The sequence below is a fragment of the Lepus europaeus genome, chromosome 13 (assembly GCF_033115175.1).
Source record: "Lepus europaeus isolate LE1 chromosome 13, mLepTim1.pri, whole genome shotgun sequence".
NCBI classification, from domain to species: Eukaryota; Metazoa; Chordata; class Mammalia; order Lagomorpha; family Leporidae; genus Lepus; species Lepus europaeus.
Window position 1 is genome coordinate 66,844,538 of NC_084839.1, and position 71,837 is coordinate 66,916,374.

General features: G+C 43.7%; 1 protein-coding gene and 2 pseudogenes across 4 annotated transcripts; 1 reads left to right on the forward strand and 2 right to left on the reverse strand.

The window, feature by feature from the left end:
• Window positions 1-228: 228 nt before the first annotated feature.
• PAIP2B (poly(A) binding protein interacting protein 2B) lies at window positions 229-39,039 on the reverse strand. 4 transcript variants are annotated; one of them, XM_062209621.1, is made up of 5 exons: window positions 38,885-39,039; window positions 38,180-38,256; window positions 6,409-6,532; window positions 1,872-2,048; window positions 229-365 (listed from the first exon to the last, which is right to left on the reverse strand). In XM_062209621.1, the coding sequence occupies exons 3-5, from the start codon at window positions 6,529-6,531 to the stop codon at window positions 309-311; spliced, it is 357 nt and encodes a 118-aa protein (XP_062065605.1). In that variant the 5' UTR covers window position 6,532; window positions 38,180-38,256; window positions 38,885-39,039; the 3' UTR covers window positions 229-308. The 4 variants fall into 4 exon arrangements, with proteins under 4 accessions (XP_062065605.1, XP_062065604.1, XP_062065606.1 ...); XM_062209620.1 differs by having other exon boundaries at window positions 38,875-39,039; XM_062209622.1 differs by having other exon boundaries at window positions 38,157-38,256; window positions 38,875-39,039.
• Window positions 39,040-45,794: 6,755 nt separating this feature from the next.
• LOC133772359 (iron-sulfur cluster co-chaperone protein HscB-like) lies at window positions 45,795-46,345 on the reverse strand (annotated as a pseudogene).
• Window positions 46,346-49,269: 2,924 nt separating this feature from the next.
• Window positions 49,270-49,442, forward strand: LOC133772446 (translation machinery-associated protein 7-like; annotated as a pseudogene).
• The last annotated feature ends 22,395 nt before the right edge of the window (window positions 49,443-71,837 follow it).

Genomic DNA, 71,837 nt, shown 5'->3' on the forward strand with positions numbered 1-71,837 from the left:
CACACAGCAGACCATTCCTGATGAAGGAAGCTTCCTTAACACAAACAACTCATTGAAAAAAAAAAAACCTAGAAGACCCAGGAAACTGCTCCAAATGAAAGTCAGTAGAACAAAAGAGAAATACTCAGAGGCGTGTAGAGTAAGACTGAGCACATTAGTTACTCAGAGGCACAGTACCGCATTAACCCTTCCCCTTCCCCGCCGTGCACCCCTTGCCCGCCCCACCCCCTCTTCAGCACTGCCGTTTTGTGCATCACTGTCCCCAGATGTGGGGGACAGATAAGTCCTCCTCAAAGCATTCTGCCGCCTCAGTACTTCACTCCTGGAATAAACTCCTTGGCATCTGGATTCAGGTTGCTTTTGCTCTGAAATAAGAAGCGAGAGATAATCAATCCCAAAGCAAGCTGCACTTTAAAACTCGTGGTTTTTTTCCCCATTTCCATTATTACCAGTACCTTCCCCTCAGCCTTAAGGGGAGAAATAAAGTTCCCTGTAACACAGGCTGTTACTCTGGGCTGTTCACAAGAACTCCTGATACACAAAGCCCTAATTAGCTCATGTTCTCCTTCCTTCTTTAGATTCCTGCTCCGTTGCTGGTGCTTTCCAAAGTCTCATCAGAGACCTTCAAGTTCCACTCCAAGAGCTTTCCAATTCATTGAGTACCTTGAAAATCAGGATATCCCATCGAAGCTGTTTGGTTACCACAATCTTTTACTTCACCGTTCTTTAGTCCCTGTGGTTACCTACCCTCTTGTGAATATCCCAAACCTTGGCAGACTATTAGGGCACAATCATTCAAATCATTCACAAGCAGGTCGGCATGACTCTTGGCACTGAGGCATTACATAAAAACGGAAGGCAGGGAATGAATTTATCTGGCCTTTTAATTATAAGGGGAAAACGGCCTGTCAGAAATACATTCCTGGGGCTGGCATTGTGGTGCAGCCGGTTAAACCCTGGCTTATGATGCCACACCTCATATGAGAGCGCTGGTTTGAGTCCTGGCCGCTTCACTTCTAATCCAGTTCCCTGATAATGCACCTGGAAAGGCAGTGGAAGATGGCCCAAGTACATGGGCCCCTGCCACCCACGTAAGAGGCCAAGATGGAGTTTCTGGCTCCTGGCTTCAGACGTGGCTGTTGCAGGCATTTGAGAACTGAACCAGTGGATGGAAGACCTCTGTCTTTCTCCCTCTCTGTCATTCTGCCTTTCAAATAAATGAACAAATCTTTAGAAATACATTTCTTCCAAAATGAACAGGCCATAACATTTCTGTTGTTGTTATTTATTTGAGAGGTGAGGGAGGGGGAACAGAGAAAGAGCGAGATCTCCTCTACTTGCTACTCCTCAAATGCCTGGAATGGCTGTGGCTGGGGCTGGGGCTGGGGCTGGAGCCAAGAGCTAGGAACACAAGCTAGGTCTCCTATATGGGTGGCAGAGGTCACCACCATTGCCTCCCAAGAGTACATACTGGTGGGAAGCTGGAGTTAGGAGCCAGAGCTGAGAACCGAATCCAGGCACTCCAGTGTGGGATGTGTAACTGCTAACCCAAAAGCCCTCTCTCTGAACAACTTTTAAACAGAATTATTCAGAACTACAATATATTAAATATGGATTTGGGAAACAGTAAAACAAGACAGGAGAAATTGAAAATAAACTTCTTCAGTGTTCACACTTTCATCCTTAATCCCAATTCTACTTTGAAAAGCCAGCAGCAATGTTTTCATGGTATTTCATGAGAAGCCACATGTCTTCAGTGCACGCTCCTATCAAAGCCCCTGGCATGAATAATGAGGCTAGAAAGGGAGTCCTGACTCCAAACCCTGGAAACTTTTCATGATGTCATATGTGAAATGCTATGTGGATCTTACCAAAATATCTTCAGAATCACAGTCATCGCTGACTGACAATCCATTGAGCTGCTGTTGCAACTGTCCAACGGCCTGGGGCAGGTCTCGTGATGGAATGAACCAGTCTTGGTCTTCTTCATCCAGCATCTCCTGGAAGCAGCGATCCAAAAAGTCTTGTTCCTGCAGTTCCTCTTCCACCTAGCAAGCAAGGGCAGCAGCTCAGACTTATAGGCCCTGGGGATCTACCAGTGTTTCCCCGACTTCTTCCCAGTTAAGAATGACCTGGACTGGGCTGGCGCTGTGGCGCAGTGGGTTAAAGCCCTGGCTTGAAGCGCAGGCATCCCATATGGGCACCAGTTCTCGAACCGGCTGCTCCTCTTCCAATCCAGCTCTCTGCTATGGCCTGGGATAGCGGTAGAGGATGGCCCAGGTCCTTGGGCTCCTGAACCCACGTGGGAGACCCGGAAAGCTCCTGGCTTTGGATCAGCGCAGCTCCAGCCATTGCAGCCATCTGGGGAATGAACCAGCAGATGGAAGACCTCTCTCTTTGTCTCTACCTCTCTCTGTAATTCTTTCAAATAAATAAAATAAATCTTAAAAAAAAAAAAAAAAAGAATGACCTGACACCTAATAATTCAGATGCTTCCAATGCCTGGCTACAAAACAAATTTTTGACCAAATTCTATCAACAGTGAAGACTGTGAAATAATTATTTAAAGTAGCAGAAATCCCAGGTCTTTACATGCCTTCTGAGACCTCTAATAATGTGACACAGGAATTTTCTATGTTTCTGAAACTTATGGAAAATAATTTTTAGACCCTGATATTCTTTTCTCAATTCTGCTACAAAGGGATTCTTTAAAAAAATTATTGCTGTTATCACTGGAGAGGCAGAATAACAGAGAAAGAGACAGACACATGCAGGCACACAGAGATCTTTCATCTGCTGGCTCACTCTCCAAATGCCAGGAACCGTCAGGGCTTGGCCAAGCTGAAGCCAGGAGCCTGGACTCCGTCCAGGGCTCCTATTTGGATGGTAGGTGGGTGCCCCAGCCCTTGAGCCATGATCTGCTGCCTCCAAAGATACATTAGCAGGAGACTGCTTTGGAAACAGTAGCTGGACTCAAACCAGGCACTCCAGTATGGGATGGAGGGATGGAGGTGTCCCAAGCGTGGCTTAACTTGCTGTCCCACAATGCCCAATCCACGAATCCTTCTTAAATTTCCCATATATAAGAAGCATAAAGAAGAGACAGGAAGTGTGTAACCACCTATGATCTGGCTAGTAGAAATTAAATCAAAAGAAACTTTAAGCTTCTGGCTCACTTCTCTGGTATTGAGACCCCCAACCTGAGAAATATATAAAGAACACATTTTTGGCATACCACTAGAAACTTATGTCATCAGTGCAATATTCTGTTCAAACAAGAAAAAATACATGAATATTGAGAGAATTCCATATGTCTTAAACACTGTCCTAAATTAAAACAGTATGTACCCAGGATATCTTACACTTCTTTGCAGACGCTGTTAACTCTGAATAAAGAGTATGGTTCAGGGCTGGTGCTGTGGCGCAGCGGGTTAAAGCCCCAGCCTGCAGTGCCGACATCCCATATGGGCACCAGTTTGAGTCCTGGCTGCTCCACTTCCTATCCAGCTCTCTGCTATGGCCTGGGAAAAAAGAAGAAGTTGGCCCAAGTCCTTGGCCTCTTGCGCCCACGTAAGAGAGCCGGAAGAAGCTCCTGGCTCCTGGCTTTGGATCAGCTCAGCTCTGTCCGTTGCGTTCATTTGGGGAGTGAACCAGTGGAATGGAAGACCTCTCTCTTTGGCTCTACTTCTCTCTGTAACTATGTCTTTCAAATAAATAAAATAATTCTTTAAAAAACAAAAAAGAGACTATGGTTCTGGGGCCAGTGCTGTGGCTAAGCAGGTAAAGCCACTGTCTGCAATGCTGGCAGCCCATATGGGAGCCAGATCCAAGTCCTGGTGGCTCCACTTCTGATCCAGCTCCCTGCTAATGGCCTGGGATAGCAGTGGAAGATGACCTGCATGCTTGGGCACTGCACCTGTACGGGAGACACAGAAGAAACTCCTTGCTCCTGGCTTCTGACCTGGCTGTTGCAGCCATTTAGGGAGTGAACCAGTGGATAGAAGATCTCCCTCTCTGCTCGTCTCTCCTTCTCCTCTGTAACTCTGCTTTTCAAACACATAATTTTTTTTTTAAAAAAAGCCCTCATAAATACGCATCTGGAAAATTAAAACAAAAAAAGTATGGCTCTAGTGTGGCTTTGACGGGCCCTCTGCTTCACACCCGGGCATTCCTTGCCTGCTAGCTGCCTGGTGCCTGGTGACACACTCACAGCTCACTAGCGCCACCACCAGAAAGGTGGTCAAGCAAAAAATAATCACTCAGAAGAGCCTGTAGTTACCCCATGGATTGAGAAGACACTGGTAACAGGATTTAAGAACAGCATTTCAGCATCACAATTAGTCGCCCTTTTTTGATCTCAAGTAAATTAGATAGTTATGAAGTATGCAAAATAACAATAACAAAACACTTTCAAGGCATGGGACTGAACACTGTTTGATGTTTAACATTTCCTGGTGTTTTCTCTCTCCATTCTTTCACGTGTTCCCTTTCTGAAGCATTTTACTTATGGTATTTTTCTCTTAGAGTATACACATGTGAGCCTGTTTCCCTTACCCTAGAAGTAATCCATTTTCTTTGTATGTGTAAGAGTTGGGAAATCAGAACCAAGAAAACCAAAATAGTCACCCTTGGGGCCTGCCCTGTGGTGAAGTAGGTAAAGCCACCATCTGCAGTACTGGCATCCCATACGGGTGCCAGTTTGAGACCTGGCTGCTCCTCTTCCGATCCAGCTCTCTGCTATGGCCTGGGAAAGCAGCATAAGATGGCCCAGGTCCTTGGGTCCCTGCACCTGCGTGGGGAGACCCAGAGGAAGCTTCTGGCTTCTAGCTTCGGATTGGCACAGCTACGGCCATCGTGGCCATTTGGGGAGTGAACCAGCGGATGGAAAACCTCTCTCTTTCCCTTTGCCTCTGCCTTTCTGTGGCTCTGCCTTTCAAATAAATAAGTAAATCTTAAAAAAAAGTCACCTTTAATCTCAACACAGACATTTTTTAATACATCTATGCTGACTTTTACTTACAAGTCACCCAAGGGAAAATGATGGAGGCTTACAGAAATCCCCTTGTTAGAAATGTGTATGCAAAGTATCCCAAAATTTATAAAATTCACAAAAAATTCACATTTCTCCCTGTTTCCACAATGTGGCTAGCCAAAGAGAGCAAATTACATGTAATTAGATTTTGCCTCTCTCACCCCCCCTCCCCCACCTTAGCCCAACCAAATCTTCCTCTTCTTGGAAATTTTGTGTACATGTAGGTATGAGGAAACATAAACCAATCACAATTATCTACTGTTACCTCTTCTCCCCTTCTTCCCTGAGTCATACAAAGGTCTTTAAAATGTCTGTGGAAAAGTGGCATTACGATTATGAGTTTATTTTGGTGCAAAAAAAAATTGTTGAAATCCATGCATAGTTTTTTTACAATATGTGTTTTCCATGCATGTGAAAAAATATTTCTGCACTGATTTTTTTTTGCATTTAAACTCATATTTTCAATTCCATTTTCCCACAACATTTTGAATATCCTTGTATCCTGAGTTTTTTTTTTTTTTTAAAGATTTATTCATCTATCTGAAAGGCAGAGAGAGAGAGAAGTCCTCCATCCGCTGGCTCACCCCCCCAGATGGCCGCAACGGCCAGAGCTGAGCCAATCTGAAGCTAGGAGCCAGCAGTCTCCTCCAGGACTCCCATATGGGTGCAGGGGTTGGGCCATCTTCCACTGCTCCTCCAGACCACAGCAGAGAGCTGTATTGGAAGTGGAGCAGCTGAGACTTAAACAGGTACTCATGGAATGCCATTGTCACAGGGTGGCTTCACCCATGATGCCACAATACCAGCCCTTGTAGCCTCTTTTAATCAGCACGATAATAAGTTAACAAATCTTCCTCCAAAGTATGTCCACTCTGGTCTCTTTACAGCTGAAAACACTTCTTAGTGGGGCCGGCGCTGTGGTGCAGATTAATCCTCCATCTGCAGTGCCGGTTCTATGGCTCCGGTTCTAATCCCGGTTGCTCCTCTTCCAATCCAGCTCTCTGCTTTGGCCTGGGAAAGCAGTAGAAGATGGCCTGAGCACCTGGACCCCTGAATAGTGTGGGAAATCTGGAGAAGACTCCTGGCTTCGGATTGGCCCAGCTCCAGCTGTTGTGGCCATTTGGGGAGTGAGTCAGTGGATGGAAGACCTTTCTCTCTGTCTCTGTGTCTTTCTGTCTGTAACTCTCCCTCTCAAATAAATAAATAAATAAATAAATCTTTTTTTAAAAAAAATACTTTTTAGTCATTCCAGACGAAGCCTCTATGTATTTTTACATTATTCTAAATCCAACCGTACCCTTTTCTTTTGTAACTGAGTATAAAATATTAAAGCTGTTAAGTTACATGCATCATTAGTCTTCTACTTCATTCCTTACCTGTCTGTTGAAATCTTCTTCATTCTCCATCCACATGTACTCTGCAAATGGGTTTTCCTTCTCATCATGGCCATTTAACCCCTGGTCCTCTTTGGATTTTACATTGGTCGATGTATTTGCCATACTGGATCCATTCATCATGACAGAACCCAAACAGAAGCAAAAGAAAGAATAAAATGAATATAAAGAAAATGTGAACTTGTAACATCCAGATTCTTACAGAAGCTTCTCAAGTTCTGAGTCAAAGATTTTTACTAGACAAAAACAGAAACTATTAGTCTATAATTGTTATCAAATCAACCATATCCTTCAGTTAAAACTATATAGATAGATGTGCAACTCTTCTTTTTTAAAAATTACTTATTTATTTGAAAGACAGAGAGAACATGAGAGACAGAGAGCTCTCCTAACTGCTGATTCACTCCCTAAATGCCTATTACAGCTGGGGCTGGGCTGGGCTGAAGCCAGGAATGTAGAACTGAATTAAGGTCTCCTACTTGGGTGGCAGGGATCCAAGTACTTCAGCCATCATCTGCTGCCTCCCAGCATGCAAATTAGTAGGAAGCTGGAATCAGAAGTAGAGCTGAGACTCAAACCAACCAGGCACTCCAGTATGAGATGTGGGTGTCCCAAGCAGTGGCTTGCTTAACCACTGTGCCAAATGCCCACTTCCTAGATGTACAATTCTTTTGGAGTTAAAAAAAAAAAATCTAGGCTCAGTCTTTCTAGACAAGTGGAGTGGCATGTAGGAGGGAGGGTACTACTTTTCCCATACCAAATTCCAAAAACCCCTAGAACATAATCAAGATCATTATAGGCAAAGCATCTAGCCTAGTGCTTAAGACACTAGCTGGCTGGGGGCTGGCACTGTGGTGCAGTGGGTAAAGCCGTGGCCTGCAGTGCAGGTATCCCATATGGGTGCTGGTTCAAGTCCCAGCAGCTCTACTTCCAATCCATCTCTCTGCTGTGGCTGGGAAAGCAGTGGAAGATGGCCCAAGTCCTTGGGCCCCTGCACCCACGTGGGAGACCCGGAGGAGGCTCGGTTTCTGGCTTCAGATCAGCACAGCTCTGACCATTGCGGCTGACTGGGGAGTGAACCAGCGGATAGAAGACTTCTCTCTATCTCTGCCTACCCTTCTCTCTCTGTGTAACTCCAACCAAGGCTATTTTTGCCAAGGTCATGGTGAAACAAGCAAATTCAAACAGAACTTTCCATCTCTGACCTTTTTTTTTTTTTTAAGATTTATTTTTTTATTTATTTGAAAGACAGAGTTACAGAGAGAGGTAGAGACAGAGAGGTCTTCCGTTTGCTGCTTCACTCCCCAGATGGCCGCAACGGCCAGAGCTACGCTGATCCGAAGCCAGGAGCCAGGAGATTCTTCTGGGTCTCCCACGTGGGTGCAGGGGCCCAAGGACTTGGGCCATCTTCTACTGCTTTACCAGGACATACTAGAGAGCTGGATTGGAAGTGGAGCAGCTGGGACTCAAACCAGTGCCCCTATGGGATGTTGGCACTGCAAGTGGTGGCTTTACCCACTGCGGCCACAGCGCTAGCCATGAAAGTGTAGACTTAATGAACAATGTAAGTACCTGCTCCTTATTCTTAAGTTCTATTTTTCTTTAAAATGCATTTCAAAACATAATACATGTTCATTGCATTCATAAGGACAAAGAGAAAGTGAAACTCACTGGTGTCCAACCATTCAGAATTAAGAATGATTAATAATGTGGTGCACAAAAATTTCCTGATGCTCCCAGTGCAGATAAAAACACATATATGCATTCCCCAAGTGCCCATTCTCAGTGTAACAGAACCTTGGGATACATGAAGTGCCATCACTTGCCTTTTCTCATTTCTATGTTAATATAGCCATACTTTCTTCAGAGTGTTTCTAATGTTTCGGTATTATAAAGGTTGGGTAAATTTCTGTGTTCACCTTTTTCTAATGACTTCCTTAGGACACCTCCTAGAAATAGAACCATACTGGAGAGTATGTTCTTTCTTTTTTCTAAGACTATTGATTACCATGCTGCGATGAGAATTTACATGGGGTAGACATTTGGTGCGATGGTTACATTCCTGCTTGGGAAGCCCACTTCCCATGAGTGCCTGGGTTCAAGTCCTGGCTCTGCTTCCTACTCCAGCTCCCAGACAGTGTGCACCCTGGGAGGCAGCAGATAATGGCTTAGGCAGTTGAGTCCCTGCCACTCACATGGGAGACCCAGACTGAGCTCCAGCTTAATAGTTTTGGCCCACTCATCCCAGCCCCAGCTGTTGCAGGCATTTGGGGGAGTGAACTAGCAGATGGAGGATCTTATCTCTCTCTGTATGTTTTCTCTGTCTCTGTCTTCTAAATAAATAAAAATAATAAAATATTCTAAAAAACAATTTAAAGTTCCATCAGTAGTGTGTTAAGTGCCTGAACCCCATAATCATGAACATATTTAAAACTACTACCAACCTCATAAGAGAAAATTTGTATTTTATTATTTACATTTCTTTGATTTTAATGATGCTAATTTTAAGTAGGCTTAATATGTCTACTGGGCATTTATATTTCTTATTCCATAGCTTTCCTGCTAAAGTAATTTGCTCATTTTTCTATTAGAGGATATATCCTTTATCTTTTGGAAGAACTTTTATATTTGTCAAAATTTTTATTTTTTTATAATGCACAAATAAATTTGTAACTAACACAAATATTTTATCCATTGTATTTGTTTTTTTGGAGTCCATTTTTGCTGGCTTTAATTTTTTCCCCCAAGATTTATTTATTTATTTGAACGGCAGAGTGACACACAGAGAGATCATCTTCCATCTGCTGGTTCATTCCCCAGATGGCGGCAATAGCCAGGTCTGGGTCTGGCTGTAGCCACAAGCCAGGAGCTTCACCTGGTCTCCCACAAGTGTAGCAGGGGCCCAAGTACTTGGGTCATTATCTACTACCCTTTTTCCATCATTCCTAGGGTGGACATTTGGCACAGCATTTAAGATGCCATTTGGGATGCCTGAATCCCACATTGGAGTGCCTGGGTTAGAGTCCCAGCTCCATTCTGAATTCCAACTCCTGCTAATGCGCACCCTGGGAGGGAGCAGGTGATGGCTCAAATGGCTGGAATTCAGGCAGGCAGATAAGATAAAACTGATTAATTTGTGAGCTGGAAGACCACGCCTTCACCATGCCCCTGTGTGATCTCATCCCCCTATTTGATCCCACCTGCATTGCCCACCTACCAATCAGGTTACGTGACCACACCCCTTTGGAAGTGGCTAAAAGGTCTGAAACATGGTGGGCCCATCCCTTTTCACCATTATGGACCTTTGTTGACCTTGTCGGTGTGCGTGGCCTTCGGGCAGCCCGGGCTCTCTTTACCTTCACTTTGCTGCTCCTGCTAAGCTGCTTGTGGCTGCTCATAACCAAACACTTGTTGCACGTGGCTCTTGGCTGGCTGGCTGCGCAGTATGGACCCCAGCTGAATTTCCGGACTTTTCTTTCTCCCTTAAAGCCCTCACTCCCCTATGCATTTCTCTCATTAAATACAAAAGCTTAAAAACTTACCATGCTGCCTGGTCTATTTGAGCAAGTATTCAGGATTCTCTGAATTCATGGCAAGAACCCACACAGCTTATTAATATCAGGAAATACTGATAAGCAAAATGGTTTCAGTTGGTTCATGCCATCCTTGTGGAAGACCTACACTGAGTTCCTGATTCCCAGCTAGGACACCTGCCATCCCTGGTCCTTTGCAGACATCAGGGCAATGAACCAGTGGATGGAAGATCTACATCTATCTCTTTTCCTGACTCTCAAATAAGTAAATACTTTTTTTTTCTTTTTTAAAAACAAAATCTTAATCATTCTTCAAAAATCATTCCAGTCCTTACTGATTTCTTCCCCTTCTCTAAGCTATTGTACTCAGTGAGTATGGTGTTCAGAAATATTTAGTTGTTTGGCTTCATATGAACAATCTTTCTCCACCTAATTAGACTGTCAACTCCTAAAAAACAAAATTGAGGCTTAAGCATTCAGTAACTCACCACATTATTAGGAAACCCATAAACAGCTGTGGCCTAATTGTGCTGCGGCAACACTCCCTTCTCTATCACAGCGCCCTTCCACTTGGACTCCATGCCCACCCCCTGCCTCCCTGGGGCTTCCTTAAGCTTCCTTGAACAAATTAGTTCCCCATTCATCTCCATCTTGGCAACATTCCTTACTACTTTGATTCTGGGTAAACTAACAAATTTATGCTTAATCCTTTATAAAGTTCCTGAAGTTTCCTAACCTCTCATGGACATTAGATATTTAATCTAAAAAGATAAGGTAAAATTGTGAAGAGTACAGAGCAGATGGAAAACAACTCACTGATAGTTCTGAAAGAATTTCATTTAAAACAGAACCCATTAAATTTACCACAGCTTTAAAATAGGGCACCTAGTATGAAATCTAAGATATTTTAGATAGGGATAAAATAAATCAACATCTGAAATACAGATCCATATGATGATAATTTCACAAAGCTACGGAAGGAAGGAAACTGGTTATTATTTTTGTGACTCCCATCTGCAGTGCAATGACAGAAGCAAGTCTGCTCCAAATGCCAGGGCAACTGCATAAGTAAGCAGGGTACGCCAAAAAACAGAGACTCTTAAAGGTTCTGAATCTTGCTGGAGAGCAAGTTATATTGTATTCTATTTCCAAAGGCTTATTTGGCAGTTCTATTCTATTTCCAAAGGCTTAGTTGACAATCGGCATGGTGATTTCTCCCTATCAATGTGGAAAACATCCACAGAGAATCAGAGTTCAGATCTCTAAAAACATCTGCCTCTGCCCAAAACGTAAATCCTGGATGCATATGACCGTCAGGGAAAGCAGAGGAAGAGAAAGCAGAATAAATTCTCATCCAACAGCAAGGTGAAACGCAGAACACACTGCAGGATGCACTTGTCATGAGAAAGGGAACGGCAAAACGCCATAAACTCAACATGGGGGTGTTTTATATATTTATGTAAAACACACAAACATACATGTATATATGTATGCACACACACACACACACACTTTTATTCACGATTCCTGGCCTATAACTCTCATAGCACTTGTTACTTTGGAACAGCCTCAGAGCAAAAAAGGTCAAAAACGATCTTTTTCTTTTGTTACAATGTTGAGTTATAGAGGCCTCAGAAGCAGGACTCAAAAAGTCAATCTCTTTCTGACCTTCTTATTCTTCCTTTTTTTTTTTTTTTAAAAGAAAAAGATTTTATTTATTTATTTGAGAGGCAGAGTTACAGACAGAGGGAGAGACAAAAAGGTCTTCCATCTGCTGGTTCACTCCCCAAATGGCCTCAATGGCTAGAACTGAGCAGATCTGAAGCCAGGAGCTTCTTCTGGGTCTCCTGCATGGGTGCAGGGGCCCAAGCACTTGGACCATCTTCCACTGTATTCCCAGGCCATAACTGGAGAGCTGGATTGGAAGAGGAGCTGCTGGGACATGAACCGGTGTCCAAATGGGATGCTGGCACCACAGGTGGGGGCTTAGCCTACTACGCCACGGCACTGGCCCCTGTCTTCCTTTCACCTGCTCCCTTTTCTTCTCACAGCAGGCCATAAAACTAGAAGTTCTCGTCCCCAGACAGGTCATAACTCCAAAAAGTGTCATCTTCCCCTATCTCTGTCTCAGAGACAGAAATTCTTTGACCTACCTTGTCTGACAGTAGATTGAAAGACCCCTGTTTCATAAGGGGCCCTGCCCCATCCGGGGAAGGAAGAAATATTGCACATAGAGGCGGCTAAGAAGAATCTGCACAAGACAGGATGTGCTAGGTTTTCCCAGTCTAGCACATTAGATCCACTCTAATTGATTTCTGCCCATTCAACTTCCTTCCTTCCTCCCTCCCTTTTTTTTAATTTTAGGGGCCAGGGTTGTGGCTCAGTGGATTATGCTGCTTCCTGCAATACCAGGATCCCACACTGGAATGCTGGTTTGAGTCCGAGCTGCTCCACTTCTGATCTAGCTCCCTGCTAATGTATATGGAAAAGCAGTGGAAGATAGCCCAAGTCCTTGGGTCCCCACATAGGAGACTCATATGGGAGACCTGGATGGAGTTCTGGGCTCCTGGCTTCAGCCTGGCCCACCACTGGCTGTTATGGCCATTTGGGAAGTGAATCAGTGGATTGAAGATCTCTGTTACTTTGTCTTTCAAATAAGTAAATCTTCAAACAACATTAAGACACACAGGGATGGGGCAGGTGGTGGGGAGGGAGAATTCTCACTTGCTGATTCACCTCCACAAACAGCTAGGGCTAGGTCAGGAAGAAGCTTGGGCTGGGAATTAAACTAGTTCTCCTACATGGTGGCAGGGACCCAGGTACTTGAGCCACCATCTGCTGCCTCCCAGTATACACATTAGAAGGAAGCTGGAATGGAGAATGAAACTGGGACTCAAACCCAGGCACTAATATGGGATGCAGGCATCCTAAGCAGCATTTTTTTTTAAAAGAGATTTATTTATATGAAAGTCAGAGTTATAGAGAGGGAGAGGGAGATATCTTCTCTCCACTGGTTCATTCCCCAAGTGGCCACAACTGCCAGGACTGTGCCAAGCTGAAGCCAGGAGCCAGGAGCTTTATCCAGTTTCACATGGGGGTACAAGGGCCCAAGGACCTGGGCCATCCTCTGCTACTTTCCCAGTGCATTATCAGGTAGCTGGATTGGAAGTAGAACAGCTGGGACGTGAACTGGTGCCCATATGAGATACTGCTGTCACAGGTGGCAGCTTGAACCACTATGCCATAACACTGGCTCTTCCAAGCAGCATTTTTTTTTTTAAAGATTTATTTATTTGAAAGGCAGAATTACAGAGAGGCAGGGAGAGTGAGAGTGAGAGTGAGAGAGAGAATCTTCCATCCGCTGTTTCACTCTCCAAATGGCCACAACGGCTTGAGCTGGGCTGATCTGAAGCCAGGAGCCAGGAGCCTCTTCTGGGTCTCCCATGTGGTACAGGGGCCCAACGATTTGGGCCATCTTCCACTGCTTTCCAAGGCCACAGCAGAGAGCTGGATCAGAAGTGGAGCAGCTGGGACTCCAACTGGTGCCCACATGGGATGCTGGCACTTCAGGCAGCGGCTTTTCCCACTATGCCACAGCACCGGCCACCCAAGCAGCATCTTAATGGCTGTGCCACATGTGTGTACCCCACCCACATTTCTACAGTTGTCTATGCTTCAATCATGCCTATGTAGTGAAGTCTCCATCAAGACCCAAAAGGCTGGGGGTCTAGAGAGCTTCTGGACAGCTGAGCAGGTGTTGGCTCACAGGAGGGTACAGCTCCATGCAGATGGAAGTCTTGTGCTTGGGACCCTTCCAGACCTCTCCCTATGTAGCTCTTCACCTGGGTGTGTATTTGTATCCTTTAAAATATCCTTTATAACCTATCAGTAAACACCAGCACATGTTTCCCCAAGTTCTGTGAGCCCTTGTAGCAAATGAACCAAACCCAAGGAAGGGGTTGTGGGAACCCCAGCAGGTAGCTGCTCAGTTGAACAGAAGTTACAGAAGCCCAGATTTGTGATTGGCATCCGAAGTGAGGGGCAGTCTGATGGGGCTGAGCCCTCAGTTTGTGAGATCTCATGCTACCCCCACGTAAACAGAGTTGTAACTAAAGTAGGAGACACCTATCTGGTGTCTACCACAAGGCTGATTGCTGGTTGTGAGAAAGCCCTACACATTGTGGGACCACAGAAGTGATCTATGTTGTGAACATATAGTAGGAGAAACTGAGTTTGTTTTCCTTCAATACAATCACAGTGCTGGACTTAATGTAAATATGTCAATACAAGATATAAGCACTGACACAGTATTGTAAACATTGGGAAAGTGGTTCACTCACAGTAGGTTAGCCAGTGTTGATTTGTATTTTATATTCAACTTATGTTTTTCATACAACTGCAAAGTTTGGTTTCTCCAAGCAGCAGCCATCCAACTTAATTTCTATAGTGTTTAAAAGTTAATAAAGTACTTTCACACCATGAACCCAGGAGCTTCATCTGGGTCTCCCACGCGAGTACAGGGGCCCAAGCACTTGGCTCATCTGCTGCTGCTTTCCCAGGTGCATTAGCAGGGAGCTGGATCAGAAGTGGTACAGCCAGGATTCGAACCTGCACCCACATGGGACACCGGCACTGTAGGCAGCGGCTTAGCCCATTACTCCACAACAGTGGCTCTCCCACTTCTTACTGCCATCATCTTAGTCCAATCAGCCGCCATCTTTTTTATCTGGATTTTTTACTGCTCCCTCTGCTCTCAGTTTTTCCAGTCCATTTTCTATACAGCAGTCCAAGTGATCTCAAAATGTAAACAGAATCATCTCATTATGCTACCAAGAATTCCTTATAATGACTTCCTTTAGTTTAAAAATAAAATCCAAAATCTTTCATGTGATTTCCGAGGTCCTATATGATCTGACCCCATTTGCCTCTCCAACCTGTTTCTCTTCCTTGTCATTCTCCAATTATACACCTTCCTACTTCTTTTAGTTCCCAAAGTTCTTTCCGGTCTCTGAGTCTGCACATGGTTTTCCCTTTCCTCCCTCTTACTAGCTAATCTGTACTCTTCAGGTATCAGTGAAAATACGACTTGCCCAGGAAACCCTTTCCTAACTGTCCTCCACTCCTGGACTAGATGGAGTCCCCATGCTGTTTTCTGATAATCTCTTTTACTTCTTCTTTTACAGCACGGATCATAATTAGTCTTATGAGAAAGGGCAACACCTACATCCAGAGGCAGCATGTTTGCAGTAACATCAAATTTAAAACTGTTACCCATGATAGTTAATTTTTAAAATAGCTTTAAGCAGAGTGAAGTAATGAAACTGTAGAAAACAGAGTAGCTGGGACTAGTTTTTATATACATTATCCAATACACTTTTTCTAAGTAATTCAGTCAAAAGTCTTCATAAGTTTTTTTCACTGTCAAACTGTTATCATGGCATGATACAAAGTCACAGCTTCTGAAAAATTTCACTTAGGTTCAAAGCACAGTTTGGGTATGCATCTGTTAGACATGGAAAGTGTGGGTGTTCAGTGTGTTGAACTAATGCATGTATTCTTGAAATATCCCTCACGTATGAAAAGTCCTGAAGTTCTTAATGGGTAGGAACTAAAGCCCCCTATTTCTAGCCTGGTGTTTTAGATGCAACCCTTGGCTGTGGTAAAGTGCTAAATCAAGTGCTTGGTGGGCCTTAGCACACTTCTATTGACCATGAGCAGGGCTGCATGCTATCATCTTTAGCTAAAGTGACAACTGTTGTTTCTCATTTCCAGCATGTTTTGCCCTGTGCATAACAGGACAGGTAAAGTAGAGGAGGAATAAATTTCAAATTGTTCTTAGATTTCATAATGCAGTGTAGATACACACGAGACATAAACTCTTTATCAGCTCTTGAGGCCTAATTCAAGAACTGCTTTCCAAGCAGAGACCTCCTTCAGCGTGTGCACTCGGCTCCTTGGTAGAGAGAAAGATCCCATGACAGGTGATAAAATTTATGTGGCAGAGTTGATTGTCAGCGGGTACTGAACACCTATGTAAGTTATTTATTACCAGGTAACAACTTACTCCAAAACTTAGATGGTTAAAACAACATTTATTATCTTATAATAATAAGGGCCAGGAATCTGGGAGCAGCTTAGCTAAGTGCCTCAGCCTTAGAGTCTCTGGTGAAGTTGCAGTCAGACTGTCTTGGGGAGCTGCTGTCTCATCTGGAGACTTGGCTGGGGGAGACACACTTTTCAGCTTCTACAAATGGTTGTTCATTTCCTCATCACATGGGCCTCTCTGTAGTGTAGCTCCTAACACAACAGCTTCTGATTCTTAATCCTTTATGTAGCCAAGCATCTCCCACCTCTGAGCACTCCAGGCTTATTTTCTTTGTCCCCACTGCACCAGACTTTCACAGTGATGTGCCTTGACATGGGTCATAATCAAGTAAAATAATGACTGTGATATGGTAACAAGAAGGGCTAGAGAAACACTGTTCAAGCATGATGGACTGGCTGTCTGCTTGGAAGTAGAAAGAAAACAGTCACAGGAAACTGGGAGCAGGAAAGTCCGAGAAGGAGAGGATGACCACCCTATCTTACTAGTGTTTCCCCAATTTAGAAACACCCAAATGCCTTCCCTAGGAATTACCAGTCTCCTGCACAATCTCCTTATTTCTACCCAGGTGCTGAAGTTGAGGGTGGCACACTAAGCTCCAGATCACCCTCACACAGTAGACCCACAAATCAGGGTTGTCCTTGAACTAACCCAGCAACACAGAAAGGTTGCTTAACCCCTGAGTATGGTACCTTCTGTCATCTTACTATGGCACTCTATGAGGATTTTCTTTTTTAATTTTTGAGAGCCAGAGCGCTCATCTGTTTGGTTCCCTTCCTAAATGTCCTAAACAGCCTAGACTGGGACAGGCAGAAATTGAGAGTTGGGAACTCAATTCAAGTCTCCCACATGGGTGTCAGGGATCCAACTATGTGGGTGATCCTGTGCCTGGCTGGGAGACTGCCTGCCTAGCCCATGCAGGTTAACCTGACTGCTGGCAGGTGACAGGAGCCCCAGGCACATTTCCCCCACCCCCCACCCCCACCTTCTGTTGAACAGCCTTGTAATTGCCAATCAGGTAAACTGCTCCCAGGTGTGACCCAGGCCCATCAGGAAGCCTAGTAGGCTAGGTGACCTTCAAGTTGATTGGAGAAGCATAGCAACACCAATTTAGCTTTATCCTATAGAATTAGTGTTGCCTTGAATTAGCTACGCCCCCTCTGCCTGCCCTTTAAAAGCTTATGCTTGGCCAGCTAATCCTCCACCTGTGGCGCCGGCACCTTGGATTCTAGTCCCAGTTGGAGCGCCGGATTCTGTCCCGGTTGCCCCTCTTCCAGGCCAGCTCTCGGCTGTGGCCCGGGAAGGCAGTGGAGGATGGCCCAAGTCCTTGGGCCCTGCACCCCATGGGAGATCCAGAAGAAGCTCCTGGCCCCTCACTTTGGATCGGTGCAGCTCCGGCTATTGCGGCCATCTAGGGAGTGAACCAGTGGATGGAAGACTTCTCTCTCTCTGCCTCTCTTCTCACTGTCTATAACTCTACCTCTCAAATAAATAAATTAATCTTTAAAAAAATTAGTTCCAGATAAACCTCTAATTAGAACTATTTTATTCTTTGTATTTCGATTTCAATTGTTTATGGAAAAGCTGCATGAACTTTAAGAGAAAACAAGTGGGAACAGCACTGTGGTGCAGTAGGTTAACCCTCTGCCTATGGCGCCGGAATCCCATATGGCAGCAGTTTGAGTCCCGGCTGCTCCTCTTCCCATCCAGTTCTCTGCTGTGGCCTGGGAAAGCAGTAGAAGATGGCCCAGGTCCTTGGGCCCCTGCACCCACGTGGGAGACCTGGAAGAAGCTCTTGGTTCCTGGCTTCGGACAGGCACAGCTCCAGCTGTTGCAGCCATATTGGGAGTGAACCAGTGGACGGAAGACCTTTCTCTGTCTCTCCCTCTCACTGTCTGTAACCCTACCTCTCAAATAAATAAATAAAAAATCTTAAAAGGAAAATGAAGCCAATAGCGGAAGTGATGCCCGACCCTTTCAGCCACGTGATAAATATTAAAAAAAGAGAGAGAGCACGAGAAAACAATTGCCCTGCTAAGCTTTCCTATATTGACCTCAGTGCACAAATGCTCCAACAGCTATCTTTCATCTGATGCAGCAACAGTGCCTACAGATAGAATGTCAGTGGATTTGTTAAAGCACACAAAAAGCTGAATTTACCTGCAATTAGAAATCGTAAGTTTTCAAAAGCTTCTTAGTCCTCTTTTCCTTGAATTTCTTTTCAACTATCACTTATATGATCCCTAAGAGTAAAATATATTTAAAGCAAAGGTAAATTACAAATAGAGGCATCTTCTAAGTTAAATTCAAGTGCCAGATAAATAAGATAATATAAAAGTTCAGAGAATAATTTTATATTTTTTATTGTGTAAGATATGCCCTAAACTGACCTATAAATCTTCTGCATTGATGAAACAGAATCTGAAAATCTGGATACAGACACTTTGGGAAGAAAGACAACACTGAACTTAATTAAGGCAACAGCTGAGTCCCTGGCCCACAGCCCACAGAACAAACAAGACAGAAGCAAACTCAGAAAGATCAAGAATACATTTATCAAGTGGAGGGAAGGCATATTCCGATTCAGTGGTTATCAGTCTCAGGAGTATTCAGAACCACTGGGAAGCTTTTTCTTATTCTTTATTCTTATTTCTTATTCTTTATTCTTATTCTTTCAGATACTCTGCTCTGTTAAGCCTGAAGCAAGGTCTAATATTTGTATTTTTGCTTGTTAATTATTTCTAATTCATAGAAAGACTAAGGACAGTTCTCCCAACATAGTGGCAAACTCTATGTGGAATAGTACAAATCCCAGTAACCCAAATTCCTGCAACAGCAGTTCCCAAATGGGTGTTCTACAAACACTGATCTTGTGAATGCCCTTAGAAAAAAGCATCATTGGCCATGTAAATGCATTGTTCTAAGAAGTCCTTTTTGATTCATTTACTAAGCATTTCCCAAATGAGTTAATCTCCTTTATTGCATTTTTATTACCTGTGAATGGTTTCTTTCTTTTAAAAATCAGATCCAAATTTAGTGTAGGGATTTTTGAACTTGAGTCCCAAGAGGAATACATATACACATTTAAACGGCTTTCTTTTTAAAATTTACTTATTTTCATTTTATCTGAGAGAGAGAGAGAGAGAGAGAGAGAGAGAGAGAGAGAGAAAGAGACCGAGAGGCAGAGATCTTCCATTTGCTGTTCTCTTCTCAAATGTCCGCAACAGCTGGGCTGGGCTGAGCTAAGCCAAAGCCCAGAGCCAGGAACTTCATCTGGGTCTTCCAAGCACTTGAGCCATCATCTGCTGCCGCACAGGTGGGCTTTAGCAGGAAACTGGAATAGGAAGCAGAAGGGTCTGGACTTGAAATGGACACTCCAATTTGGGACGCAGGCATCCCAAGTGAAGACTAACCACTAGCCTGACAACTATGCCTGCCATTGCTCTGATTTGAATGTGCCTCCTGTAGAGTTCAGGGGTTGAAACTTAATAGCTTGGGGCCGACACTGTGGCCTAGTGGGTAAAGCCGCCGCCTGTAGTGCCAGCATCTCATATGGGCGCCGGTTCAAGTCCTATCTGCTCCACTTCCAATCCAGCTCTCTGCAATAGCCTGGAAAAGCAGTAGAAGATGGCCCAAGTCCTTCGGTCCCTGTACTCATGTGGGAGACCTGGAGGGAGCTCCTGGCTTTGGATCAGTGCAGCTCTGGCCATTGTGGCCACTTGGGGAGTGAACCAGCGGATGGAAGACCTCTCTCTCTCTCTGCCTCTCCTTCTCTCTCTGTGTAACTCTCAAGTTACTTTATTTACTTTCAAGTAAATAAATAAATCTTAAAAAAAAAAAAAGAAAAAGAAACTAAATAGCCAACATGCCAATACAAAAAGCAGGGCCTCTAGGACATTATCGGACAACAAGGGCTGCTCTCTTCTGAATAGAATCGAGGCCTGAATAAAAGCAGCCTCACCTAGCCTTCAGCTGCTCTTCTACCTTACATGGACACGGTGTCCTCCCCTCTGCAGGATGCAATAAAGAGGCACCGCCACAAAAGTAAACAGCAGCACTCATCAGACAACAGAATCTGCAGGTGCCTTGGTCTTGGATTTCTCAGTCTTCAGAACTGTAGAAAATCAACTTCCATCCTTTCTAAATTACCCCGTCTCAGGTATTTTGTTATAGCAGCCGAAATGGACTAAGGCATTTATCTGTCACATTTTTAACTTAATACCTTATCAACACTGACTTTTAGAAATGATGTTCCAGGGCCAGCGCCGTGGCTCACTAGGCTAATCCTCCACCTGTGGCGCAGGCACCCCGGGTTCTAGTCCCAGATAGGGCGCCGGATTCCATCCTGGTTGCTCCTCTTCCAGGCCAGCTCTCTGCTGTGGCCCAGGAAGGCAGTGGAGGATGGCCCAAGTGCTTGGGCCCTGTACCCGCATGGGAGACCAGGAGAAGCACTTGGCTCCTGGCTTTGGATCAGCGCAAGGCGCCCGCCGCAGCGGCCATTGAGGGGTGAACCAATGGAAAAGGAAGACCTTTCCCTCTGTCTCTCTCTCACTGTCCACTCTGCCTATAAAAAAAAAAAAAAAAAAAAAAAAAAGAGAGAGAGAGAGAGAAAGAAAAGAAAAGAAAGAAAAAAAGAAATGATGTGTTCTATGATGTTTCTATTATCCTATTGGAAATGTACAGAATAGTCATCAAATAAATGGACTCTCTCAAGCATTAACATGCATTTTCAAAGGCAGAATCAAATTTGCCAACCATCAGGGGCAAGATCTCTGTTCTCAGATCCAACTTCAAGTCCCACTCCCCCCAGTTAAAGACAATCAGTTGTCCTCCCAGGATAATATTAAATGGGATTCAGCACAGGAACCCTGATTTCTTCAAATCCAGTTCCAAAAAATAATACATCCTATTAACAGGGACAATACTGTGAACTGAGGTCCTAAACAGATAACACTAATCAAAAACATTCCCAAGGGCAAATTGTTATATTTAAACTACGTATAACTTCCCACCCCCCAAAAAACAAAAGCCTCTAAATGTCTCAGAGCTGATGACAAAGCAATTTACTTTGATATTTATTTGAGAGACAGGCAGACATAGAATGAGATTCCATATGCTGGTTCACTCCCCAAAGGCCCCCAATAACTGAGGCTGGGCCATGGTGAAGCCATGAGCCACAAACCTAACCCAGGCCTCCCACGTGCGTGGCATCACTGGGGCCTCCCAGGGCGCACATTAGAGGAGACTGTGATCAGGGGTGCGCTGAAACTCAAATTCAGGCAGTCTGATTTTGGATGGGGGTGACCTAACTAGCATCTTAACCACTAGGTCAGAAGCCTACCTGCCCACTTTTTAAATGCATCAATCTATCAAGAATACCACTACACATGCCCGAATACAATCTCTGCCTAACGTCTTCCCTCCACTTCATAATTGATCACACATATGTTTGAATATCACTCACTGTTTTGGGTATAGTCTATGTAACTTTGGAAGTCTCCCAAGGGCAAGAATTAATGTCTTTCATAGCTTCTAGGAAGCCTCTGTGCATCTATCAGGTCTTCAATTAGTATTATGTTGAGTAACTACCATTTTTAGAATGTTGAATTTTATTTTTTATTTATTTTTTATTTTATTTTATTTTATTTTATTTTTTTTTATTTTTGACAGGCAGAGTGGACAGTGAGAGAGAGACAGAGAGAAAGGTCTTCCTTTTGCCGTTGGTTCACCCTCCAATGGCCGCCGCGGTAGCGTGCTGCGGCCGGCGCACCGCGCTGTTCCGATGGCAGGAGCCAGGTGCTTATCCTGGTCTCCCCTGGGGTGCAGAGCCCAAACACTTGGGCCATCCTCCACTGCACTCCCTGGCCACAGCAGAGAGCTGGCCTGGAAGAGGGGCAACCGGGAGAATTTTATTTTTTTAAATGATGCCCCTTTAAGGTACTTTTACCAATTTAAAAAAAAATTTATTTTCATCCACTCAAAAGGCAGAGTGAGAGCAAGAGGAAGAGGTTATCTTCCATCCATTAGTTCACTTTCTAAATGCCTGCAACAGCCAGGGCTGGATCAGGCTGAAGCCAGGAGCAAAGACCTCCATCTGGGTCTCCCACATTGGGTTATTATCCACTGCTTCCCAGGGTGGATCAGCAGGACGCTGGATCAGAAGCAGGACAGCCAGGACTTGAACCAGCACTCCTGTATGGGACAAGGGTGTCTCAGTGGTAGCTTAAACCTGCCGCACTACAACATCCACCCCTAGAATGCAGTATTTTAAACCTCATTTCTTAGGCAGGGAGACTGTGCCCTTAAGAGCTAACAGTTGAGGCTGAGCATTCTTCATTGAGTAGGAACAGTTACTCCTCACAGCTGCTGACAGCATGGTTCCAGAATCTGTTTTTGATAGGTTAAGTTACTCAAGGGGAAAAATTCCCACTTCGAGGAAATTTTCCATGCCTTTCTGTTTACTGTCTTAGCACTTAATGCCAGATGGCTTTAACAGTCTCCTCCATGACAAAAGCTTGCCACAGTGGAATTATCTAAACTGGAAGAAACCCATGCCATGGATCCCAACAAAAGTCACCAAATAAACAATTTTCATTTTACTTGATGTGTTTTTGTAAAAAAAAAAAAAGGTGGGGGGGGGGAGGGGATTGTTTAAAATAGCTGAGTGGAGAGAAGGGAGCCAAATAGCCTACATATATATGTAATAAGGCAGAGAAAACTGTATTCACTAGCAATCTTTTCAGAAAGGGCACTACCTGGGATAGGAGAAACTTCCTGAAAGTTAATCTGGGAGAGACGAGTCGTCCATGAATAATCACAGTTAAGGGTAGAACTGTTAAGTAGGAAAGACTTTGGACTGTGCAACATGGTCTATACCTTGAGACCTTCCAGTTTTCAGTAAAACTACTAGGGCCACATAAAATTTGGGAGCTTGTTGTTTTGTGTGTGTGGAAACCAATGAAGAAAAAAAAAATTTTTTTTTTAATTGAGAGAAACAGCTCTCCCATCCACTGAGCAGCCCAAAGGCCTGCTACAGCTGGGGCTGGGCCAGGCAGAAGCTGGAAGCCAGGAACTCCAGTCAGGTCTCCCACATGAGCAGCAGGGACCCAACAACTTGAGCCATCACCACCTGTCCCCCAGGGCGCACATTAGCAAGAAGCTGGAATCAAGACTTAAACCCAGCCACCCCAATATAGGATGAAGATGCCCCAACCAGCAGCTTAACCACCAGGCCAAATACCTGGTCCAAGAGGCAGGATTTTATGTAAAAGTTCCAAGGGTGGAACTAAAGTAGTAAACATGAGAAAACATTTAAGCTACGTGTCCCCAGACCTCTAAGGGGGAAAAAAAGGCCCTGTCATATATGTAATCTATCTAAAAACCAGGGGAAAGGATAAGAATGAAACAGCAGTTCTTCTAAGGACTTCACTAACAATGAGGCAATGTTTGCTACTATCTTGGGTTTCCCAATAAATTCTTTGCCATCCAAAGACTCAATAAATACCCTGCCGAAGGATTAACCTTAATGCTAAAATTTGTGCTAAAATTTGAATTTAAGCTTAGGTCTTTCTGACCCCAAAGCCTTTGCTCTTATCCACTATCCTATACTCTCACACTTCCCATTTTAATTCCAGATAGGCTATCATTTTCCTCAAATACTGCAAATGGAGTTGGGGCAACAAGGCTGAAGCAAATGTTATTCAACAAATGCACTGAAGTCGGAAGTCTTCGGAAGGAAAATACAAGGTCACAGCAGATGCTAAAGTATTTAAATCACAATAGACTTTATTCCTCACCATAATCATACAAAGCTCTCTTTAATTTGAAGCTTGCTAGCACTTTCAGGATGAGAAAGCAGACCACAAAGATCTGTATCCCTTATGCACAAGTCCAGTACCCAAGAGCTCTAAAAACATTTCACATACTTCACGTCAAGACTCAGCTGACAGCAAAACTTGGCTTGACCTGATGTGAGCTATATATTGCCTTTCTTTATTCCACTTAGTGTGAATACCCCTGTTTTGTTCAGAAATGTTCATTTGTGTGAATAAGGGTGCTCTATCAGACCCACGAATGCATTACATATTGTAAAAATATCTTTCTGAAACCTGAAAAACTCAGAATTCTGAATCTCATCTGGCCCAAAGGTTCTAGGCCTCCTATTGGCTTATAGTCCAAAGCAATTCAAAAAGAGTTTCTAAGAATGATAAAATCAGGGGCCGGCACTGTGGTGCAGTGGGTTAAGGCCCTGGCCTGAAGTGCTGTCATCCCATATGGGCACCGGTTCTAGTCCCGCTACTCCACTTCCAATCCAGCTCTCTGCTATGGCCTGGGAAAGCAATGAAAGATGGCCCAACTCCTTAGGCCCTTGCACCCACGTAGGAGACCTAGAAGAAGCTCCTGGCTTGGCACAACTCCGGCCGTTGCAGCCATCTGGGGAGTGAACCAGTGGATGGAAGACCTCTCTCTCTCTCTCTCTGCCTCTCCTCTCTTCTCTCCTCCCCTCCCCTCCCTTCTCCTCTCCTCTCTGTGTAACTCTGACTTTCAAATAAATAAAACAAATCTTAAAAAAAAAATGATAAGATCAGAGATACTCAGTCTTCAGGATTTTATAAGCCAGTAAATTTCTGAAAATATTTTGAGGACAACATAGGATGAATTTTTTTCTAAAAGCAAGTAAGGATGGTTACAAAAAAAAAAAAATTATCAACATCCTTTTAGAAAAGTAAATTTTGGCCAGCACTGTGGCTCACTAGGCTAATCCTCCACCTGCGGCACAGGCCCCCCGGGTTCTAGTTCCAGATAGGGCACCAGATTCTGTTCTGGTTGCCCCTCTTCCAGTCCAGCTCTCTGCTGTGGCCCAGGAAGGCAGTGGAGGATGACCCAAGTGCTTGGGCCCTGCACCCGCATGGGAGACCAGGAGGAAGTACCTGGCTCCTGGCTTCGGATAGGCTCAGTGCGCCGACCATAGCGGCCATTTGGGGGGGTGAACCAACGGAAAGGAAGACCTTTCTCTCTGTCTCTGTCTCTCTCATTGTCTACTCTGCCTGTCATAAAAAAAAAAAGTAAATTTTATCATCAAAAGCGCAGAAAAGCCTTAATTCCACGCAAAGGACAATTCTTTGAATTGAATAAATTTAATGTTATGAAACCATTATATGATCTTTGTTTCTTATTTCGCAGGCTGGTGAAATTCACCAGGGACTAGGGCTGCTCTGATCTGAGGCATAGAGCCCAGCTGGCTACATAAAACTACTTGAAGGAATTGCTAAAAATGCAGATGCTCAGGCTCCCTTGTTAGGTTATGATTTGAATGGTTTGAGGGTGGGGCTTCCAATTTTTTTTTTTTTTTAAGGAAACTCCTGGGCTGTTCAGGATGTGCAGTCAAGCTTCACAGCCACTGGTGTAGTCCACAGGACTTAATTCTACCTTCCTGTTCCTATCCAGACTCTTTTCTCAGGGCTTTCTAGGGGACAAGGGCAGCAAGACTTGAGTATTTCTAAGCAGGGAATCTGCCCAACCCACTGTTTGTCACACAGTTAGTCTTCCAAACAGTCTAGGCAGGATCAGTTGGTCAGCTCAGAACCTGAGGCTGTTAACAGTGCAACAGCAGAAATCAGTCAGCTGACAAGCAAGAAAAACTTGTCACAGCAAACCTCTTCTAGGAAAAGGGGTGGCTCCCAGAGTTTCCCTCTCTTTAATCCCCAAATTCTGCATTTGATGTTGAAGTTCAGCGCAGGTATCCTTGTCTTTAGCCAAAAATACGTACTTTAAAAATATATTTATTCTTTGAAAGGCAGAGTTACAGAGAGAAAGGGATATCTTCCATTCACTGTTTCTCTCCCTAAATGGCCACAATGGCCAGGGCTGGGCCACGAGCCAGGAACTCTATCCAGGTCTTCCACGTAGGTGGCAGGAGCCCAACGACTTGGGCCATTTTGCCATGCTTTCCCAGGCACATTAGCAGACAGCTGGATCGGAAGTGGAACAGCCAGGACTAGAACTGGCACCCAAATGGGATGCCAGCTTTGCGGGCAGTGGCTTAATCCATTGTGCCACAATGCTGGCCCCAGAAAAATGTGTATGCCAGGTCTATGATTTTTGCCTTAAAAAACAGAGTCCATAGCACATTTAATGTTATATGAAACAGACTACGTTCTTCAACATTTTAATGAGATACAATAGTTCTAGTGATTTCTCATTTTGCAAAAGTTCCTTTTATTCTTTCAAATTATTATTTTCTTTAAAAACCCAAAACTTTAGGGCCGGCGCCGTGGCTTAACAGGCTAATCCTCCCCCTTGCGGCGTCGGCACATCGGGTTCTAGTCCCGGTTGGGGCGCCGGATTCTATCCCGGTTGCCCCTCTTCCAGGCCAGCTCTCTGCTATGGCCCGGGAAGGCAGTGGAGGATGGCCCAAGTGCTTGGGCCCTGCACCCGCATGGGAGACCAGGAGAAGCACCTGGCTCCTGGCTTCGGATCAGCACGATGCGCTGGCCGCAGCGGCCATTGGAGGGTGAACCAATGGCAAAAAGGAAGACCTTTCTCTCTGTCTCTCTCTCACACTGTCCACTCTGCCTGTCAAAAAAAAAAAAAAAAACCCCACAAAACTTTAATGATAAACATAACTAATACCTTTAAAACACACATAAAGCGGCCGGCGCCGTGGCTCAACAGGCTAATCCTCCGCCTTGCGGCGCCGGCACACCGGGTTCTAGTCCCGGTTGGGGCACCGATCCTGTCCCGGTTGCCCCTCTTCCAGGCCAGCTCTCTGCTGTGGCCAGGGAGTGCAGTGGAGGATGGCCCAAGTCCTTGGGTCCTGCACCCCATGGGAGACCAGGAGAAGCACCTGGCTCCTGCCATCGGAACAGTGCGGTGCGCCGGCCGCAGCGCGCTATCGCGGCGGCCATTGGAGGGTGAACCAACGGCAAAAGGAAGACCTTTCTCTCTGTCTCTCTCTCTCTCTCACTGTCCACTCTGCCTGTCAAAAAAAAAAAAAAAAAAAAAAAAACAACACACATAAAGCTTTCAATCAAATAAACAAAGCCATTTACTTTTTTTTTTTTTTTTTTTTTACTACTAGGCCGTTCCAAAGCAAACTGCTAAGTGATGGGGAGGGGCGTTAGGGTTAGGGAGACAAAAGGGATGGAAATAACTCCTGTTCTCATGGGGCTAATCACTAAATCCTCCTTGATTGGAATCCTCTGTCTTCCTAAACTGAGTTTAACAGTATTCTGGCAGTGAGGGCTGAATCTTTCATGATTCGCTCCATAATGTGTTTCCTATACTCCAAGATCAAACAAAGCTTTCTCCTGGAACCAGATGTATAGAATCTATATTTAGTAGACTGCAGTGGCTCTTAAAAATGTCTGGACCCGCAGCATCACCTGAGAACTTGTTAGAAAAGCAAATTCTCAGGCCCCACCCAAGACCTGAAACTCCAGGGTGGGGCCTGGCAATTTGTGTTGTAATAAGCCCTCCAGGGGATTCTGAATCACACCCAGGTATGCAGCAGGGAGAAAAATGTGTTTCTAAAGCAAAGGATTCTGTATATTCCATCTTTTTTTTTTTCATTTATTTTATTTTATTTATTTATTTTTTTTTTTGACAGGCAGAGTGGATAGTGACTCTCACAGAGAGAAAGGTCTTCCTTTACCACTGGTTCACCCTCCAATGGCCACCACGCTGTGGCCGGCACACCGCGCTGATCCGAAGCCAGGAGCCAGGTGCTTCTCCTGGTCTCCCATGCCGGTGCAGGGCCCAAGGACCTGGGCTATCCTCCACTGCACTCCCAGGCCACAGCAGAGAGCTGGACTGGAAGAGGAGCAACCGGGACAGAATCCGGCGCTCCGACCGGGACTAGAACCCGGGCTGCCGGTGCCAGAGGCAGAGGATTAGTCTAGTGAGCCATGGCGCTGGCCAATGTATATTCCATCTTATATGAAATAAAAACATCCAATTACGGTCGGCGCCATGGCTCAACAGGCTAATCCTCTGCCTAGTGGCGCCGGTACACCGGGTTCTAGTCCCGGTCGGGGCGCCAGATTCTGTCCCGGTTGCCCCTCTTCCAGGCCAGCTCTCTGCTATGGCCAGGGAGTGCAGTGGAGGATGGCCCAAGTAGTTGGGTCCTGCACCCCATGGGAGACCAGGATAAGCACCTGGCTCCTGCCTTCGGAACAGCGAGGTGCGCTGGCCGCAGCGCGCCAGCCGCGGCGGCCATTGGAGAGTGAAGCAATGGCAAAAGGAAGACCTTTCTCTCTGCCTCTCTCTCTCACTAGCCACTCTGCCTGTCAAAAAGTAAAAAAAAAAAAAAAAAAAAAAATCCAATTAAAAGACATAATCTTCTTAGTATTATCATTCTGTCTCCAGTGTGTTTTGTGTTTTATGTTTTGTGTGTGTGTGTGTGTGTGTGGATTAAATAAGACAAGCCACAATCAGAGATTTCATGTCAAAAGTATACTCCTAGTATCAGTCCCAGATAGCATGATCTCCTACAATACTGTTTACCCTCTCTTCTACCTCAAATTCTGAAAAAGGATCTTGGCACCGTCAGCCTCAAGCACTCTGGAAATTCTACAATGAAACATCAAGTAGGTCTGAACACACCAAGCTTACTAAACAAAAGTAGAATCACTTGCTATATTTCTGAATTACATTCAACAGGAAGTTAAAAGTTCTTCACCTTTATACTTCCAAGCTAATACAACAAAACCAGAATACCCCATTCTACAAAAGCTTCCAGCCAGGCTAAGTTTTACTGCATTACTTCTTTCTGTCCTGGTGTGCACATTCTGTATATCTGCAAGGCTGCAGAACTAAACTTGTTCAATATGAAAGCAAAGGCCCCCTGAACACACAGATGGTGAGTGTAATACCCCAGCAGTAGCACCAAAGCCTAGATTAATGACACTAATAACACCATTAGCAAACAAAAGTAAACTCTTATTAGATGATTACATTATCTTCTGCTCCTGTTTATGCTAAAATCAGTATATTAAAACTTCATTTTGGGGCCAGTGCTGTGGCATAGCCTGCAGTGTCAGCACCCCATGTGGGAGTGGGTTCGAATCCCAGCTGCTCCATTTCCGGTCCAGCTCTCTGCTATGGCCTGGGAAAGCAGTAAAAGATGGCCAGGTCCTTGGGCCCCTGCACCCATATGGGAGACCTGAAAGAAGCTCCTGGCTCATGGCTTTGGATCAGCGCAGCTCCGGTCATTGTGGCCATCTGGAAAATGGAACCAGCAGATGGAAGATCTCCCCATCTCTCCTCTCCTCTCTCTCTATAACTCTGCCTTTCAAATAAATTAACAAATCTTAAAAAAAAAAAAAAAACCTTCATTTTCCTGAGACCACTTCATTTTAAAGAGTGGCCAAAATAAGTCTATAGTCCAAGAAGCACCTGTTTACCAAAAGCAGGTAATTCTCATTCAACTATTTCAAAGCACAATGAAATGCAGAGAGCATTGTAATTATTTGTGTACAAGTAGCTAAACACATTAAACTGAATAAAATTAGCACAAAGGAAAACCACAGACCAATTTCCATACCACAAATATAATTTCAAATAAAACAGGAAAATAAAATCAAGCAATTTACTTAAAAATGAAACAAAACCACTTTGCTCAAATTGGATTCAGCCTAGAAATTCACAGTTTAATATTAAAAAAAAAAAGCCGCGATGATCACCTCCATAGTTGCCAGAAAGATGTTTGATAAAGTGTAATACCCATTTTTACTAAAACTAATTTTAAATAGGAATAAACATTTTTAAAAAGGTATAAACTCAAGCTCCTTTATATACTGAACAGGCTCACAAAATCATCACTCTCAAACTTTTAATGCATTCCCATTAAAGACAGGGCAAAAAAATTAGAAATATTAACTATTATGACCACTATTTCAGTTTGTTTGAATGCTGCTATCCAATGTAATTACTTAAGAACACAAGAGGTATACTAACTATTGGAAAGGAGGAGGCAAGATTATTTTGACTTGCAAATACAAGGATTTCATTTTTCACAAGAGGAAGAATCAACTGAAAACTGTTAGAGCGGTCGGTGTTGTGGCAGAGCAGGTTAAGCATGGCTTGCAATACCTGCATCGCATATGGGCACCAGCAGTTTCAACTGGAGGCAGAGCTGGAACTCGAACCCAGGCCTTCCCCGGGCCAGTGTGGTGTAGTGGTGTAGTGGGTTATGTCCTGGCTGCTGCACTTCCAATCCAACTCCCTGCTAATGTGCCTAATAAAGCAGCAAAGATAGCCCAGGTACTTGGGTCCTAGCAACCATGTGGAAGACCCAGATGAGGCTCCTGGCTTTGGCCTGACCCAGTCCTGCTAGCCCAGTCCCTGCCTTTGTGGTCATTTAGGGAACAAACCAGCAGATGGAAGATATTTCTCTCTTTCTCTCTCACTCTGCCTTTCAAATAAATAAAGTCTTTGGAAAAAAAAAAAAAACTATTAGAAACTGTTAAGATCTTAGGTTGGAACAATGACATTGCATGTTGGAGTGTCTGGGTTCAGACACTTACCACTCACAATTTCAGCTTTCTGAGACCAGCTTTCCCTGGTCATCCATGTGGGAGACCTGGATTGAATTCCTGGCTCTGGCTTCCACCCAGCCTAGCCCAACCCCAGCTGCTGCAGACATGTGGGGAGTAAACCAGTGGATAGGTGCTCTGCCTGTGTTTGTGTTTCTCAAAGTTTTTGAAAACAAAATATCCAGAGCTAAATGAGAATGACTATAAAATAAACACAAAAATCAACAGCATTTGTATAAACCAATAGCAACCAGTTAGAAAGATAAAAAGGGGTCAACAGTTGTGGTGCAGCAGGTTAAGCAGCCACTTGTAATACCAGCATCGCTATTGGATTGCTGGTTCAAGTCCCCACTACTCCACTTCTGATCTAGCTTCCTGCTAATGCACCTGGGAAAGCAACTGATGATGGCCCAAGTACTTGGTTCTCTGCCACCCAAGTGAGAGACCCTGAGGGAATTTTTGGTTCTTGGCTTTTCCCTGGCCCAGCCCCCTCACTGTTGTGGTCATTTGGGAAGTGAAGAGGCAGATGGAAGATGGCTCTGTCTCCCCCGCTCTGAAGTTCTTGGGAATAAACCTAATAAGTGTATAGAACATAAAACAATTTATTGAGCGGTGTTTAAAATTACTAGAATAAATGGATGGAAATGTTTACTCGTCCTAAGCTAATCTAAAGATTCAGTTAAATTCTAATGCGACATCTAAAAAACAACGTTTTGAAAACTCAACAAGTTGATTCTTGTTTTAGGTGGGGTAATAATTGAATGAGAATCATTAGAATTCTTTAAAGAAGAAAATATGAAATGAATTAAAATAATTTAAAAGCATAGAAATAAAACTACCAATGGAAGAGAGAGTCTGGAAATAATCTGATTAATTTAAAAGCTGTGTTTCAAATAGAAGAGAGAGAAAGTATACATGATTTTAAACTAATGTGGGAACCAGTTAGCCATTCAAAGCAGAGGATCCAAGGACGAACAAAAACAGACGGTTCCCCTTCACACAACATTAAATACAGAGAAAAGTTTAAAATGATTGCTTTGGTAAAAATAATAAAATAATATTTTTAAGCTCAGAGTAGGGCTGTATATTTTCTAAGAAGACACCAAAGTGAAAAAATGGATTGAGGACAGCACAGAAAAAAAAACCCTACTTTTACTCAAGATAAAAAATAAAGTGAAATGACAAAATACTGTGAGAAAGTATTTGCAACCTCGATGACAGATAAAAGGTTTGTGTCCTCAGTCTACAAAGAAATTATAAAAAATTACTAAGAAAGATAAATGCTCTAATAGAAGATGGGCAATAGAGAAGCAAGCAATCAGCACAACAATGAAAGCAACCAGAAAGTGGGGTGTAGCTCGGTGTTAGGGAGGCTCCCACGTTCCACTCTGCAGATCTGGGTTCACTTCCCAGCTTCAGCTACAGACTCCAGCTTCCTACCAGTGCAGACCCTGTGAGGCAGCAGTGACAGCACAAGTAACGGAGTTCCTGCCACCAACACGGAAGACCTGGATTGCGTTCCCAGCTCCCAGGCCAGACCCAGCTATTGTGGGAATCTGCAGCGTGAACCAGCAGATGGAAGCTTTCTTGGTCTCTCAAATAAATAACTAATTTCAAAGGAATTAGAAACCAAAGAAATGTAAACTGAAACAATGAGATTTTCTGCTCAAAGACCAGCAAAGGTGACAAATGTAGTGGGGAAACTGGCGCCTTCACTTCTACACTGGGAGTATAAACTCAAACAATGTTTCTACAGTATAATTTGAAAATTTATATTAAGAGCCCCAAGATTGTTTTCTACTCTTTTCATCCAGAAATTCTACCAGAAACTCGGCCCAAAAATAATTGCTAAAGTCTGTCAAAATGTGTGCACAAGGAGAATCACCATGGGGTAGCAATGGTTAACTTACATTTACCCATTAAAATGATGAGGAGGAGCAGATGTTTAGCCTAGTGGCTGGGATGCCCGAGTCCCACACTGAAGTGCCTGGGTTCAATTCCCAGCTCTGGTGCCTGACTCCAGCTTCTTGATCTATTATTGCAGATCCTGGGAGGTAGCAAGTGATGGCTCAAGTGACTGGGTTCCAGATACCATATAGGAGATAAGAACTACAATCCTGGCTCCTGACTTCAGCTCTGGCCTGGCCTTGGACATTATGGGTATTTGGAGAGTAAACCAGTGGACAGGAGCTCTGTCTGTCTCTATCTCTGCCTCTCAAATAAATAAGTAAAATTAAAATTCAATGACATAAAATAAAATGGTGATGGATGTCAGGATATATTTACAGCCAAAGAAATATGCCCAAAATATTTAAGTGAAAAAAAGACTATATAGTATGATTCTACCTTTTAAAATGCTCTATGCATAAAAAAAGTCTAAAAAGCACAAAACCAGAATGTTTTGTGTTGTAAAACTAAAGATCATTTATCTTTATATTTTGTCTTCTGAAATATCACAAAGAGTATGTTTCCTTTATAATCAGGGAGAAATCTTATTTCATTTCCATCTGTTTTCTGGGGCAGGCAGATAAGACACTGCTTGGGATGCCACATCCCATATCAGAGTGCCTGGGGTTGAGTCCTGGCTCCAGTCCTGATTCCAGCTTGCTCCCAGTGTATACCCTGGGAAGCAGCATGTGACAGCTCAGGTAGAGACCCAGACTGAGTTCCTAGCTCCTGGCTTCAGCCTGGCTCAGCCCCAGTCCTAGTTGTTGTGAGCTTTTGAGGACTGAATCAACAGATGGGACACCTCTGTCCACCTGTCTCTGTCTCTGTCTCTCTGCCTTTCAAGTAAATGAAATTTATAAACTTTAAAATTAAACACGGTTTCACATGTGTCATATGTAGGCTTGCAAGCTTTATCAACCCACTTCTGACACGTGTACTACACAAAGTTGCCCTACCTTTATTCTTTTAAAGAGTCTTCCTATAGCACCAAGGAGAAAAACAAATTAGGTAAATTTAAAAAGATTAAAAGGTGTTTGCAATAAAATAGCATGTATGTACCTAAAAAATACTAAAATGACTGCGGTCTGGAAACATTTGACTTAGATTGTTTTGTTACTCAAAGTATTTTAAAAATATACAAAATAAACAAAAGAAAATAAAAAGCTGCCTCCTGCTTTCTAAGGGGCTACTTTTTCAATGTGTGCTGATATTGTTCTCTATTCATTTGGAAATAAAAGGATAACAGCAGGCCGGTGCTGCGGCTCACTAGGCTAATCCTCCGCCTGTGGCGCTGGCACTCCGGGTTCTAGTCCCGGTTGGGGCGTCAGATTCTATCCCGGTTGCCCCTCTTCCAGGCCAGCTCTCTGCTGGGGCCCAGGAGTGCAGCAGAAGATGGCCCAAGTGCTTGGGCCCTGCACCCACATGGGAGACCAGGAGAAGCACCTGGCTCCTGGCTTCGGATCAGCGCAGTGCGCCGGCCGCAGCGCACTGGCTGCAGCGGCCACTGGAGGATGAACCAATGGTAAAGGAAAACCTTTCTCTCAGTCTCTCTCTCACTGTCCACTCTGCCTGTCAAAAAAAAAAAATAATAAAAAAATTTAAAAAAAGGATGACAGCTCTTCAAATTCTTCTGTTTTTAAAATCCCTTTATCATAATCTCATTTAATTCATCCATTGACTAATTTCTAAAAGGTAATACGAACACATAATTCAAAAAACTTAAGTATGTAATGATTCAGATACGTGGAGGAATATGGTAAAGTCTCACTCATACTCCTGTTCTGCAGATAAACACTTTAATTGCTTTCTTATATATTATGTCAGAATATCCTTTTGCAAGTACACATGTTATGTGACTATTATTATCCTACACTTTCTTTCCCCGAAAGTAGCATACTCTACTACTACACTGTACCTTGTTCCTAAGAGTTCTCTACACAGGATATAGCTCTTCCTCATTCCTCTTTCCAACTGTACACTATTCCATGGTTTGGGTATGCCAGTTTACATAAGCAATCCCTTATTGATGGATACCTAAGTCATTCCTGTTCATGCTATTGCAAACAATAATGCATAATAAAGGCAGAACCACTTATGTATGCCAACTTCATTTCTTAAAGTGGTTCAAGAGACTAGAGCATCACAACATCACGTATTCACTAGGTTGAAAAGTCAGCCCCCCTTCCAGTTCTCATTATGTAGAACAACATGTAGCAAATCACTTCCTAGGACAAAGTAACTGTACTCGTAGGGGATTTACCTCATAAAAATAAAGTGACTAAATGAGTATAAATGAAAATAAAGTGACTAAACAGAATACCCAGGATGAACCCATCTGCAAGTGCAAAACCAAATGGAAGATGTACTGAACAGTTGGCATGTGTCAATTATCTTGCTAGATGCTTTATTAAACATTATCTATGATTGTGTTACATAGGTATGTGAATTGGACAAAGGCCGTGAAACTCTAGGACTGCTACACCCTCATATTCTTCTGGAAAAAAAAGAAAAGAAAAACTGTCTCCAAAGACTTCTTATTGTATATGCTATAGCATAGCATTATCTGTCTATGTGTAAAACCAGTCCTACTTCTTTGGTCACAAGCAACTAGATCAAGGCTTAGTGCCTCAGTCAAAGACAACACACAAGTTGAACTTGGGGGAGATCAAAATCAATTTTTGCTTGGCTCAAAATTCTGCCCAATAGGGATGGCTCCATTATAGAACGTGATAGGTCAATCCAACCAGATACTCCCTCTGAGCAAATACAAATTCCTGTGAACAAAGTGAAAGAGGCAGTTGTCCAGAGCTCAAATTCTATCCTGCTATGTTCATGTTCTATAACGGTCTGGAAGCTCTAGAGCTATGAGAAAATATGGCTGCTGAGATGATTTCTCATTCAGGTGTATAGTTAACCTCCATCACCAAAGGTAATATGTGTGTGCCTCTTCCTTGCGACCCACAAGGATCTAACACATCATATCACCACTTTTGAAATTGGGAAATAAGTTCAAAAGTCCAAGAGCTTGACCAAAGTCATTCTGTTGGTAGATGGTAGGGCCAGAATTCAAAGACCACTTCAGTATGACTGTTCTACAATATTCTGCCAGTTACATGGGTAAGTGGCCTCAAAATCAACAAATGATAGGTAGAGGTTAACATAGGTCAAAGTAGAGACTCAAAGTGAAGAGTTAATGCACAAGGGAACACAATGTTCTGAAAGTATGCTTGGATGTGAAATGGGAGAGGGCACACCAGGTTTATCTTGTCAGTTTAATTTATAATTCCAACCTGGACCTCTCTCCTGAGCAGATTTAGCAATCTGTCTTTCCTACTCAAATATAAGGCCCACAGGGCAGTGCCTTAATCTCTGGCTTGTTTTCAATGATCTGAAGCAGAATATGACTATAATGAGTGGTTAAAAATATTTGTTGAATAAATATGTTAACAAGTTATCAAAGAAATTAAAGAAACATTCCACAGAATATGGCAACCAGGAAATGATCTCTAGATTCTCTTATTTGCAGATCTCATATTTGTAAATTTGCCTCCTCACTAAAATTTATTTGTAACCCCAAAATGAACACTCATGGAGCTTTAACAGTCATCCATGGACATGCACACAGCAATGAAAAACTTGTCATTCTCTGCACATGTCCCAAACTAAGGTCAAACAAGACAATGCTGAACCTTCTTACTCCAGTTCTCACACAGAACACCAGAGAACAGAGACAGTAGGGGGCGTTGCACTGTAGTGCAAGAAGCTGCGGCCAACTGGACAGGGCTTGACTACTAACTCTAGCACCTCTTAGTGGGGCAACCTCAGGCGAGTCCCTTAACACTTCTGCACCTCATTTCCTCCTGTAAAATAAAGATCCAGGGTTTTTAGGACCCAATGTATGTACGTACATATATGTATATATGTACATACTTTCCTTAGGAGCAATGGTTTACTATTTGATAATTAGGTGTTTTAGGCAACTTTACAGGCCATACTACTGTGAATAATGAAAATCAACTATAATTATTTATAATGTAATAACCAAGTTAGAAAAATATAATTATTTGAATGAGGTAGAGGCAGTCTTCAAAAAGATTCTGAAGAAACCTAACTTCATCAGGCACATAAGGGATGGAAAAGGCTTTCAAGGAGAGCGAACAGCACCTACAGAAAGCCGCCCAGATGTACAGAGGAAAACAGGTTCAGGAAACAGCACCTGGCCAAGGCGAGAGCAGGAGACGAGACCAGACCACAGGGCCTCTATGTTTCCCTGCACCACACACACACATGCAACTACAGCACTCTTTCTCTGCATTTAATTCTTGGTTGATAGGTCAAGGTCTTTAGGGAGAAATGATACCTATAATCCTGTAAGTTTGTAAATGAGTAATTACCAAGCACAAATATACCTGAAAAGACTGTACAAAAATAACTTTGGTTTTCAACTACAGCCTATACTAACTCACAGTGTGAACAATTCACAGATTTGTAATTTGTTCTGGGATTTTCCTTGATGGTTGTTAAAAGTCTGTCATCAATTCTTTTTATTGTTCTAAATACTAGGTATTTGTTAGGATGGTTTTAAGATCTTGTTCTGTTTAGTGTGATTCATCAATAAGGCTCAAACATATGGTTCGTCAGATGATGTTGCTACTCAGAGTAAACATTCCCTGAATCCACTCTAACAGGCTTATTTCTCTATATACAAGATAAAATCTATCTATAGTTAGATACAGGGAAGCATAGTGTACGTATGTGAGAAATAGGATAAAGAAAACAGTAAAACTTTTTCATAAAAGCTTGCAAAATTGTGACCAAAACACAATAAACATGTTAAACTCACAGCTTACATTTCTCCACTGACAACTAGGAAAAGTCATTCCAATTTATGTAAAGTCACAAAACTAAGCATTGTAAGAATTTACAAGGTTTTACACACATGTTCATTCCTCCTCTGCACTCCCACATACAGCCTAAGGAGCTTATCAATCTTATTTCAATATTTCAATTTCCTCCAATCTCTAAAACAAAACCCTTATTGTCTACTACCTAAATATTTTCAAACCTCTAAAATCTCAATAAAAACTAAGAGTGGTGAGTTAGTTTTCCTCGCAAAACTCTTGGCATAATTTTATTTAGGCACAACATAGTTTGGGCTATTGTCTAGAAACATATGGCAAGAACCAACACTACGGGAAACCAGATACATTCACACTATGAAGGTGAAGACACATTCTTAGTGAAAGGAGAAAAGGAAAAGTTGTTTTTACAGATTCAGGGCTGTTATTACCCATTCATAGGTTAAGTGCGACCAAATTATGCTGTGCTGTACAGCCGCAGTGCATCCGATGCTTTATGACTAAGTAGGGAGGCAGGTCCTTACTTAGACTTCACACCCTCAGCCACTTCAGTTAGGCTGTTTAAAGTACAATCCAATTCCATCTACTTAAAATAATAACCACGATAGTCATACATTTTAAATGGCTTGCTGCCAGTAAAACCTTTTCACCTGCTTTTTCAGCAATTATCGCCAAAAGAACCGTACTGGGACACGGATTCTAGATAATGAGCAAATGCCGTCTTAAGAAAGCCAACAACAGTTTAAAACTTAACAGAGCCGATGAAAGTTCCCCAACCTTGCAAAGCTCCCAAGTTCAGTGGATTCTGCCTCTCTCAAGTTCTTCTGCTTCCCTGGCGTTCACCTCTGGGCTACCTGGAAGAGGTGAGGGGGGAAAACGTTAGTTTCCAAGAGATGAGGATGAAATTTAGAGGGTGGGAGGGGGTGAGGGATTCAGTCGCAGAAGGCAAGGCAGAAGATCCGGGGCCGAGGTCTCCATCCAAGTCCAATTAGCCTACCCGGAGTAAGGGCTGGGGGAGAGGGCGAGGTGGGGGGAGGCCAAGAGACGCGGATCACGCGCGGGGGCCGCCGTGGGGGAGGGGCACCACGCAAACTCCTCCCGCAGGCGCGGCGCGGCGACGCAGCTCCGTGGATTTGCCTCAGAGCGTTGAGGGTGTAGTAAGAGGGCTCAGAGCCCGGGGATCTCAGGGGAGGCGGCGGCTGAGGGTGAAGGGGGGCACAGCACCTGTGCGGGGAGGGGAACGGGACCACGGTCCCCTAGGGTCCCCGAGAGGCACGGGTCACCTCAGCGGACGCCCCCTTATCACCGACGGCCACGATGAGGGACCCCGCGAGACTTCCCTCCCACGGGGGCTCGGGCGGCCGCGCGACGCCCCGCAGCCCCGAGCGCGGCCGAAAAGGAGGCGCAGGGTGCTCCCGGAGCTGGGAAAGCTGCGCTTCTCGTGGGTCCCTTCCCCGGCAGCCCGAACCCACCTGGGCTCACCAGAAGTCCTTCCTTCGGATCGTCCTCTGCCACTCCTCCGAGAGCCTAAGCCGCCGCCGCAGAGGTCGCCGTCGCTCGGACAGTCTCGGCCTCTTGTACCAAAACGTGAGCCACAGCAACAGAGAACAGCCAGTACCACTCGCTTGGTTGCCTCTTTAGTGCACACTGGCTCCTCACCCCGCCCCCGAACCCAACCCATTGGTTGCCGGGCACCGCCCCATTCGTTTATTGGACACAATACCATGCCGCTCAGTCATCTAGAAGGGCTTATGTGGTTTGTATTCGTCTAAATGTTAAACAGTGCCCGCCCACGCCCTTAGAAGTTCCAGCCTCCGATTGGTTTTAACGTCTGTCTTTCAGCCTCCTCTGTCCTTTTCTTCAGGATGGAACGCCTCCTTGCGGGAGACAGTGCCTCTGATTGGCTCAAAGGACGATACGCTCGTTCTGGATCTGCATTGGGCTACCGACGCGTCTGGCCCACGTGGGGGAGGAACCCGAGGCGCAGTACCTCTGGGTTTGTTTACACAGGCTCCAGCTCTGGCTTCGTCCATTGGCTGAGCGGGCAGCCATTCCCACCGGTTCTTGCCACTCAGTTTAGCAAGGAGGAGGGCGGGGGCAGGCCTCAGCAGGATTTCCCCAGAGCTGTCAATTACCAAGGGAGGAGCTGTGAGCCGAGCTGGCCTGAACTTGTCGCTCAACTCGGTCGCCGAAAGCAACGATGGTTTCAACTTGGCGCTAAGCTCGGTCGCAGAAAATTAAGAAGTTGGGTCCTTGAGAGGCTTGGAAGGAAGTCAAGGGACGCTCCCAGAGTTCTAGAAACAAAATTAACTTCCTGAGCGCTTAATACAATTAAAACCTTACTCCCTTGGATTTAAGATGTCCAGTCTTTGCTTCCTAAGGACTTTGAATTTTATCCTTTAGAAAGTGGGGGTTTCTTTATCGAACTCCCGCAGCTTATCCAGCTAGCAATATACGTGACACGAAGTAAAGGCTTAGGAAGTGGTTTCAGGATGGGGAAGTAAATGATGAAAATGGGGGTGGGCTTTGTGGCACAGCGGGTAAACTGCCGCTTGGGCTCACGCATCCCATACTGCAGTCCTGGATGAAGTCCTGGCTGCTCAGCTTCCCGCTAAAGCACCCTGGAGGCTGCGGGTGATTTCTGCCACCCACATGGGAGACCTGCATGGAGTTCCAGCCTCCTGGCTTCAGCCAATGGGGGTATTTAGGTAGCAAGCCAGCAGATGGAGGACCTGCCTGTCACTCTGCCTTTTATGTAGATGAAAATAAACATTAAAAATGAAGAGAATTAAACTCAATGAAATAATAGTATTAAGTATATACTTTATATATTAAATAATAAGTAAATACATAAATCATTCATTCACTCAAAAAGTACGATGGAACATCTGATAGGATGACCCAGACTGTGATCTAGGCTCTGGGCATATGCGATGAAAATCAACAATGAAGATGCTTGTTCTCTAGTAGGGGAGACTGACAAGGAAGAGTGGCCAATGAATAATAAGATGCCATGTTGTCACTAAAGGCTACAGAGACAAATAAAACGGAGTTATGGAATGGCTTGGGGAATGGCGGTTTTAAGTAGAATGGTAAGAGTAAGGGCTGTTTGAGGACAGCACTGAACAGAGATGTGAGCAGTGGGAAGAGGGCAGGTGGTCAGCAGGGCACTGCACACCTCCAGACTCTCCATCCACATTGCTCCATGGACTTGGAAGTTCTTTGTCAGGTTACATCCATTTAAGACTGCCTACTCTGTTTTAAAGCTTTATTTGATTACAAATCGTTCTTTGGAATCCAATGGTGATTGGTTCTGGGACAACTCTAGGATATTAAAACCCAGAGATGTTTGAGTCTCTTAAGTCAGTCCTCTGTACACAACAAATTTACCATCTTAACTGTTGAAAGTATGCAATTCAGTAATATTAGGTAATTCACACTGTTGCCCAATCATCTCCACAATCCATCCTCATTAGCCCTAACTGAAATGAATCTAAGAGGCAACAATATGAGTACTCTTATTGTTCCCTTTTTGCAAACAGATAGAGGTGGATTAGTCAGCTACTACGTGGTGATGCTTTATGTTCCTGCAAAGGGGGAACAGACTTGGATGTCTACACTGATGACACTACAAGAAGAAGGGATGAGAGATGTAATACATACATAATCAGGATGTCCATACCTGAGGCTCCCAAGCAGGTCAAAAAAATGTCTCGAGAGCAGCCACAGAGGTGACTGGCTTTGGCTTTAAATGTGGTCAGTAGGGGTGGGAGGGGACAGACAGGGGCAGGAAGCGACACTGGGGTAAGGGTTTTCAGGGACACACTGGGACTTTCAGGGTCTGAACTTTCCCAGGGAAGACTCACCAGCTTTTCTTACTGGCTTGTCTATATGTGAGGCAAAAGGGGGAGAGGGACAGTGGGGATGGAAAGCTGTCATCAAATACCTATAAAAAATGGAATTGGGCTCTCGATTACACAAGTTTCAATTCATCTAAAACATTTGCAAAGCAGGAGCGAGAAAGGGAAGATCCTAAAAGTTTCCAGAGAGAAACAGGTCACATACAAACCAGCAACCTGGAAAGCAAGTTGAGGCCCACTGAGTGTGAGAATGAAGGAGTTCATCTGAGTCAAACTGGGGAAGGCCCCCAGCAAACACTATTCCGTTTGCCCAGGATAGGGGCTCCAAAATGCAGCCAAGCGATTGGAATGCACAAACAGAAAAAGGGGGAACAGGAGGCCGTTACCACAGATTGCCTGTTACAATCACAAGTTAACAAAGGACAGCATGAGCTGCTGAGTGGTTCTTGTCTGCATCCTGTGATGCATTTGGCAGAAATAGCAATAAGGAGATCATGTGCTTTTCTTGAGTTATTGAAGGGAATGTATGCTTTACTTATTTACTGCCCAAACGGTGTCAGCTAGTCAGCAACATTAACCAATACTTTAGGGTCTTGTGTGACTAAGGTATCAAATCTCATTTTCCCCCAAGCTAGTGATTTTTAGAGAGCCTGAATCTTATCTGGCTTTAAATTCCTTTGTCAAAACAAATCAGGGATCAGAAGAAAATCAGACTCTCTATAGACAACTTAAGACTCAAATCAACGTAATAACACCTTCAAAATTCTGAGGGGTAATTATTTCAAAACCAGACATCCATATCCAGCCACACTATCAATGAAGTCTGAGGGTGGAATAAAGCACTTTCCAACAAGAAAGGTCTCAAGAAATTTACCTCTCAGGTACCCTTTATCAGGAACTACTAGCGAATGTGCATCACATGAGGTGGTGTATATGTTTTGAATGTTCTGTATATGAAGATGTGTCACATCTTAAATGCCTGGCCGGGGGAAATCTGCCCCCCTCCAGGAGCCAGCAAATTCTTAAGAGATTGCAGAGGGCTCAGCTGGGAGCAGGCCTTTCCTGTGTGGAGTCATCAATCCGGTGCTGTACTTTCTCTACCCGACCTACAGGAGAGACGCAGGTCTCCTGCTTCAATCATCCTAGGGCCACGAACCAGGTAACTAGAGGCCATCTCCACAGCTCGCAGCCCTCCCAAAGTCATTCAGCTTTACCCACAGTTATCTGAACTGCTTACCCTGTCCTGCCTTTCCTGAAAGCCCCAGTTAGGCTTGTAGACTTTCCCTGGTTCCTGTTTGCTGCCACTTGGCTAACATGTGGCATTTACCCTGTGACCCTGAGTGGCATGTGGTGACCTCCTTCTCCAGGACCCGTGAGTGTGATCAACTTTGTTTTTCTGAGCCTCTCTTGAGTCTCCTCTTGTGGCCGCACCTGACTGACTGTCTCACAGAAACACAAATCAACTGTCACCATGAGAAAATAAATCAAGACACGAAAGGTATATAATTAAGGCAAGGAGGAAGCTCAAAAAGAGAGAATGAAAGGATAAGACCCGTGTGGCAGGCCTAGGGAACATCTGTCTGCAGTGGAGGGGAGAACTCAGAGGGCTTTGGCAGTGATGTCCTCCGGGAAAAATGTAAGTGATGCCACCTATAGGAGGGTCCTTAAAAAGTTCATGGAAAATGAAATTAAAATATGTTTATTTTGATCAAAAAACTTTGAAATCCATAGTTTTTTTTATAATACACACTTTCCATGAACTGTTTTTTAAGATTTATTCGTTTATTTGAAAGAGTTACAGAGAACGAGAGAGAAAGAGAGAGAGAGAGAGAGAGAGAAAGAGAGAGAGAGATATATCTTCCATCCACTGGTTCACTCTCCACATGGCTGCAATGGCCAGAGCAGAGTCAGGCTGAACCCAGGAGCTTCACTAGGGTCTTCCATGTGGGTGGCAGGGGCCCAAAGACTTGGGGCATCTTCTACTGCTTTTCCCAGGCCATTAACAGAGAGCTGGATCAGAAGTAGAGTAGCTGGGACTTGAACCGGTGCCCATCTGGGATGCAAGCATTGAAGGCGGCAGCTTTACCTGCTAGGTCACAATGCAGGCCCCTTCCATGAGCTTTTGAAGATCTCCTAGACTCATAGTAGATGAATATATGGTCATGTTGAGGATGAGTTAGTGATAAATGCATAGAAGACTAAGAGGGAATTATTAGCTGAGGAAAAGAAAAGAAAAGGCACATTGTCATATTACTCTCCATGACTTGGCTGCTAAAAATGTTGAGAAATGTTGCTTTAATGGTGGAAAGAAGGGAGACTGTAACTTGCATTATCAGTCTTATGAAATCTACTGATTTTATAAACCACATGTAGGTATTACTTTAGTGAAACACATTTAATTAGAGAACTCCAAGGTGTGACTATGGTACAACCCTGTTTATGGTGTTTGTGTTTGCAGCGTTCTCCCTGCTGGTATTCACTCTCATGTTTCCAGCTCCCTGACCTTGTTTTAGGATCCTGTTACTTGCCTCTGGCTCCCTGCATGATGGCTAGGTTTGGCTGAGTTACCAGGGCTTTAACACCCTTCCTTGGACAAAGATTTAGTATGTTTCCTCCAAGTGCAAGTCCTGGGACTCTGGGTGGCTCCACTGTCAAGAGGAGCTAGACAGAACTTAACTGGCTTTGGTAGGTTCAAAACATAGCTTGTGGGCAAAGCACTCCTTCCCACATTTATGTGGCCTGAAGTTAAAAGGCAGAGATCAGAATCAAAAGCAGAAGTGTAGATAATACATCAGACAGTTACAGTAAGGGGGAATGCAGAGAGAGGAGCCAGGTGGTAGAGGCAACATGGGATGAGTGGAAAGGGGAAAATCCAGGAATAAGAGGTGGCAGATGACACTAGGATGGGCCTTGGTGGGATGATACCGGATGGGCCATACTAAGGTTTGGGTCCTGGTCCTGTCATTAAGACCATTAACAAGGGGCCAGCGCTGTGGCACAGTGGGTTACTGCCCTGGCCTGAAGCGCCGGCATCCCATATGGGTGCCGGTGTGAGACCCAGGTACTCCACATCCAATCCAGCTCTCTGCTGTGGCCTTGGAAAGCAGTAAAGATGGCCCAAGTCCTCAGGCCCCTGCACCCACGTGGGAGACCCAGAAGAAGCTCCTGGCTCCTGGCTCCTGGCTTCGGATCGGCTCAGCTCCGGCCGTTGTGGCCAACTGGGGAGTGATGGAAGACCTCTCTCTCTGCCTCTCCTCTCTGTGTAATTCTGGCTTTCAAATAAATAAATAAATCTTTTTTTAAAAAAAAGACCATTAACAAATCATCTATTATTTTTTCTGGATTCATGGTGGGTGGCACTCTTTTGTTCCTTTTGAAGTTAGGCATGCAAATATGGTAAGTTTCTGCTGATGAATTGTGAACAGATGTTTGTGTCATTTCTGGATAGGTATTTTCAAAAGCCTACATATCACATGCCACACCTTTTTCCTATCCTAGCAATCACGTTGCAGGAGTGAGATGGCGCGTTTATCTGCCTGAGTCTCCTAAGTAACTACAATGAGTAGAACCCCTGCTGACCCATGTTGAACATACATATGAAAAGAGTGCCAAGCTGTTGTATTAAGACTCAGAGATCTTGGGCCCTAGTCTACAATGCCTGATACAGTTCACAAAGCATCAGAGCAATGAATATAAGGCAAAGTCCTCGAGAATTCAAGACACAAAAACCAAGTTCCACTCAAGAATCCAAAAGGCAGGAATAGAGCATCAAATGATAGCAAGGACGAAAGTCAAGAGCAGAGAAAAACCGGATTGGTGTGAGAACAGTTTGGAGGTAAAACTCAAAGAAGGCTAATTAATTCCTAGGAAAGGAACCAAGTTAAAGTGAGCAACATTTATCCATCTTATTCTCTCAGTCCCAGTCCACAGGGTGGTCTGCTGGGCTTGAAGGCTCAAGGTCACAGGGGCACAAAAACATTGAGGCATCTTTACTACAGAGTTTGTGGAACTTCAGGTTGGTAGTACAGGGAGATGTAGGAACATATGTAAGGTGCTCTGATTTGAGAGGGAGCAAACTGCTGAACACATAACCTGCAATGGTGAGGATTGCTACAAAGACACAATGACGTATGTCAGTGACAAATTCTCATTGAACTTTTGGGTGAGATGCAGCATTTGGTCATCACTGTGTGTAGTGGGCAGTGTTCAGTTGGGCAAGGATGTGGCTTCCTCACCTGGGAGGAAAACTTGGGAACAGGCAAGATGTCAAATGACTAAATTTTCCATGGACAAAGATCTGATTACTAAATTGGCTGTGGAGATGTAGGTAGGAGCTAATATGGAAACTGTCCTTATTAGAAGATTGGGTCAGACACACTCAAAGCAACACTGAGAGTTGATAATGATGCATGGATTCCTTGGACTTTCCAGTCACTCATCTGGTGTGGAAGTCTCAGGTAGCAGTTATGTACAAGGAAGTATTTTTTTAAATATACAAGAGCTTTATTTTTAAAACTTTAAATTAGCAACAGTTAGAGGGGAATCTTCTTTAACTTGAGCTTTTCTTCTACATTTGAAAAGTATCTCATCTTTGTAAAAATTTCCTTGGCCTTTTCAAAGTCATCTCTGACAATGGAGTCAATCTCTTTCCTGGCAGCTTCACTTTGAGCTTCTGCGAGTTTTTCATTGATTTCCATTATTTCCATGAGGAATTGCTTGTCCATGTCATAATCTGTCCCTTCAGGAATCTCTGCTCCATGGAGCTTTAGCTGAGACCTCTGGCTGAAGAAATCTGGGTGGACAAGACGCTGTAGCTCCTGATCCCTGCGCTGGAGCTCCGTGGTATCAACTCTGAAGGAGCGGTTGCAATCCATGGGGCTGAAGTAGTCTCAAGCTCGGTTAGGTGCTGCAGCACGCGGTACTGCGGGCAGAAGAACCCGTCTCCCAGCCCAGGAGCCCCCAGGATGCCGCAGTTCCAACATGCGGGCGAATTACTTCTCACCTGCGAAGCAGCAGTGCAGCTTAACAGTCTCCTTCCGGGGACCCCTGCCAGCCACAACTCCTGGGACCTCCAGCTCCACATGTGGCCTGCGGCCGGTCTCTCCACCGGTGGGGAAAAAGCCAGGAAGTAATTTTTGATTCTGACCTTTGATGACCATATTCAAGGTAGACAGAACTGGTCAGAGGGCATGGTGACAGAGCATCGACTTGTATACTGTCCCCTGGGTTTTAAGGAAAGAGTTTTCCTTGAGTTTCAGCTGCTGAGAGTATATGAAATTGAAATCTCAGAACATTAAAAAGAGGCAGCCTGCCTGGTGTGATCAAGTTGCTCTGAAAGTGGCAGTTGTTACAGGCTAGGATGGGTTGTGTGTCCTAGCCTCAGATACCAGGAAACAGAGCCTCAAAGCTGAAATTTCCATTCTCTGGGATAACAGTTGACTTCAACGAAGGTCAGCTTCTATGAGAAATGGACACAGGCTTTCTGTTAACAGACCTGAAGTCTTTCTGGGATACAGTTGCCCCCATAGCTTTTCTATAAGCTAAGAGTCCAGAGAATATAAAATGTCAGATGGCCTCAGACAGGATCAGGGCAGAGAAAAACAAAGCCTGCAGCTCCAGGTTATAGAGCAACTTCTAGAGACCTAACAAATCACCTTGCTTTCTAAATGAGTCAGCTAATGATGTGGTCATGGCTGAAAAGGAGTGAATGAGCCACTGGTTACATCCATTGCTCCCCAAATATGATGACGAAATCTGTTGATGCCTTGGCAGTACTCACAGGAACATTTTACTTTAAAAGGCCACTGGGGTCTGGCTGGGGAATTGGTGTTATGGTTTGTGAGAGGCATCTCGGCTTCAGAACAGGGAGTCTAGTAGATGAGGGGCTGGCGCTGTGACACAGTGGGTTAAAGCCCTGGCCCGAAGCGCCGGCATCCCATATGGGTGCCAGTTCTAGTCCTGGCTGCTCCACTTCCAATCCTGCTCTCTGCTATGGCCTGGGAAAGCAGTAGAAGATGGCCCAAGTCCTTGGGCCCCTGCACCCACGTGGGAGACCTAGAAGAAGCTCCTGGCTTCTGGCTTCAGATCGGCACAGTTCAGGCCGATGCAGCCATCTGGGGAGTGAACCAGCGGATGGAAGACCTCTCTCTCTGTCTCTACTTCTCTCTGTAACTCTGTCTTTTAAATAAATAAAATAAATCTTTTTTTTTTTTAAGAAGAGTTATGATGGGGTAACCCCTCAACTCTGTAAGTGGTGTGTATCTGGAACCCCAGGCACTGGAATGCTAGGGAGTTGATACCCTGGGGCCAAAACAAGGCCAATAGGAGGCAGGTATGCATCCTTCAGGAAATGTTTTGGTATTGGCCTCCAGGTGAGAGAAGCCAAAGCCCTCAGACATTGTGGGCAACATGTGACTGATAAACTAGTTCTGGAACACTGCCTCCACAACAGCTGAAATTAAGTGGTCTTTCTTAAGAGGTCTACTTCCTCCTTTACTGCTGCCTACTCCCACCATTTCAATCTCAGCAAAATTGTTTTCTCTTTTCCTCTCAACTTTTTTTTTTTTTTTAAGGAAGGTAGGTCCAGATAACCACAGGTTTTGTATTGCTAAGTTGAGTATGCAAGGATCTATAGTCCTTCTACATCCATCTCCACACAGTGCTTAACTCTTCCTGTAAAGAAATACTGTAGGTAGGTGTTTGGCCTAGCTGTTAAGATGCCAGCATTCCATACTGGAGTGCTTGGGTTCTAGTACTGTTATGCCCAGTTCAGTCGACCCCAAAGACCACCAAGGAGCCGATACTGCTGTAAAGCACACGAGAGTTTTATTGCAGGTCCGGGCCTGGTCTCTCAATCAACATCGACACAGCGGGTCTGAATTGAGAGCCCCGACCCTTCAGTTAACAGGGTTTTCAGAGACATTCTATACATCATGATACCATTTAGCAAATCATCTCATCCCGCGGGAAATTCAAAGGACATCTCCTAGAATTGATCAGTGCATCCAGTGGTGGGAATGGACCTACTAAAGGTGGTTGGATGGCTTTGGGGTTGATACCTTTTGAATTGATTGGCCGAAGCATAGGGTCCGAGCTGCTGGGGTGTACCTGCTGAACTGCAGGGTCTCGGGTAGCTATCAATCACCTTATCTGCCCTGAGAAGACACCAGGAACTCTAGGTATTTCTCTGTTATCTGTTAATCGGCTGTTGCTAGGGGAGTTTATTGCAAGGTGAGTTCATTTATTTACTTTTAGGAACTTCTGGCTTAGGGTTCAGGGCCTGGTCAGGCCCAAGTTACAAGATGGAGGCCTAATTTAAAATAGTTACACCTTGATCCAGGCTCAGGTCTCACAGTACCAGATGCTAATGCATATCCTGGGAGGCAGTAGGTAATGGCTCAAGTAGTTAGGTCTTTGCCATCCGTGTGGGAGACCTGGATTGAATTCCCCCTCTCATCTTCAGCCTGGCCCAGCTGCAGCTGTTACAGTCATTTGGGAAGTGAACCAGCAGATGGGAACTCTGCCTCTGTATTTGTTTCTCAAAAACAAACAGAAAATAAATATTGAACATATTCTTTAAATATCACTGCATTGATTTAATGGAATATCAAAATTTTTTTTAAAAGACATTTTTATTTATTTGAAAGACAGTTACAGAGAGAGGTAGAAACAGAGAGAGGTTTTCCATGTGCTGGTTCACTCCCCAGATGGCCACAATGGCCAGAGCTGAGCCAATCCAAAGCCAGGAGCCAGGAGCTTCTTCTGGGTATACCATGAGGGTACAGGGGTTCAAGGACTTAGGCTATCTTCTACTGCTTTCCAAGGCCACAGCAGAGAGCTGGATTGAAAGTGGAGCACCCGGGTCTCCACTGATATGTTGCACCAATATAACCAGCACCGATATGTGATGCCGGCACTGCAGGCGATGGCCTTATCCACTAGGACACAGCACCAGCCCCTCATTTGTGTTTTAAAGGCACTGGGGGTGGGGGTGGTGTGGCAGGCGCCATGTCTGGCCGGAAAGGTAGCAAGAAGCCCCTGCAACAGCCCAAGAAGAGGCCAAAGAGATGGATGAGGAAGATAAGGCTTTCAAGAAAAACAAAAAGAGGAGCTAAAAGTGAAGGTGGGGGGGAAGAGCCCCCCTGGCCACAGGTGGAATTAAGAAATCTGGCAAAAAGTAAGCTGGTCTGGCCTGCGCCGTGGCTCAATAGGCTAATCCTCCACCTGCGGTGCCGGGACACCGGGTTCTAGTCCCGGTCGGGGCGCCAGATTCTGTCCCAATCGTTCCTCTTCCAGTCCAGCTCTCTGCTGTGGCCCGGGAGTGCAGTGGAGGATGGCCCAAGTGCTTGGGCCCTGCACCCCATGAGAGACCAGGAGAGGCACCTGGCTCCTGGCTTCAGATCAGCGCGGTGCGCTGGCCACAGCGGCCATTTGGGGGTGAACCAACAGCAAAGGAAGACCTTTCTCTCTGTCTCTCTCTCTCACTGTCCACTCTGCCTGTCAAAAAAATAAAATAAAATAAAATAAAATTAAATTAAATAAAAAAGTAAGCTGTTCCTTGTGCCTGAATTGATGATGCCCTTGATGGCATTCCTAGCTAACCATCCCGATTCCCAGCCATAACATCTTCTGCCACCCGTAGTTAGAATGAAGTGTTTAGAGTTAAGTGTTATCTTGGAACCTGTTGTACACTTACAAATAAGCTTCAGTAAAAAGGGGGAAAACCCCACTGTACAGTAGTTCACTGTCTCTTAGTTGTTTTCACTCAGCCATTCTCAGCTGTGAATTTAAAGTAAACCTGGCTGAGAATCCTTCCAGAGTCTGCTCTTTGGGCTTTGCTCTCCAACTTTCTATCACCTGGAATTAAACCACCTCATTGGAAAGGCAAAATGATAATAATAATAATAATAATAATAAAAGGCATTGGGCGATTATTTTTTCTTTCAAGTACTTGTATTTGTTATGTGGTCCTCATAATTTTTTGTCTCACACTTCTAGTTATATCTTCATGACTGCATGACTATCTGATTTATTCACCAGTAAAGCTGCCACCTCTTTATAATTTTTCAGAATTCTTGATTTATCTACCCTACATGTACATACCTAACACATATTTATTTATGGATGGACTTTAAAGATTCATGTCATGAATACATTTGCCAAGGCCATAAATCCCACTACTACTATCAAAGTTATCCTTTGTAAACTATTATTTTTCTACAGTAGCCTCCTTTGCTTTGAAAGCAAAGCTCAGACACAAATGTACAAGGATCTGAAAAGCCCCATTATTCTCTGGGAACCAAAATTCTAAGAATACCTTTAGGTTCCAAATTTAACCCTCCTGTAATGGAAAATCCAGTGCTGACCTCTCCTGCTGAGATGGTGGTTTCTGATTGCACAACAACGTGTTCCCTTTCCAGGGATGCAGAAGCCTAAACACTCTTGAGATTCTCTCTCTCCACTAGAAACACAGACTGTTCATTTAGCAATTAGAGCTGTCAGCACAGCAAGCTGGCAAGACAGGGAGAGTAGCATCTGTCCCTGGGCAGGAAGCCCTTGGCGGAACCAGGACTTCAGGGCCTGAGGAAACAGGTAGGCCAATGGCTCTAATTTGTCATTTCCCCAGCACTTGCTTATTTACATCATGTATCCTGGCAAATGACAGCTATCCAAATCTCACCTATTTGGTGGACAGGAAAGTTGTGTGGGAAGTGTGAAAAGGAAGTAAGAACAGGAATGGTCTGTCTGTGGGTCTCCAAGGACTTGGACCCAAGTGATGCTGCCTCATCCACCCATCACTCATTCACCATCCACCTAACGACGATCTTTTCTATACTAGCTGCCAAGCTTGGTGCTGTGTAATCACTGGTGCAGATGACGTGGTTCTCACCCTTAAAGGGTGCCCAGTGAGTGGAAAAGACTAAAATATAGACAATAGCCACAAAGGGTTTCAGACTCTGCAGGGCAGGAGGAGCACATACAATTAGGAAAGGGCTGGGTCTCCATAATTTCCACCTGCCCTTTTCCCAAAGGGGCCAAATTCCCTAACCATTTCAATGTGCTGATTCTTCCCAAGCTGCTGCTTTGAGGCTTTCCATCATCTGACCAGGAAATCTTGAAATGCCTCATATTTTTATGGTATATTCCACCTTGTACACTATATTTTGCCTGTAAGATATGCTGAGCCTGTGGTAGCTATTTTAGGTGTTCCATGTGTATAAATATTGCACCTCAAGATAAGTACCTTGGGGCTGGTGCTGTGGCATAGGGGGTAAAGGCGCTGCCTACAGTACCGACATCCCATATGGGCTCCCGTTCATGATCCAGCTGCTCCAAGGCCAATCCAGCTCTCTTCTGTGGCCTGGGAGAGCAGTAGAAGATGGCTCAAGTCCTTGGGCCCCTGCGGTCACATGAGAACTCCCAGAGGAGGCACTTGGCTCCTAGCTTCCGATTGGCGCAGCTCCTGCAATTGTGGCCATCTGGGGAATGAACCAATGGATGGAAGATCTCTCTCTGTCTCTCTCTGCCTCTCTGTAACTCTGCCTTTCAAATAGTAAATAAATGACTCTTTTAAAAATTTTAAAAAAGATAAGTTCCTTGATTGTGATTACTTTATCTTTTAAAAATTTTTATTTATTTTCTATTTATTTGAGAGAGAGAAAGAGAGAGAGTCTCCCATCCACTGTCCAAATGCCTGTAACAGCTGGGTCTGGGCCAGACTGAAGCTGGAGCTGTACTCTCAGTCTGGATCTCCTATGTGGTGGCAGGGACTAAGTGCTTGAACCTTCATCTGCTGCTTTCCAAGTTGGTCATTAGCATGAGACTGGAGCTGGTACTTGAACCGGAGCTGGCACTCTGATACGGGATGCAGGAGTCCAGAGCAGGGTGTTAACCGCTGAGCCAAATGCCTGCCCCAGCGTAAGTGCCTTCTTAATCTAACAGGTACATAATTATTTTCCAACCAGTCAGTAACTTTGCTGGCTTCTTCAAGAAAATGTGGCTTTAATTCATTTAAAGCTTCCAGAATTTCATCATCTGGAAGGAATGCCAATGCAGACAAATGATGCATTTTTGAATGAATGGATGTTTTCATCACTGCCCTATGACAGGCCCAGCCACTACCCATTTTATATGTTTTTTTTTTTTCTTTCTTTTTAAATGGAAATTGACTGTGGTTTTGGGGATTTTGTCTTTCAGGATTTCACCATTCAGGACCTTAATCTTTCAGGATTGTGATTTTGGGATTTCAGACTTTAGGGATTTTGGTCTTTTGGGATTTCAACATTCAGAATTATGGCTTGGGGATTGTATCTTTGGGGATTATGGCCAGCACCACTAAGAAGTACTCCAAGAAAAAGGAGTCTGAGGTTACAAATCCCTTATGGCTGGGCTCAGAAGTCCCAGAACATCGATCCACCTCATTCTATTGGTAAAAGCAATCACAGGGCCAGTGCAGAGTCAAAAGAAGGGGAAATAAACTTCAGCTCCTGATGTAAGGAGCAGCATGCATATGGAGGGAGGAGGGGGATGTTGTTGTATGTCATCCCTGGAGACCAGCTGACACACGCAGCTTAGACTCCATCCTAATTAATACATTGAATAGTTTTAATCTTTTAAAATGTTGCCCATTTGATAGTCAAACAAAATTATTTAAGTTTTCCTGTTTTTGTTACCAATCAGGTTAAGAATTATATGTGAGAGTATTTCAAAAAGTTTGAGGAAAAATGTAATTAAAAGATAAAGTTTATTTTTCTATGAACCCTTTTTGGAGAGGCAGAGACAGAGAGAGAGAGAGAGCAAGATATTGATCAATTGATTCTGTCTGCTGGTTCACCCCCCAGATGACTGCTGTGGCCAAGGCTAGGCTAGGGCTGAAGCTGGGAACCAGCAACTCCAACCAGGTCTCCCATGTGGGTGGCAAAATCCAGTCATTTGAGTCCTCACTGCTGCACCTGAGGGTCTGCATTAGCAGGAAGTTGGAGTCAGGAGCCAGAGCCAGGGATCCAGCCCAGGCACTCTGATGTGCACATGGGTGTCTTAACTGCTAGGCTGAACACCTGCCCCTCGATGAACATTTGAAGTACCCTAAAATATGCTTCTGAACCACGTGTATTTTTTTCTGGGAGTTCTTTTGATACCCTTACTCATTTTCTCCTTTATAATACCTCATATATCTATAGGGCTGTTTATGTTTCACAGTTATTTTTTTTTACCCAGAAACCTTTTATTTAAGTTATATACACTTCATGCATTTCATAAATATAACTTTAGGAACATAGTGATTCTTCCTACCCTATTCGCCCTCCCACCTGCACTCCCACCGTTCCTCCTCCCTCTCCTAGTCCCATTCTTAGTGTTTACTAAGATCTATTTTCAATTAACTTTATATACATAAGATTAACTCTATACTATCTAAAGAGTTTAACAAATAGTATGAAAAAAAAAAAACTGTTCCTCAACAGTCAAGACAAGGGCTGTTCAAAGTCATTGCTTCTCAAAGTGTCAATTTCACTTCTATATATTACCTTTTCAGTGCTCTATTAATTACCATAAATCAGGGAGAACATATGGTATTTGTCCTGTTGGGATTGGCTTATTTCACTAAGTATAATGTTTTCCAGTTGCATGTATTTTGTTGCAAGTGACAGGATTTCATTTTTTACCACTGTGTAGTATTCTATGGTGTACATATCCCATAATTTCTATCCAGTCTTCAGTGATAAACAGTTGGGTTGATTGCATATCTTAGCTATTGTGAATTGAGCTGCAATAAACATGGGGGTACAGATAACTCTGTCATATGCTGATTTCATTTCCAATGGGTAAATTCCCAGGAGTGAGATGGCTGGGTCATTATGGTAGGTCTATATTCAAATTTCTGAGGTACTTTATACAGTCTTCCACAGTGGCTGTACTAGTTTACATTTCCACCAACAGTGGATTAGGGTGCCTTCCCCCCCCTCCCCCACATCCTCGCTAGCATTTGTTGCTTGTTGATTTCTGTATGAAAGCCATTCTAATGGGGGTGAGGTGAAACTTCATTGTGGTTTTGATTTGCATTTTTCTTTTCTTTTTTTTTTCTTTTTCTTTTTTTTTTTTTTTTGACAGGCAGAGTGGATAGTGAGAGAGAGAGAGAGACAGAGAGAAAGGTCTTCCTTTTCCGTTGGTTCATCCTCCAATGGCTGCTGCGGCCGGCACATTGTGCTGATCCGAAGCCAGGAGCCAGGTGCTTCTCCTGGTCTCCCATGCGGGTGCAGGGCCCAAGCACTTGGGCCATCCTCCACTGCCTTCCCGGGCCATAGCAGAGAGCTGGCCTGGAAGAGGGGCAACCGGGATAGAATCCGGCGCCCCAACCGGGACTAGAACCCGGTGTGCCGGCACCACAAGGCGGAGGATTAGCCTGTTAAGCCACGGCGCCGGCCTTTGATTTGCATTTTTCTAATGATAAATATCCCTGAGCATTTTTTCATGTGTCTGTTGGCCTTTTGGCTTTCTTCTTTTGAAAAATGCCTGTTTAAGTTCTTTGACCATTTCTTAACTAGGTTGTTAGTTTTGTTGTTGACTTTCTTGAGCTCTTTATTTATTCTGGATATTAATCCCTTATCAGTTGCATAGTTTGCAAATAATTTCTCCCATTCTGTTAGTGGTCTCTTCACTTTGCTGAGTGTTTCTTTTGCAGTGCAGAATGTTCTCATTGATGTAATCTCATTTGTCAATTTTAGCTTTGATTGCCTGTGCCTCTGGATTTTTTTCCAAGAAGTTTTTGCCTATGTCAATGTCTTGCAGGGTTTCCCCAATGTTTTCTAATAATGTGATGGCTTCTGGTCATAGGTTTAGGTCTTTGATACATTTTGAGTGGATTTTTGTGTAAGGTGTAAGGTAGGGGTTTTGCTTCATACTTCTGCATGTGGAGATTCAGTTTTCCAAGTACCATTGGTTGAAGAGACTGTTCTTGACCCAGGGATTGATTTTAGCTCCTTTGTCAAAAATAAGTTGGTTGTAGATGCATGGGTTGATTTCTGGAGTTTCTATTCTGTTCCCTTGGTCTATTCATCTGTTTTTGTGCCAGTACCAAGCTGTTTTGATTACAACTTCCCTGTAGCATGTCTTGGAATCTGGTATTGTGATGCCTCCAGCTTTGTTTTTGTTGTGTAAGATTGCTTTAGCTATTCGGGGTCTCTTGTGTTTCCATATGAATTTCAGCATCATTTTTTCTATGTCTGAGAAGACTATCATTGGTATTTTGATTGGTATCACATTGAATCTGTAAATTGCTTTTAGTAGTATGGACATTTTGATGATATTGATTCTTCCAATCCATGAACATGGAAGATTTTTCCAGTGTTTTTTGTGTGTGTGTCTTCCTCTATACTTTCTTTAATGTTTTGTAATTCTCATTGTAGAGACCTTTGATGTCCTTGGTTAAATTATAATACTTTGTTTCAAATATTTTCTTCTCATTTGTATTTATATTTATCTTGCTGTTTGATATTTGAAAAAATTGCATTTAGTTAAGTTTGCCAATGTTTTCCTTTAGGCATTTTGGATTTCATGTACTCCTTAGAAAGACCTTCTTTATATTATGATCATAAAAATATTTCTTCCAGGGGCCGGCATTGTGGTGCAGTGAGTTAACACCCTGGCCTGAAGCGCCAGCATCCCATGTGGGCACCTGGGCACTGGTTCTAGGCCATGCTATTCCACTTCCGGCCTGGCTCCTGGCTTCGGATTGTCGTAGCTCTGACCACAACACCAACTGAGGAGCAAACCATCGGAGTGAACCATCGGATGGAAGACAAAAAAAAATTTCTTCCATATTTCTCACTATGTATACTTTTCAAATATTCATCTATAGATGTATCAAGGTTTTCATATGAGTTTAATATATACCAATTCTATATTAGTCACATTTGCTATATACATTTCAAGGATAGCAATTTAGTAACATCATTTTGGGTTGAGTGAAAATTTTTAATTTTCAGAGTTCATTACCCAACTTGATTTATCCTATTGCGTTGATGCCTAGAAGTATGTTCCTTTAAGGACCTGATAATAAATTCTGTTTTATTTCATTACTTTTAAATTTATTTTATTACCTTTTATATTTATCTCTATCATATACCTGGAAATTACTTTGGGCTACGAGCCAGTTACCACAATAACATTTATTACATAATCATCTTTCAGTTATCTTTTTTTTCATTTATTAAACTTTTATTTAATGAATATAAATTTCCAAAGTACAGCTTATGGGTTACAATGGCTTCCCCCCTCCCTTAACTTCCCTCCCACCTGCAACCCTCCCCTTTCCCGCTCCCTCTCCCCTTCCATTCACATCAAGATTCATTTTCAATTTTCTTTATATACAGAAGATCAGTTTAGTATATGTTAGGTAAAGATTTCAACAGTTTGCCCCATATAGCAACACAAAGTGAAAAAAATACCGTTGGAGTACTAGTTATAGAATTAAATAAGAGTGTACAGCACATTAAAGACAGAGATCCTACATAATTTCAGTTATCTTAGTGGTATTTCTTTTAGTCATGTAATAAAATCTTGAAATTTAGTAGAATATTCTTTGGGCTTTCTCTTCTGTTCCATTCACCATGGTCCAGTTTATAGAAGGATATGATATTACTTTGTAGGAATAAACATCCAATGATACAGAAAAATATGAGAAGAATGGCAAATATGTTCAGGAATATAATTATCAACTAATCCCTGTTAGGGCTTCCTTCCATGTACCTATTTCTTTGTTTAACCACACACACACAGCTGGGACTGTTGTAGACATGGTGTTCTCCAGTCAATTTTTCCATTTGAAAAAATATTGACAGTGGTTTTTTAACATGCCAATATTTCCAAATTATCATTTTTAATACAGCTGTATGATTCCATTGATTATACATATATACCAAAATCTATTTAACCAATACCATATTAATGAACTTTTGTGTTATTTCCAATATAAAAATATGGGGCTACTATTCTTGCAAATTTGTCTTTAGAAATTTGCATTGTTTATCCCACAAAATAGTTTATGGACGTAAAATTGCTGGGTCACCTTCCCCCACAAAAATGTAATCATTATATGGAATTTTGTGCTAATCATTCTCTAGTTTTTCTTTGTAATTTACCACATCCGTATTTACTTAAAAATGTCCACATAGAAGTTACTTTTAAATTCTTATGTAGGAAAAACTTATTTGTTTCCTTTTACAAGTCATGACTTTTGTTTTATGCTTAGAAATTTCTGTCTCATCTAAACCCGATCGGGGCGCCGGATTCTGTCCCGGTCGCTCCTCTTCCAGTCCAGTTCTCTGCTGTGGCCCGGGAGTGCAGTGGAGGATGGCCCAAGTCCTTGGGCCCTGCACTCTCATGGGAGACCAGGGGAGGCAGCTGGCTCCTGCCTTCGGATCAGCGCAGTGCGCTGGCCACAGTGCGCCAGCCGCAGTGGCCATTGGAGGGTGAACCAACGGAAAAGGAAGACCTTTCTCTCTATCTCTCTCTATCGCTGTCCACTCTGCCTGTCAAAAACAAAAACAACAGTTTCCTTTAGCATCAGTTTCAATTTTTTATACTGAAGTGCAAAAATAATCTGGAATTTATCCATTTGATTTAGGAATCGAGGTGAGAATCCAACTAAATTTCCTCCCCACGTGGCTTACCAGTTGCCCTGCTTCTTATGAAGGACAATATGCCCCTTTTTTCTGCTCCCATGTGGAAATCAAGGAAGACATGGAGCTGAGTGAAGATTATAACCCAGTCATTAAGAACACTGCAGTAACCTCCACAGCATCAGCCCCTCAAGGAGGGTCCCATCCAAGAGGCTTCTTTTTCCCAGCAAGTGACAATGAGCCCAATCTACAAGCCGGCAAGGTGAAAGGGACTCGGGTGCTCCGCATAATTACATAATGACGTAACCAAAGCTCTGACACCGGTGTGAGAGCACTTAGATGAAGAAGTTAAGAAATGCCTTTCAGGGACAGCATAGCAAGCTGTTGCCTGTGACTCTGGCATCCCCTAAGCATGGCAGGTCCAGTCCCTGCTGTTCCACTTTCTGTCCAGCTCCTTGATAATGCCTGGGAAAAGCAGTGGAAGATGGCCCAGGTACTTGGGCCCCTGCACCCATGTGGGAGTCCAGGAGGAAGCTTCTGGCTTTGGCCTCGCCCAGCCTGTACTGATGAGGTCATCTGGGGAGTGAACCAGTGGATAGAAGATTCTCTCCCTCTCTCCCTCTCCCTTCCTCTCTCCCTCTCTCACTTTTTCTGTCCATATAGCTCTGACTTTGAAATAAATAAGCAAATCATTTTTTAATAAAAGAGAAATGTCTTTTCCTCTTAACATTTTTTAAATTAAGAGTCATGTGTGTCTGGTTTAATAGTTTGGATTTCTGTTCATTTATTTATTCAACAAATATATCTGAGTGTCTACTATGTGTTGTGTACTTGGGCTGGATTTTAGGCCCCATTTGGACAGGTGCCTGGCCCAGTGGCCCTGGGTAGGGAGGAAATTGTTTTGAAGGTGACATTTGTACAAATCATGGGAAGCAGGTGGAAGAGGCAGCCCTTTGGCTAGCTGGAGGAGGAGCATCCCAAGGAAAGAGAAGAGCAAGTGCAAACACCCTAAAATAGGAGTACGCCTCGCATATTTGAAGAAAAGCAAAACAAAATTCTTATGACTGTAATGGAGTGAGCCAGAGAGAAATTGATAGGCAATGGGGTGAGACTATTAAGTGGGAACACAGGCAGTGTAGTGACTTGTAGGCCATTTAAGAACTTGGCTTTTACTCCTTATGAGATGATTTGACTTCATTTTTTAAAAAAGATTTATTTATTTATTTGAAAGGCAGAGTTACAGAGAGGCAGAGATAGAGACAGAGTGAAAGATCTTCCATCCACTGGTTCACTCCCCAGATGGCCGCAACAGCCAGACCTGCACCAATCCGCAGCCAGGAACCAGGAGTTTCCTCCGGGTCTCCCACACAGTTGCAGGGGCCAAAGGACTTGGGCCATCTTCTACTGCTTTCCCAGGCCATAACAGAGAGCTGGATTGGAAGTGGAGCAGCTGGGACTTGAACCGGCGCCCATAAGGGATGCTGGCACTGCAGGCAGTAGCTTTACCCACTATACCACAGCACCAGCCCTTTGACTTCATTTATAAAAGAATTTCTTCAGCTGGGTGGGAAAAAAACTGTTGGAGCAGCCAGTGAGACTAGGAAGGCAAGAGATGATGGTGGCTGGGACCAAGGTGGCAGCAGCAAATGTGGTAAGAAGGGACCCAAGACGGCCAGCACCACATGGGATGCCAGCACTGTAGGCAGCGGCTTTACCTGCTATGCCACAGTGCCGGCCCCTAAATAAATACATCTTTAAAAAATTTTTTTTGCAACCATATATCTTAGTTTGGGTTTTCCCAAGAGTGGATTCAAGACAAGAATCTGAATGCAATTGTTTATATGGATGTGGTCTCAGAAAATACCAGAAAGAGTTTAGAGAAGTAAGACAGAGATGAAAATGCAGTCAGTAAGGATATGCTTTCAAGCAAGGTACCAATTGATAACTGGAGCTCAACCTTGCAGGAAGTTCTGGGCCTCCCAGAATATGCCATGAGTGCATGGCTGATATTAGTAAAGAGCAGCTCCTCACCCCTCAATCTGCAGTTTCACTTTCTATGGCTTAATTACCCACGTTAACTCTGCTGCAAAAATATTAAATAGAATATCCTAGAGATAAACAATGTGTGAGTTTTACATTGTGTGCTGTTCTGAGTAACATGAAATCCTGCTCTGTCCTGCCCAATTTGTGAATGATCTCCCTGTCCAGTAGCCACACTACATATACTACCTGCCCATTACTCTCAGAGTAGCTGCTTTGGTTTTCAGATAGAATGCTGTGGTAACACAAAGCTTGTGCTCAAGTAACATTTATTTTACTTGACTTGTACTTTGCCCCAAAGTGAAAGAGAAATCATGCTGGCAATTTTATTACAGTGTATTGTTATAATTGTTCTATTTTAATATTGATGTTTTTAATTTCTTACTGTGTCTAGCTTATAAAATAAATTTCATCATAGGTATGTATAAGGAGTTTTCAAAGATTCATGACACATGTATATTACAAAAGAACGATGCATTGACTTAAAAAATTTACACCAAAATAAACTTATCTTTTAATTCCATTTTCTGTGAACTTTTTGAAGAACCCATGTGTGTGTGTATGTGTGTGTAATGTACAATATACAACATATTGTATACTACCTGTAGCTTCAGGCATCCACTGGTGGTCTTGGAACATTTCCCCTGTAGATAAAGGAGAACTATGGTGTCAACTCCTTTCAGTAACTAAAGATGGCTGTTTCTTGGGTGTATGAATTCTTGTGTACTTCTGGCCTGATGAACCCACTTGCCCACAGACATATCATATTCTGGCTGCTGAAGAGAGTCAACAGGCAAAGAGACGTAGACAGAATTGGTGTGCAAAGGTACATGGATAGGGGCCCTAGCACTATCTGCTAGACAATTCTATCCTCTTGTACTCCTTCTGGGTACTCAATACTAAATGAATATTGTCCACATGTTCACTGACTATCACAGGTGTTTTCTGGGGGGAAAATCATATTTTTACTTAGCTGTTCTTTCCTATACTGTAAATATTTCCCTTAATTTTCCCAATCCTTTTGTTGACTTGATTACTGCACATCTAGGCAGCCTGGTATAGTGCTGGGGTGGACCCCAAAGGAGTAGAATCTAGGGGAGGGCACACCCAGGAGCCTCAGGCAGAGATTAACCACAAAGTACCAGGGGAGAGGGAGAGAGAGATTGGAGCTGGATGGAGCACATGTAGAGTAGACAGCTCAGAGTGAAACAAGAGGACGTCTGAAAACTTCCACTCTTCCAGTGTCCACTAGATGCAGCTGACTCTTAGATGTGTGTCTGCATATACATCTTCACCTTCTCTGATTTGAAAACCATCCATCTGCCAAACATTAAGTTCTAGTATATCCTTGTGTAGAATTCTGGGTTCTACTCTATTTGAGTGATTTTTTTTTTCTATTTTTTTTTTCCATTCCACATATACAGTTAAACTCCTTTTGTAAAAGATTTTATTTATTTATTTGAGAGGTAGAGTTTTAGACAGAGAGAGAAGGAGAGACAGAGAGAAAGGTCTTCCATCCGCTGGTTCACTCCCCAAATGGCCACAACAGCTGGAGCTGGGCCTATCTGAAGCCAGGAGCCAGGAGCTTCTCCCAGGTCTCCTATGCAGGTGAAGGGGCCCAAGCACTTGAGCCAGCTTCTACTACTTTCCCAGGCCACAGAAGAGGAGCAGCTAAGATACGAACCAGCACCCATATGGGATGCAGGTGCCTTAGGCTTAGCCTACTGTGCCACAGTACCGAACCCCAGTTTAACAGCAGTTTTACCCACTATGCCACAGTGCCGGCCCCATCAGTTAACTCTTAAAAGAAGGCCAACATTTGGGGAGTGAACTAGCAGATGGAAGCTATCTCTCTCTCCCCTTCTCTCTCTGATTTCAAATAAATAAATAAATCTTTTTTTTTTATTTTATTTTGACAGGTAGAGTTATAGACAGTGAGAGAGACAGAGAGAAAGATCTTCCTTTCATTGGTTCACCCCCCAAATGGCCGCTACAGCTGGCGCTGCACCTATCCAAAGCCAGGAACCAGGTGCTTCTTCCTGGTCTCCAACGCGGGTGCAGGCGCCCAAGCACTTGGGCCATCCTCCACTGTCCTCCCGGGCCACAGCAGAGAGCTGGACTGGGAGAGGAACAACCGGGACTAGAACCTGGAGCCCATATGGGATGCCGGCACCGCAGGCAGAGGATTAACCAAGTGAGCCATGGCGCTGGCCCCAAAATAAATAAATCTTTAAAAACAAACAAACAAAAGACAACAAAGATGTAGGAGGGTGCAGGTAGAGGAAACAATAGGTGTAGAAGGGAGCAGCAGCCAGGAGATCATGTGAGGTCAGGGGCAGCTGGCAGGTGGGGAGGCTGGGGTCCTAGGGAGTTTTTGGTATGGTTTGTATGGTAGACTGCATTTTCCACAGATAGCCACAACAATACCTCTCTTCTCACTTGCTCACCTACAACATGACCTGATACTCTTTCAACTGAAACGTAAAATCTATGTCCCCTCCCCTTGCATCTGGACAAGTTTGCTTGTAACCAACAGAAAGTAGCAGAAGTGATATTGTGTGAATTCAGAGGCTGTCATAAATGCTGAGCTTTGAAATTCCACATAAGAAATCTTTCTAGGGCTGATGTTGTGGCGTAGTGGGTTAAGCCGCCTCTTGCGATCTTGGTATCCCATACAGGCGACGGTTTGAGTCTTGGCTGCTCCACTTTTGTGCCAGCTCCCTCCTAATGTGCCTTGGAAAGCAATGAAAGATGGCCCAAGTGTTTGAGCCCCTGCTCCCACGTGGGAGACCTGGATGAAGCTCCTGGCTCCTGGCCCAGCCCTAGCCATTGTGGCAATTTGGGGAGTGAACCAATGGATGGAAGATTTCCTCTCTCTCTCCTTCCGCCTTTCTTCTCCTCTTTCTGTAACTCTGCCTTTCAAATTAATTAATATTATTTATAAATCTTGTAAGTAATATTTACTTACTTGAAAGGCAGAGTCAGAGAGAGAGAGAGAGAGAGAAAGAGGGAGAGAGTGATCTTGTATCTGCTGGTTCACTCCCCGAATGGCTACATCAACTGGAAATGGGCTGATCTGAAGCAAGGAACCAAGAGCTTCCTCTAGGTCTCCCACATAGGTGTAGGGGTCCAAGCACTTGGGCCATCCTTCGTTGCTTTCCCAGGCACATTGGGAGGTAGCTGGATCAGAAGTGAAGCAGCCGGGACACGAACCAGTGCCCATATGGGATGCCTGCATCACAGGCAGTGGCTTTACCCGCTATGCCACAGCCCGGCCCCAGAAAATGAATCTTTAAAAAAGAAGTTTTTCTGCCTTGAGGACATCAAGCTTCAAAGAAATCAAGTCACAAGGAAGGGGTACATGCAGGTGCTCTGGTCAGCACTGCTAATCTCCACTCGGTTCATGCACCAGGCATTTGAGTAAATGAACCTTCAGATGATTCCAGTCATCATTTGCTGAATCCCCAGGTAAGGCCCTAGACATCAAGGACATTATTCCTATACCCTTTCCAAATTTCTGATCCACAAAATCCACAAGTCTAATAAAACAATTACTGTTTACACCACTAAATTTAAGAGTAGTTTATTATACTGTCATAAATATTAGAACCACAGATTTTGGGCTTTCTGAAGAAAATATGGAATCATTGGAGTGGTTTCTGGCAGTGGAGTAAACATGGCACTCAGCCATCATGTAGTACAAAGCCTTGGGGTTGTACAACTTCAGAAGGCACCAATAATATAGCAGACAAGGTAATGATGGTCCCAAGAGTTGTGCAGAGTGGCAACTCTGCTGCTGCAGATGAACAAACTGTCAGTATCCAGAACTAGAAGCAAATGAACTACTAATGAAGCTAATGAAATCCAGGTGGGAAAAGAGACGGGCCTGAGCTAGGGAAGTAGCGGTAGAAATAGAGAAAAGATGTGTCTTAGATCCGGTAGAATGATGAGACAGACAGGAGAAGTCTGGAATGACTCCCAAGTGTCTGGCTCACAGAGGATGGTGGTATAATTTCCCAAGTCAGAGACCACAGCAGGAGGAATCAGTCTGTAGAGAGAAATAATGAGTAAGGATATGGATGTATTGACTTTGTGGTACCTGAGTAAATATCTAGGCATTATATGGACATATGGAAGAAGGCTGTGCTGTAAATAATACGTTTGGGTATCAACAACATATGTTCAGGAATTAAAGCTGTGGAAATGAATATGACAGTTGGAGAAGATTTAGAACAAGAGGAAGAGCCAAGGACTAAACACTGGTAACGAAGATGTTTCTGGAACAGGACAAGGAAGAGGACCCTATAAAGGATTCTCTGAAAATAAATGATTGAAAAGGGGATAAAAGAAACAGAAGAGTCTGGTGTCAGAATGGCCATGGAAGGAGAGGTTTTTTGTTTTTTTGACAAAGAGATCTCTTCCATCCACTAGTTCACTCCCCAAATGCCTGCAATAGCTAGGGTTAGGACAGGTTGAAGCAGGGGTCTGGAACTCCATCTGGGTCTCCCACCTGGGTGGCAGGAACTCAAGTACTTGTTCCATGACCCATTGCCTCCCAGGTGCCTTAGCAAGAAGCTGGATTGGAAGTGGAGTAATCAGGTACTTCAATATGGGATGCAGTCATGCCACGCTGCGGCTTAACCGCTGTGCCACGATGCCAGCCCAGGAGGAAATTTTAATAAAAGGTAGTGGTCAATAATATTCCATATCTCAAAGAGCAAGGAAGATGAGGACTGAAAAGTAGCCACTGAGTCTGGTAATTATAAGGTCACCGGCGCCTTTGGGAGAGTGGTTCCTGTGGAGTGGTGGAATAATGAACAATGGGCTGTGGACAAGGACTTACTGCAGAGCAAAAGGAAAGAGAAAAGAGCATTGACATCTACAATGGCAGAGAGAGGAGGGAGAAGGAGTGGGTGAGTGGGATAACTGGGGCCTTTGTCAGCCACACTGCAGGCCCTTGTCTGTCAGAGAGGCAGGGTGGGGCAGTGGCTGCCTGTATTTGTGTCAGGCTTCACCACCTCTCGCTAGCTGTGGAAACTTGAGCAGGTTACTTAACATTTTGTCCTTAGTTTCCTCATCGGTAAAGACAGTTCTTACTTCAGTAATAACTGAGGCATATGGCATATAATATGCACCCAATGAATGCTATCACTATTATTATTACCATCATCATCATCACCATGCTTGTGAACTCTGGCTTTTTTTTTTTTTTTTTTTTTGACAGGCAGAGTGGACAGTGAGACAGAGAGACAGAGAGAAAGGTCTTCCTTTTTCCGTTGGTTCACCCCTCAATGGCCGCTGCAGCCGGCGCACTGCGGCCTGCGCACCGCGCTGATCTGAAGCCAGGAGCCAGGTGCTTCTCCTGGTCTCCCATGGGGTGCAGGGCCCAAGCACTTGGGCCATCCTCCACTGCACTCCCGGGCCACAGCAGAGAGCTGGACAGGAAGAGGAGCGACTGGGACAGAATCCGGCGCCTGACCGGGACTAGAACCTGGTGTGCTGGTGCCGCAGGCGGAGGATTAGCCTACTGAGCCTCGGCTCCGGCCTCTGGTTTTTCTTTTGGTAATATCTACTGCTCTTGCTCCAGGGCAGCAGTTTTCAAAATATGATCCAGGGAACTGTGGGAGCTCTCAAGGCTCTTTCAGGGGGTCTGGGAGATCCAAAACTACTTTCATAACACAAAGACATGATTAGCCTTTTTCACTCCCATTTTCTCACAAGTGTGTGAGTTTATAGCACAGTTTTCCAGAGGCAATGTGACATGTGAAACTGCATCAGATTGATGCAGAAACAAATACAAAAATGCAGCTGTCTTTCATTAACCCAGACATAAAAGAGATTTTCAAAAATGTAAAAGAATGCCACTCTTCTCACTTATTTTGTTGTGTTTTGGGAACTATAGTTATTTCCCATAAAAATGTGTTATTTATACTAAAGTATAATAGGTCTATTTCTGTTATTGTAGATAAATACAAATTAAATATTTTTAAAATTTATCAATCTTGATTTCTAACTCTTGATTTCTATTATGGTAAATATTCAAAAACATAAACAAAAGCTTTCAGAGGCTGTCAATAATTTTAGGAGTGCAAAGGGAAACTAACACCAAAAAGTTTGAGAATCACTGCTCTAGGACTGAATTGGAATCAGAATAGAAAGGCTTAACCAGTTTGTATCCTTTCTCTGCCACACAATACCACTTGCTTTTCTCTAAGGAAACCATCTTCATTCACGGCTCTGAATGTTTGCTGTGCTGTTCCCCAGTTTAGAATTTCTGCTTACTTTTCTTCACCTGTCAAAACTCTGCACATCTTTTAAGACACCCAAACCCTCAATGGCTGGCTTATGGTGATGTAGGTGCTCAGTGCTCCTTCTCAGAGGTTTCCTAGCACCAAGTACCTTTATGCTCCTTCCCCACGGTCTTTCTTACTGTTTACCAACCACCATAGTGATAGCTACGAGGCCTACACTGTGCCATAGCAGTTAATCCTCCGAGTGGGATGCCAGCATCCCATATGAGCACTGGTTCAAATCCTGGCTGCTTCACTACCAATCCAGCTCTCTGCTAATGTGCCTGGGAAAGCGGCAAGGATGCCCAAGTTCTTGGATCCCTGCCACCCATGTGGGAGACCCAAATGGAGTTTTAGGCTTCTGGCTTTGGCTCGACCTAACCCTGGCTGTTGCAGCCATTTGGGGAGTGAACCAGTGGATGGAAGATGTCTCACTCTCTCTCTGTAGCTCTTTCAAATAAATAAAATAAATCTTAAGAAAAAAATTGGGGACAGCTATGCTCCAGTCTGAGAAGTGAGAACAACTCTCTCCCCAATTCTCTATTGAAATTTGTCACCTTGGCCTCCAAGCAACATTTCTTATTCATTGAGTCTCACAAATCTACTGCTTTAGTTTTTGCTTAAAAGCTCCTATTCCAGCAGTTAGACACAGTCCAGCCTGAATGAGGCGCGTAAGACCTTGCTCCCCATACCTTCATCTCTTGTATTTCTCAGGGTTCAAGAAGTAAACATATTTTCTTCACAGTGGTAGCTCTTCTGCCAGTTTAAGCATAGCTGGGGTTCCCTGTTGTCCTCCTCCTCCTTCTCCTCCATATATACATTCTGATCCCCACCATAACTTCTGCAAGGAACATGTTATCCCATTGTATTAGTTACTTAATAGTAGTTGATGCTGTGAGCAAATTAACTCCCCAGACTCAGTGGCTTTAAACAACATTTATCTCATAGTTTCTGTGGGTTGGGAATCTGGGCTGGCTTTGACAGGTCTTTCACTTCAGGGGCTCTCACAGGCTGCATTGAAGGTGTCAACCACAGCCATCATTTCAAGCCTCAACAGGGGAAGGATTTGCTTCCCAGACCATGCATGTGGTTATCGGCGGGATTCAGTTCCTCCCTGGCTATTGGCTGGGGACCTTCCTCAGTTCCTTCTGAAAGGGGGGCTTTCTAAATGGAGGCTTGCTTCATCAAAGAGTATAATCTAAGAGGGTAGCAGGGTAAATCCAAAAGATGGAAGTCAGTCTTTCATATCCTTATTGTGGAAGTGACATCTCAGCACTTGTAAGTATTCATTTTGTCATAAGTGAGTCACTGAGTTCAGCTCTCATACAAGGCAAGAGGATTCACACAAAGGCATGGTTACCTGGATCACTCAGGGTCATTTTGAAAGATACCTGCCACCTCATTTTTTCCTGATACTCAGTGTGTTTCAGTAATTCAGTTGAGGCCAATCATTCAATAAATAGCAGAACTGGATTTCAGTTTAAGTCTTTCTGATTTTGGGGTCTGATTTTTGGGGTTACCTTTAGTAATTATTTCCTAATTCTTATATCGTGTGTTTGTCACTGTGGGCATCTCCCTCATTCAACTGCAGCCTTATCAAAGGTAGGGGAGCTTATGTCACCAACAAAAATGTTGGTGAATAGACAGAGGAATACAAGCATCACTTAAAAATAGTCCATATGTTATAACTGTGCAACAGAAATTGCTATACAGGGGTTCAAAATAAAAATCCAGGACCTTAATACAACAGAGCATAGGCTGAAGTAGGAGAAGGGAGCAAAGGGGCAACCCAGATACCTGCTGGCCCCATGCAGGTCTTCAATTTCTTTTTCTTGCATAAAACATGGTTTCCTGTTTTGTTTTGTTTGTTTTTGACAGACACAATATTGCCAGAATACGGAGAGTGGAATGGACAAGAACGCTCATTAGGCAATCTAAATAGAGTTATATCCATGCCCCATCCAAAATGTGTTAGCCTGTGTATTTACATATAACTTAGAGAGTCCTAACCTATGTTACTGTGATGCTAAGATGAAAAAAAAAAAAAAAAAAAGGTAGTGACCAAAGTATTTATACTAGTAGAGATACAAGGAGCAAACATTCCATACAAATTTGTATTATTCCTTTATCTTGCAATCTTGGGTTATTCATATTATTTACAAAATATTGCCTTTAAAAGGCAGCATTTTGGGGCCAGCATTTTGGCGTAGCAGGTTAAGCTGCTGCCTGGTGCGCCAGCATCCCATACGGGTGCCAGGGTTCAAAACCCAGCTGCTTCACTTCCAGTCCAGCTCCCTGCTAATTTGCCTGGGAAAGCAGTGGAGGATGGCCCAAGTGCTTGTGCCCCCATACCTGGAAGAAGCTCTTGGATCCTGACTTCGGCCTAGGCCCAGCCCTGGCCAATTGTGGCCATTTGGGGAGTGAATTAGGGCATGGAAGATCTCTCTCTCTCTCTCTCTGTCTCTCCCTTTCTTTCTGTAACTCTTTTAAATAAATAAAATAAATATTTTTTAAAAGGCAGCATTTCTAATAAACCTGATTTTATTAATCAGGTATGGATATATTTGACATATATTTTTGCCCTGGTAGTTATGCAGTTCCTGCTTTTTGTAGGAACTCTGACAGATGCTTTCAGATATGGTGTTAACTATGCAGAGCACTGACTTCCCTGCTTTTACCAGGTAAGTGAGGTTGGCCAAGAAGTGGTTGCAGGATCCATCCTTTTCTTCTTTCTCTTCTATGTTTAGATTTTATTTCCGTTCAATGTCTTGTAGAAAGCAAGACTCTGAAGAATCAAGAAGCAGTGATGGTTCAGCCCCTTATATTAAGGGGAGGAAACTAGCAAAATAGTCAAATTTGTGGCTGTAAGTGCCTATTTAAAAAAAGAATGATCTCAAATAAACCACATAACTGTGCACATCAGTGACCAAGAAAAGCAAGAATAAAACAAATCCAAATTAATAGAAGGAAAGAAATCACAAAGATCAGAGCAAAAATAAATGAAATGGAGACTAAAATAATACAAAAGATAATGAAATGAAGAGTTGATTTTTTGAAAGGATAAACAAAAAAGAGAAACCTGTAGACAAATGAGAAATAAGGAATGTGTGTGTGAGTGTGTGTGTGTGAGAGAGGGAGAGAGAGAGAGAGAGAGAGGGGCTCTCAAATTAATAAAATCGGAGATGAAAAAGGAGATATTACAACTGGTACCACAGAAAAACAAAGGATCATTAGGGACTATTATGAGCAAGTTTTTGCCAACAAACTAGAAAATCTAGAAGAAATGGATAAATTTCTGGACATGAGTAACTTACCAAAACTGAACCATGAAGACACAGAAAACCTGAACGGACCAATAATGAGTAATGAGATCGAATCAATAATAAAAAGTTTCCCAACAAAGAAAAGCCCAGAACCAGATGGCTTCACTGCTGAATTCTACCAAACTTCTAAGGAATAACTAACACCAGTTATTCTCAAATTATTCCTTCTAAACTCATTCTATGAGGAAAGCATTATGCTGATACCGGAATTAGTCAAGTACACAACAACAACAAAAGGAAACTATAGACCAATATCCCTCAAGGATATAGATGCAAAAGGACTTTAAAAAATACTCATAAATTGACTCCAACTGCACATCAAAATGAACATTTGGGAACAGTGCTGTGGCGTAGTGGACATAGTGCCAGCATCCCATATGGGTGCCGGTTCATGTCCTGGTTGTTCCACTTTCGATCCAGCTCCCTGCTAACAGCCTGAGAAAGAAGCAGAAGATGGCCTAAGTGCTTGTGCCCCTGTACATGGAAGAAGCTCCTGGCTCCTGGCTTTGGCCTGGCCCAGCCCTGGCAGTTGCGGCCATTTGGGGAATGAACCAGCGGATGGAAGATCTCGCTCTGTCTCTGTCTCTGTCTCTCTCTGTAACTCTGACCTTCAAATAAATAAATATTTAAAACAAAACAAAATAAACAAAAAACGATCATTCACCATGATCAAGTGGAATTCATTCCAGGGACACAAGGATAGTTCAATATACTTAATAAACAGCACATAAATAGAATGAAGGATAAAAAAAAAACGACATGAGCATCTCAAGAGATGCAGAAATAAAATGTACTGATAAAATCCAACATTCATTCATGATAAAAACCCTGGACAAATTAGGTTTATAAGGAAAATATCTCAATATAAAAAAAGGCTATATATTGGGGGCCGACACTGTGGTCTAACAGGCTAAGCCTCTGCCTGCAGTGCTAGCATCCCATATGGGTACTGATTTGAGTCCCAGCTGCTCCACTTAACCATCCAGCTCTCTGCTAATAGCCTGGCAAAGCAATAGAAGATGGCCCAAGTGCTTGGGCCCCTGCATCCACGAAGGAAACCTGGAGGAAGCACCTGGCTCCTGGCTTCAGATTGGCACAGCTCTGGCCACTGCAGCCATCTGGGGAGTGACCCAGCGGATGGAAGACCTTTCTTTCTGTCTCTCCCTTTCTCTGTCTATAACTCTGCCTCTCAAATAAATAAAATCTTTAAAAAAAAAAAAAAAGACCTGTGCAATAAAAATTACAAAACACTAATGAAATAAATCAAGGAAGACTAAAAAAATGGAAAGATACTTCCGTGGATTGGAAGAATTAATATTAAAATGTTCATATTATCCAAAGCAATTTATAGATTCAACACAATTCCCACCAAAATATCAGTGACATTCTTCACAGAATTAGAAAATCAATCCTAAAATTCATATGGAGGCATGAAAGATCCCAAATATCCAAAGCAATTTCGAGCACAAAGTACAAATCTAGGGCCTGGCACTGTGGCACACTTGAGAGGGCAGCACCCCATACAAGAGTGCTCGTTCAAGTCCCAGCTCTTTCACTTCTGACCCAGCTTTCTGCTAATGTATCTAGGAGGGCAGATGAATATGATAAAAGTGCTTGGGCCCTTGCCACTCATATGGGAGATCAAGATGGAGTTCTTGGCTTCTGGCTTTGGTCTGGTCCAGACCTGACTGTTGTAGCCATCTGGGGAGTGAACCAGCAGATAGAAGATCTCTCTGTCTCTCCCTCTCTCTGTTGCCCTGCCTTTTATTTATTTATTTATTTATTTATTTATTTATTGACAGGCAGAGTGGACAGTGAGAGAGACAGAGAGAAAGGTCTTCCTTTTTCCATTGGTTCACCCCTCAACGGCCGCTGCAGCTGGCGCACTGTGGAGGATTAGCCTATTGAGCCGCAGTGCCGGCCAGCCCTGCCTTTCAAATAAACAAATCTTAATACATAAATGAATAAATAAAAATAAACGAACTATAGAAAATATAGGTGAAATACTTCAAGACATTGGAATAGGCAATGATTTTTTTGAGTAAGCTTCCAAAAACAAAAGTAACAAAAGCAAAACTAGACAAATGGGATAATATTAACCTAAAAAAGCTTCTGCATAGCAAAGGAAGCAATCAACAGAGTGAAGAGACAACAGACAGAATGGGAGAAAATAGAAAATATTTGTTAATTATTCATCTGACAAGGGATTAATACCCAGAATAAATAAAGAACTCAAAAAACTCAACAGCTACAAAACAAATAATCCAGTTAAGAATGGGCAAACAAGCCAGCACCGCGGCTCACTA

Excerpts from the sequence above, each read along its gene's own strand:
- PAIP2B (XM_062209619.1), bottom strand. The coding sequence starts at position 6,549 with ATGATGAATGGATCCAGTATGGCAAATACATCGACCAATGTAAAATCC. Across the intron at positions 2,049-6,408 it reads AAGAAGATTTCAACAGACAG|GTGGAAGAGGAACTGCAGGA; the intron begins GTAAGGAATGAA and ends CTTGCTTGCTAG. Across the intron at positions 366-1,871 it reads GTGATTCTGAAGATATTTTG|AGCAAAAGCAACCTGAATCC; the intron begins GTAAGATCCACA and ends TTCTTATTTCAG.